At 50.3% G+C, this 71,290-nt stretch overlaps 4 non-coding genes across 4 annotated transcripts; 2 read left to right on the top strand and 2 right to left on the bottom strand.

Annotated features, from left to right (window-relative positions):
* Positions 1-15,351: 15,351 nt before the first annotated feature.
* On the top strand, positions 15,352-15,424 carry TRNAF-GAA. The gene has a single exon. It is a non-coding gene; the product is annotated as a tRNA-Phe (tRNA).
* Positions 15,425-38,573: 23,149 nt separating this feature from the next.
* TRNAS-GCU lies at positions 38,574-38,655 on the bottom strand. Its single transcript has one exon. It is a non-coding gene; the product is annotated as a tRNA-Ser (tRNA).
* Positions 38,656-63,190: 24,535 nt separating this feature from the next.
* On the top strand, positions 63,191-63,262 carry TRNAG-UCC. The gene has a single exon. It is a non-coding gene; the product is annotated as a tRNA-Gly (tRNA).
* Positions 63,263-64,655: 1,393 nt separating this feature from the next.
* On the bottom strand, positions 64,656-64,728 carry TRNAV-AAC. Its single transcript has one exon. It is a non-coding gene; the product is annotated as a tRNA-Val (tRNA).
* Positions 64,729-71,290: the final 6,562 nt, after the last annotated feature.

Here is a 71,290-nt window from a genome sequence, read left to right as displayed (position 1 = left end):
CCTGTGCACTGTTGTTGGTCTGGAGCTCATCTGAGAGCACTTTATTCAGGTCATTCAGTGTCTGAAATTCAAGATCCGATGGTTAGTTTGAAAATCAGGGCTCTTGGGTCCTATTCCCAACTCTGCCACTGACTGGCTGTGTGACCTCAGACAAGTCAATTCTCCTTTCTCAGCCTTAGCTTCTCCCTCTTTCAAGTAGGGATAATAATGATCCGCTCCTACCTACCTCACAGTGAATGGAGGCAGGGTCGGCTCTAGGTTTTTTGCTGCCCTAAGCAAAAAAATTTTTGGCTGCCCCCATCCCAGCCCTGGGCTCCCCCTCACACCCTCCTGCTGCCCGAGCCCTGGGCTCCCCCCAACCTGCACCCGCTGCCGCTGCAGCTCTGGGCCTCCCCACCCCTGGGCTCTTCCCCCCCCCAACCCACACCCCCTGCCATTCCAGCCCTGGGCTCCCCCCCACATCCTGTGCTGCCCCAGATCTGGGCTTTCCCCTTCCCCCCCACCAATGCTCCCCAACCCACACAGCCCCTGCCGCTCCAGGCCTGGGTGCTGCCCCCCACCTGCACCCTCCTTCCTCCCCAGCCCTGGGTCACTGGTAACTCGCTCCCAGGATGGGTTATTCAGCAGGAATTTTGGATGTGCACAGAACACAGACAGGACTGGTTCCCGCATGGTTACAGAACTGCAGTAAAATGGAACAATTTTCAGCTTGTGTGATTGGAGGATACCTGGATGCATATTATAAGACTGTCCTCCATAAATGAGGAAAAGTTGAGGTGCCTTTATTATTCTTTGTTTTTATGGGGAATTTGCCAGTGCAATATCACTGTCTTCCTTTCAAACAAACAAAACTACAAAAAAAATGGCAATGGCTGTTGAAAATAGCAATTCCAGTCCTAATAATCCCTGGGAAGCATTTCTTGCTCAATTTTATCCTACTTTTTGTACAGCAAATAACAGTGGATCAATATATTTGATTTAACATAACATAAGAACAGAAGAAGGGCCGTACCGGGTCAGACCAAAGGTCCATCTAGCCCAGTATCTGTCTACTGACAGTGGCCAATGCCAGGTGCCCCAGAGGGAGTGAACCTAACAGGCAATGATCAAGTGATCTCTCTCCTGCCATCCATCTCCATCCTCTGACGAACAGAGGCTAGGGACACCATTCTTACCCATCCTGGCTAATAGCCATTTATGGACTTAGCCTCCATGAATTTATCCAGTCCCCTTTTAAACATTGTTATAGTCCTAGCCTTCACAACCTCCTCAGGTAAGGAGTTCCACAAGTAGACTGTGCGCTGCGTGAAGAAGAACTTCCTTTTATTTGTTTTAAACCTGCTGCCTATTAATTTCATTTGGTGACCCCTAGTTCTTGTATTATGCGAATAAGTAAATAACTTTTCCTTATCCACTTTCTCAACATCACTCATGATTTTATAGACCTCTATCATATCCCCCCTTAGTCTTCTCTTTTCCAAGCTGAAGAGTCCTAGCCTCTTTAATCTTTCCTCGTATGGGACCCTCTCCAAACCCCTAATCATTTTAGTTGCCCTTTTCTGAACCTTTTCTAGTGCTAGAATATCTTTTTTGAGGTGAGGAGACCACATCTGTACACAGTATTCGAGATGTGGGCGTACCATGGATTTATATAAGGGCAATAATATATTCTCAGTCTTATTTTCTATCCCCTTTTTAATGATTCCTAACATCCTGTTTGCTTTTTTGACCACCTCTGCACACTGCGTGGACATCTTCAGAGAACTATCCACGATGACTCCAAGATCTTTTTCCTGACTCGTTGTAGCTAAATTAGCCCCCATCATGTTGTATGTATAGTTGGGGTTATTTTTTCCAATGTGCATTATTTTACATTTATCCACATTAAATTTCATTTGCCATTTTGTTGCCCAATCACTTAGTTTTGTGAGATCTTTTTGAAGTTCTTCACAATTTGCTTTGGTCTTAACTATCTTGAGTAGTTTAGTATCAACTGCAAACTTTGCCATCTCACTTTCTACCCCTTTCTCCAGATCATTTATGAATAAATGGAATAGGATTGGTCCTAGAACTGACCCTGGGGGAACACCACTAGTTACCCCTCTCCATTCTGATAATTTACCATTAATTCCTACCCTTTGTTCCCTGTCCTTTAACCAGTTCTTGATCCATGAAACGACCTTCCCTTTTATCCCATGACAGCTTAATTTACTTAAGAGCCTTTGGTGAGGGACCTTGTCAAAGGCTTTCTGGAAATCTAAGTACACTATGTCCACCGGATCCCCCTTGTCCACATGTTTGTTGACCCCTTCAAAGAACTCTAATAGATTAGTAAGACACGATTTCCCTTTACAGAAACTATGTTGACTATTGCTCAAGAGTTTATGTTTTTCTATGTGTCTGACAATTTTATTCTTAACTATTGTTTCAACTAATTTGCCCGGTACCGACGTTAGACTTACCGGTCTGTAATTGCCAGGATCACCCCTAGAGCCCTTTTTAAATACTGGCGTTACATTAGCTAACTTCCAGTCATTGGGTACCGAAGCCGATTTAAAGGACAGGTTACAAACCTTAGTTAATAGTTCCGCAACTTCACATTTGAGTTCTTTCAGAACTCTTGGGTGAATGCCATCTGGTCCCGGTGACTTGTTAATGTTGAGTTTATCAATTAATTCCAAAACCTCCTCTAGTGACAGTTCAATCTGTGACAGTTCCTCAGATTTGTCACCTACAAAAGCCAGCTCAGGTTTGGGAATCTCCCTAACATCCTCAGCCGTGAAGATTGAAGCAAAGAATCCATTTAGTTTCTCCGCAATGATTTTATCATCTTTAAGCGCTCCTTTTGTATTTTGATCATCAAGGGGCCCCACTGGTTGTTTAGCAGGCTTCCTGCTTCTGATGTACTTAAAAAACATTTTGTTATTACCTTTGGAGTTTTTGGCTAGCCGTTCTTCAAACTCCTCTTTGGCTTTTCTTATTACACTCTTGCACTTAAGTTGGCAGTGTTTGTGCTCCTTTCTATTTGCCTCACTAGGATTTGACTTCCACTTTTTAAAGGAAGTCTTTTTATCTCTCACTGCTTCTTTTACATGGTTGTTAAGCCACGGTGGCTCTTTTTTAGTTCTTTTACTGTTTTTATGGTGTCTTTAAAAAGGGTCCATGCAACTTGCAGGGATTTCACTTTAGTCACTGTACCTTTTAACTTTTGTCTAACTAACCCCCTCATTTTTGTATAGTTCCCCCTTTTGAAATTAAATGCCACAGTGTTGGGCAGTTGAGGTGTTCTTCCCACCACAGGGATGTTGAATGCTATTGTATATTATGGTCACTATTTCCAAGCGGTCCCGCTATAGTTACCTCTTGGACCAGGTCCTGCGCTCCACTCAGGATTAAATCTAGAGTTGCCTCCCCCCTTGTGGGGGGAGGGATAGCTCAGTGGTTTGAGCATTGGCCTACTAAACCCAGGGTTGTAAATTCAATCCTGGAGTGGGCCACTTAGGGATCTGGGGCAAAACTTGGTCCTGCTAGTGAAGGCAGGGGGCTGGACTTGATGACCTTTCAAGGTCCCTTCCAGTTCTAGGAGATTGGTATATCTCCAATTATTACCTTATTACCTTTCCCTGCTCCAGGGCTGGCTCTATAGGCATGGAGCTCACCAAGCAACTACAGCTCCCAGGGCTCCCTGGTGGTTATCAGCTCCCAGGCAGGATCCCTGCCAGCTGCTGCCCCTGCAAATGGGCTGCTCCAAGCACCTGCTTGCTTTGCTGGTGCCTACAGCTGCCCTTGCGTCCACCCATCCTGCACCCCCACCCTGTGCCCTAGCCCGGAGCCTGCACCCAGCACCCAAGCTGCATTCCAGAGCCTGCACCTGACTCCATCCCAGACCCCGATCTCTCAACCATCTTATACCTCAAACCCCTGCCCCAACCAGGGCCTGCACCCCAGACCTCCTCCCCCCACCCAAACTCCCTTGCAGAGCCTTAGGCAGGTGGGGGGCAGAGTTCGGGAGAGGGTGGGCTCTTAGTGTTCTGGGAACCACCAAAATTTCTAGAAACCTGCTAACCCAGATACTTGGGGGGGGCGGGGGATGGAGAGGGGCAAATCTCCCAGATTCAAAATCTGGGACACTGTCTGTTGGTGCTTTTTGCTGCTTTTCTCTGGGCTGGGGGTTGTCCCAGTGCTGCACAGAGGGGTTCCCACAGGAAGGTGCTTGCTCCTAACTCCCGAGGCCGTCAGTATGTCGGCTCTTCTCTAGCCAGCCCACTTGCCAAGTCTGATTGGCCTTGGTCGGGCTCCCAGCCCCCCTCCACGGGTTGCAGCTGTCTGGAGGTGCTGCCTTCCTCAGTCCCACCTCATTCACTCCACAGGGCGACGGATTACCAAGGTGGGGGGAAGATCTTATTCTACTTCTAGCAAAAAGACATTTTTCTGTTACCTTAATTACACTACCTTAGGGGCCCCCTATAACATATTACCAAGGTTCAATACAAAGTCATGTAAAAGTTATACAAAACTGCATAATGCAGAGATTTATCTACAACTGCATTGAGTGACTGCTGGGTGCAGTGATATAGTGACCCCTGGGTCTTTGAAAGAGGCTTTATACTGGGGGGCGGGCGAGTCGTAGGCGAGCGGGTGGGCACAGAGGTGAGCAGTGAGCCAGCAGGGGCTCTAGGGGCGGGCAGGGGGGTTTCTGGCAGGGGAGGGAGGAGGTGAAAGGAGGTGAGTGGTGGGTGGGGGACTGACTAGCAGGAGATGCAGCAGGCCAGCGGGGGGCTGGGGGGTGAAGAGGGGTGTGACGGTGAGATCTGGTCACCCTACGGGGGCCATTTCTTCTCCCTCCCCCAAACCTTCCTTTTCGGCCCACAGCTGTTTCAGGGGGGCAGCGCTGGGGAAGGAGGGTTTGTTTCCGTGGGGTGGGCGGTGCTGTGGGGGGGTTGTTTCCACAGGGATGGGTGGCGCTGGGAGGTGTTTCAAGGGGGCTGGGTGGCACAATTTTATATTCTTGCCTTGGGTGTAAAAATTGCTAGTTATGGCTCTGGGACCCCATGTTGCGCTAGGTGCTGTACAAACCGTGGCCAACACTGGGACACCCCGGGGGTTCCCCTCAATTTCCCTGAGCCTCTGCAGCCCAACTGCTTCTGATTCCATCGGGATCACCCCCCGCTTGCAAAAAACCCACCTTGTCAAACAGTCCTTCTTTCCCTGCCCCCTAATTCTGCTTTCACACCCTGGGCCCATCTCCTCTCTTCGTTCCGGTGAGCAGAGATGGAGGCAACTTCACCCACTGGAGCCAGCCCCAGCGAGCGCTGCAGCCCGCCCGGGGTGTGTGTGTGTGTTTGCAGACACAGGACAGGAGCAGCTGGGAGCAGCGGGTGCTGGGAAGGAGGCAGGAGAACAAATGGGGGAGGAGGGCAGCTCCTGGAGGCCGGGCTCCGGCACAGCCCGGGGGCGGGGCAGCTCCTGGGGGCGGGGCTCCGGCACAGCCCGGGGGCGGGGCAGCTCCTGGGGGCGGGGCTCTGGCACAGCTCAGGGGCGGGGCAGCTCCTGGGGGCTGGGCTCTGGCACAGCCCATGGGCGGGGCAGCTCCTGGAGGCCGGGCTCTGGCACAGCCCGGGGGCGGGGCAGCTCCTGGGGGCGGGGCTCCGGCACAGCCCGGGGGCGGGGCAGCTCCTGGAGGCCGGGCTCCGGCACAGCCCGGGGGCAGGGCAGCTCCTGGGGGCGGGGCTCTGGCACAGCCCGGGGGCGGAGCAGCTCCTGGGGGTGGGGCTCAGGCACAGACCGGGGGCGGGGCAGCTCCTGGGGGCGGGGCTCCAGCACAGCCCAGGGGCGGGGCAGCTCCTGGGGGCGGGGCTCTGGCACAGCCCGGGGGCGGGGCAGCTCCTGGGGGCGGGGCTCCAGCACAGCCCAGGGGCGGGGCAGCTCCTGGGGGCGGGGCTCTGGCACATTGTGCCACAGGAGCCCGGGCTCAGCAGCTGCTCCCTGGTGGCCACGTGCTGCCAGCAGCGCTGGAGCCGCCCGGGGCGGAGCGGAGCCGCTGTTCTCAGCTGCAGCAGGAGCTGCCCCCGGCCCCGCTGGGCTCCAGGTGGGGACAGAGCCTGGGGCCCGGGACTCCCCTGGGTGCGGCTGGTGGGGCGGGAGGGGAGGGGAGAGGCCGGAGCTGCAGGTGGGGAAGGGCGGGGGGGCAGGCGGGGGGTTGATCGGTCTCTGGGCACCAGGGGAGCCCCGGGGCAGAGTGTGTGTGTGAGTGTCCCGGGCCCAGGCGTGCGCAGGGGGGGAGCCCCGGCACCCCAATGCCCTGAGCCCCGGCTGGGGAGGCTGCTCCCCCCCCTCCCGTGGGGGCGGGAGAGGAGCCGAGCTGGAGTGGGGGGAGGAGAAGCCCCCCGACTGGGCTGGAGCCACGCTGGGGTGGGGAGGAGAAGCCCCGGGCCCCTGCAGGAGCTGCAGTGTGGGGCGGGGGGGGGGGGAGAAGCGCCAGGCTGGGGCAGGGGAGGAGAAGCTCTGCTGGGTTGGGGGGCGGAGCCCAGACCCCAGCAGGAGCTGCACGGGGGGGAGGAGAACCCCGGGCCCTGGCAGAAGATGTGGGGCTGAAGTCCCCGGCTCGGGAGCCCCAGCCACCTTAGTGGCAGAAGTTGCAGGGCTGAAGCCCTGACCCCCCTCTGTGTGGAGCTGGCCTGAGCCCCTCTCGCTCCCATCCCCCCTGTGGAGCTGGCTCCCACTCTCCGGCTGTGGAGAAATTCAGCCCAAATCTCCCCATGTTGGTATCTCCATTCTCCCCCCCCATCACCCAGCCATGGATGGATTTAGCCCAGGAGGCAGGGTCAGTGTTGGCCCCATTGGGCAGGTGGGATCTAGGGCACAAGGAGGTGAAGTGACTTTCCCAAGGCTGAGCAGGGAGTCTGTGGCAGAGCAGAGACTCAAACCCAGAACACCTGAGCCTGAGTCCTGTGCCTTAACCACTAGGCAACCTTCCCCCCGAAGGAGAGGGAACCTCCTCTGCCACTTTGAGTGTGTGAGTGGGAGCAGCCACTAGACAGAGCTGCCAGGAGGTGGGGTGGGGGGTTGGACAGTTGGGGGGATGATTAGGGGGTTGGAGGGGTCTCTGGAGCGGGTGGTCAGGGGACAAGGAGCAGGAGGGTTGGATGGGTTGAGGGTTCGGGGGGTGCCTGTCGGGCGGTGGAGCGGGGTTGGAGCAGGCAGGGAGCAGAGGGGGTTGGATGGATCGGGATTTCTGGGGGCCTGTCGGGGCGGGGAGTGGTTGGATGGGGCGTGGGAGTCCCCGGGGGTCTGTCTGGGGGCAGGGGTGTGGATAAGGGTCAGGGGGACAGGTAGGGGGTAGGGTCCTAGGGAGGCAGTTACAGTGGGGGGGGTCTCAGGAGGGGGCAGTCAGGGGACAAGGAGCAGGGGGGGTTGGGAGTTCTGAGGGGGGCAGCCAGGGGGCAGGAAGTGGGAGGCAGTGGATGGGGTGGGGCTAGGGCGGGGCTCCCTGGGTGCGCACCCTAATGAAATGTGCTGCGCACGCCTATGGTCACGGGGGTGAGCTACTTGCATCCTTTTCCTGTTTGTGCCGTTTCTTTCTGTCTCAAAACCTGAGAACAATTCTCTCTGGTTCTTCCCCTTCTCTCTCCCCTCCCCACATGGGGCTAGAAAATCCAAGGAGATTCCCTCGTTTTCCCTAAAATTATTGACTCTCTAGTCTCTTATTTTCCCTATTTTCTCTGTAATTCTTAAATTCTCCTCAGCTTTGGGATGTGAACCCAGCCCGTTTATCTGCAGCAATTTGTCCTTGGGTAGGTGGGAATTTGCTGTCCTGTGTCACTCCCCCAGCGTGGGTGGGGGTTAGTAGGTGCTGGCTGGGGGAGCCCGCAGACACGGCTGCCTCTGTGGGGGAGATGGGGAGGCCGATCTCTGCCAGCGACAGGACATGGCCGCACAGGAGGGGAAGGGAGGAGCCAGTGTCCCTATGGAGCCTGCCCAGCCCCTTTGGTTCTGCTCCTTTCCAGCATTTTGTTCAGAGACTTTATTACTGGGGAGGCTGAAAAATCTCCCTGTGGGCTTAGCCTGGCAGGAGGGGCCAGGTCTCCCCTGCAATAAAGAGCTGGAGCATGTTCCCAGCATGGCAGAGCCTAGGCTGTGTCTCTGCAGGGAAAGATCCTGGGGGAATCGTGATGTGACATGAACTAAAGCCTGTTCTGAAACCTCCGCAACTGCCCTGCCAGGCTGCAGGATGTCGTCCATGTTTCGCTCCAGCTCATCCCATCCTCCCATGGGACAGGGAAGGGAAATGGCTGCAGTGGAGCCAGTTCAGGTAGGGATTGTTGGGCGGGGGGGTTCTGGTGGGTTCCTGCTGAAGGGACAGCAAATACACAGGAGGTGGGAGGCTTGGGCAGTCTGGCTTGGAGGTTGGAGTAGCCAAAACATTCACGGGTGGAGAATGGGAGGAGGCCAGGGTGAAGCAAATCTGTTGGGACTTGTTTAATATGCGGCTTCCATTCTAGGAACAGACCCAAGTAGCTCTTGTGTCATACAGGAGGCCTGTGATATGCAGGGGGTCAGATTAGATGCTCTAATGGTCTCTTCTGGCCATAAAGTCGACTAATTTCTGAAAAACTGAGTGTAGCATTGGGAGCAGCGTCTGAGGTTTTCCTGTCTAGCCGGATTGCTGCCTAGAACGAACGCTCCTTGAGTGGGGTGATCCCCAGGGAGTAGCTCAAACCTGCAAAGTGCCTGGCCTGGGGCAGGACATTAGGCCAGCAAGGGAGGGGTGTGGCAGTGACATCACAAAGGCCTTTGGCAGGACCTCAGCCTATTGGTCCAAGGTGGTGGGGAGGTGGTGACCTCACAGAGAGATGCTGACATCAGCCAGGCAGGACAGGGGCGAGGGGCCAGGGAAACCTCAGAGACCCCTGTGGCTTTGCTCCAGCAAGTCTCCTTCTCCAGGTCTCTCTTTGAGGACTGAGAGAGTATTCGGGTTCACGGACGTGAGCGCCAGGAGGAACCTCTTTCGAGTTTCCTCCTTCCCTTTTAGTGATTATACTAGAAAACAGCCGTCCCTGTTTAGAAGGTAAGAGCCTCCTGAGGTTTGAAACCTGTTCAGTCTGATCCAGCTGGTGAGAGTTGAATTCTAGGCATGGAAAACACGAGCTTAAGGAGGCAGAATTTTATTCCGCACCTGGGATTTTGTCCCTTAGAATCACTGGGGAGATTAGGGTTTGTCCTTTTTGTTTCACCTTTTCCTCCATCCATCCCTCCCTCCTTTCTCTTTGTCTCTTGCTTCTTTTGTCCTTTTTCCTGTTCTCCTCCCAACACCAGGAGTTAGGGGTGTGTGTGTGTGTGTGTGTTGCGGGGGAGTGCTCTGCAGCTCCCACTGTGGGAGGTCCACCCAAAAATGTGGGGCTGAAATAGTGCTCGGGCAGTGATCCCCACCAGTGACCTGGGCCATCCTTTGGGTTCTCTGGTGAGAACCCTCAGCCTCCCGTCCTCAGTCTCTACACTGATTGGCTGAGCAGGGGGTTATTGACAGGGAGGAGACTCAGGTCTTTGTTGTTCTCTTTTAAGACCAAGGAAATAAGTCAGAACCAGTTCTATGTTTGATGAATTTTGCTGCTTCTCTACATTAATGGTCTCTGAGCAGTTCATGATTCTCTCAAATGTTGCAGTTCTCCTCAAATACTTGCTGAATAATTCGTGTGCACTGTTGTTGGTCTGGAGCTCATCTGTGAGCACTTTATTCAGGTCATTCAGTGTATGAAATTCAAGATCCGATGGTTAGATTGAAAATCAGGGCTTTTGGGTCCTATTCCCAACTCTGCCCCTGACTGGCTGTGTGACCTAAGAGAAGTCAATTCTCCTTTCTCAGGGTACGTCTACACTACGGGACTATTCCGAATTTGCATAAACCGGTTTTGTAAAACAGATTTTATAAAATCGAGTGCGCGCGGCCACACTAAACACATTAAATCGGTAGTGTGCGTCCATGGTCCGAGGCTAGCGTCGATTTCTGGAGCGTTGCACTGTGGGTAGCTATCCCGTAGCTATCCCATAGTTCCCGCAGCCTCCCCCGCCCCTTGGCATTTCCGGGTTGAGATCCCAGTGCCTGATGGGGCAAAAATCATTGTCGCGTGTGGTTCTGGGTACAGCCTCACCCCTCCCTCCCTGAGCAGCAGACAACCGTTTCGCGCCTTTTTTTGCTTGGTGAACTGTGCAGACGCCATAGCACAGCAAGCATGGACCCTGCTCAGCTCCATACCGCAATCGTGAATGTTTTAAACACCTCGCGCACTCTCGTGCAGTCTATGGTGAACCAGGACCTTCAATCCGAGGCGAGGAGGAGGCGGATACGGCAGCGCGGCGATGACAGTGATGAGGACGTAGACACAGAATTCTCTCAAACCGCGGGCCCCTGCGCTTTGGAGATCCTGATGGTAATGGGGCAGATTCTATCCATTGAATGCCGATTTTGGGCCCAGGAAACAAGCACTGACTGGTGGGACCGCATTGTGTTGCAGGTGTGGGACGATTCCCAGTGGCTGCGAAACTTTCGCATGCGTAAGGGCACTTTCATGGAACTTTGTGACTTGCTTGCCCCTGCCCTGAAACGCCATAATACCAAGACGAGAGCAGCCCTCACAGTAGAGAAGCGAGTGGCGATAGCCCTGTGGAAGCTTGCAATGCCAGACAGCTACCGGTCAGTCGGGAATCAATTTGGAGTTGGAAAATCTACTGTGGGGGCTGCTGTGATGCAAGTAGCCAAAGCAATCACTAAGCTGCTGCTACGAAAGGTTGTGACTCTGGGAAACGTGCAGGCCATAGTGGATGGCTTTGCTGCAATGGGATTCCCTAACTGTGGTGGGGCGATAGATGGAACCCATATCCCTATCTTGGCACCGCAGCGACAGGGCACCCAGTACGTAAACCGGCCGGAAGGGGTACTTTTCAATGGTGCTGCAAGCACTGGTAGATCACAAGGGACGTTTCACAAACATCCACGTGGGATGGCCAGGGAGGGTTCATGACGCTCGCGTCTTCAGAAGCACTACTCTGTTTAAACGGCTGCAGCAAGGGAATTACTTCCCAGACCAGAAAATAACAGTTGGGGATGTTGAAATGCCTGTCGTTATCCTGGGGGACCCAGCCTACCCCTTGATGCCATGGCTCATGAAGCCATACACAGACAGCCTGGACAGTGGTCAGGATCTGTTCAATTACAGGCTGAGCAAGTGCAGAATGGTGGTGGAATGTGCATTTGGCCGTTTAAAGGCGCGCTGGCGGACATTACTGACTCGCTCAGACCTCAGCCAAACCAATGTCCCCTATGTTATTACTGCTTGCTGTATTCTCCACAATCTCTGTGAGAGTAAGGGGGAGACCTTTATGGCGGGGTGGGAGGCTGAGGCAAATCACCTGGCCGCTGATTACGCGCAGCCAGACACCAGGGAGATTAGAAGAGCACACCAGGAAGCGGTGCGCATCAGAGAAGCTTTGAAAACGAGCTTCATCAATGGCCAGGGTACAGTGTGACTGCTGTGTTTGTTGATGAACACCCAACCCCCTTGATTGACTCAGTCCCTGTAAGCAACTCCCCCACCCCCTTCGAGTACAGCTTACTTATGCAAATAAAGTCACTCTCATTTAAAAAGCATGAATTCTTTATTGATTCATTATAAAAAGAGATAGAGAAGTAAGGGTGTGGTTTGGGAGGAGGATAGGAGGGATGGAGAAGGCCATTAAAAAAAATTCACAGTAACGACAGCCTTCTGGTTGGGCTGTCCACGGGGGTGGAGTGGGCGGGTGCACGGAGCCTCCCCCCACGCGTTCTTACACGTCTGGGTGAGGAGGATGTGGAACATGGTGAGGGATGAGGGTGGTTATACAGGGGCTGCAGCGGCACTCTGTGATCCTGCTGCCGTTCCTGAAGCTCCACAAGACGCCGGAGCATGTCAGTTTGATCACGCAGCAGCCCCAGAGTTGCATCCCGCCACCGCTGATCTTCCTGCCGCCACCGCTGATTTTCCTGCCGGTCTTCCTGCCGCCACCTCTCATCTCGATTGTCCCTCCTGTCCTCACGTTCATCCCTCCTGTCCTCACGTTCACTGGCCTCTTTCCTGTAATTTGAAACCACGTCCTTCCACTCATTCAGATGAGCTCTTTCATTGCGTGTAACTTCCATAATATCCGAGAACATCTCATCTCGCATCTTCTTTTTCCTCCGCCTTATCTGTGCTAGCCTTTGGGATGGAGGAGGGATGGTTGAAAAATTTGCAGCTGCATGAGGGAGATAAATATTTAGAAAGATACATTTTACAGAACAATGGTTATACTCTTTCACAGTGAAAAGCAGTATTCACCTAGCACATGTGATTTCCCTACAAGGTCGCATTTTTCATCTTAATAGTGAGTGCCTGCAGCTCTGGAGTTACAGATCTCTCGGTCCAGGCATCAGAATTCAGTTTGCATGCGGCCATGGTAAGCCACTGTCTTTCGGCTTCTGCAGTGATTTACCCCTCCCCCCAACGCATGGCTAATACCACGCTAGCTCCCTGCTAATCAACACCCTTCCCACCCCCCACCCCCTGCATGTCTGGTACCTTGGGGAAGATCGCCGGTGACCAAACACAGAAAAGATCATCGGCATTTCACTCCTCCCCTCCCCCCGCTTCGCTACGTGCAGGAAAGTTTTTTTTTTAAGCTGATGCATTCCACGAACCCAGTAGAAAAATGGCCACCCCCCTTACTTAAATTCCTGATTTTTAAACAGGTTATCCTGAACGATATCACTTTGCTGAGGATAACAGAACAAGATAAAGAACGGATGCTTCTTGAATGCCAGCAGTCACCGGGACCATACGCTGCTATGCTTTGCCACACAATGATACCTGATTACTTGCTACATGCATGGCGTGGTAAAGTGTCCTACCACGGTGGGCGGAAGAAGGCTGCCTTGCCCAGAAACCTTCTGCAAAGGCTTCTGGAGTACCTACAGGAGCGCTTCATCGAGATGTCCCTGGAGGATTTCCTCTCAATCCCCGGACATGTTAACAAACTTTTCTAAGTAACTATACTGTCTGCGAATGCATCCCAAGTCCTCAGGGCAAATCAATCATTAAAAAAGGCTTGGTTAAAAAAACAATGTTTGCTATTTGCAAAGGTACACTCACCAGAGCTCCCTTCCATGGCGTCATTGTCTGGGATAGTGGCTTGTGAGGGCTGGGAGGACGGTAATTCCGCTTGTGAGGGCTGGGAGGACGGTAATTCCGTCAGGGTAAAAGCTCCTGGCTGCTGGGGCTCACGGAGTGCTGTGTGCTCTCTGCTAGGTCTTCCTCCTCTTCTTCATCTTCATCTTCCCCGTCTGCATAATCCTCAGCCATGGAAGAGATTACAACCCCCACCTCGGAATCCACGATCAGGGGTGGGGTACTTGTGGCGCAGCCCCCTAAAATTGCATGCAGCTCAGCATAGAAGCGGCATGTTTTTCGACCTGCCCCGGACCTTCCGTTTGCTTCTTTGGTTTTCTGGTAGCCTTGTCTGAGCTCCTTAACTTTCACTCTGCACTGCACTGAGTCCCGGCTGTGGCCTTTATCCGTCATAGCCTTAGAAATTCTTTCAAATACTTTTTCATTTCGTCTTTTGGAACGCAGTTCTGTTAGCACTGAATCCTCTCCCCAGATAGCGATCAGATCCAGTACCTCCCGTGCAGTCCATGCTGGGGCTCTTTTACGATTCTCAGGAGACTGCATTGTTAACTGTGCTGATGAGCTGTGCGTGGTCACCTGTGCTGATGAGATGAGATCTCCACGCTGGGGAAGCAGGAAATGAATTTCAAAAGTTCGCGGGGCTTTTCCTGTCTACCTGGCCAGTGCATCCGAGTTCAGAATGCTGTCCAGAGCGGTCACTGGTGCACTGTGGGATAGCTCCCGGAGGCCAATGCCGTCGATCAGCGTCCACACTAACCCTAATCCGATATTTTAATACCGATACTAGCGTTACTCCTCTCGTTAGGGAGGAGTACAGAAACCGGTTTACAGAGCCATTAAAATCGATATATGGTGCCTCCTAGTGTGGACGGTTGTGGCGTTAAATCGGTTTTGCGCTCCTTAAACCGGTTTAAACGCCTAGTGTAGACCAGGCTTATGTCTGACCCACCAAGGCTTCAGCTCCTTTGGGGTGATTTCCAGCTGCCCAGTCCTGCTGCTATTCCAGGGGAGCAATTCCTGACTCCTGTCAGCATTTATCTCAGCCCTGTTCTGGGCATCACAGGTTTCTCCGGGAAAGGGCAGCGAGTGGTTCTAGGGCCCAGGGATCCTCCTCCAAACCGAGCTAGAACCTGAGACTCCTTCCCCTTCCCCAGGCTGTGGGCGGGGAGGCATTTCACAGAGCTCTCGGAGCTATAGCCTGTGGCTAAGGAGAGAGAAAAAGCCTCCCATCCCCCTCTGCTCTGGGGGCTGGGTTTCCTCCTGAAGCCTCTGCCCCCCACCGAGTGCCTATGGCTCATCCCTGACCCTTGCTGCTGCTCCTTGCTATAGACTGTGAAAGGAGCGGAGGCAGCGCAGGAGCTTTCTGGGGACGCAGATCTGAGGCTTTGGGAGAGACACATTGTCTGAGACATCAGAGCGCTGCAAACCCTGCAGCCAGCCCCTCAATCCGGGGCCTGTTCCAGCCCTGAGTCTGGGCTGCCGCGATCCCTCCCCCAGAGCAGGGCACCCACAGATTACAGCCTGGAAATAGGCGTGTGAGACTAACTCCTGTTCTCCCTGACAGGGCCTCCCCTAGACCAAGTGGCATCCCAGGCAAGACGTGTCTTTGGAACCCCCCCAGCCCCGCTCCATATGTTAAACCATTGAATACCTTATTTTTATTGCACTTGTAGCTCATTTCATGATTTCGATGCACAGTTTGGATGCATGATTTTCTCTATCATATAAGACAATAAATGTTCATGCTAGGATGTGTAAATCTGTATTTATTCATGCCATATATAAGCAAATGAAAAAATAATTTCTTTTAAGCATATAGAAACTTTTAATTTTGACAGTAACTGAAATGTACTAACATCTAGAAATGGAACTGTCACCAGCACAGGGTGGGCCGGTATTAAATAGTGTTACAGTCGGAGACAGACAGCGTTAGGATGTTAACCCCAGGCCCTTTGTTCAAAGGTTGCTTCTCTCGCCTTTCCCCCATGAACTGAAGCGCAGCATTCAAGAGATCCAGAGACTAGTTGATGACGTTTCCAAGTGCTAAAATAGCAAGCGATGTCCGTCTTGCATTGGCCATTATTGACTGGAGCAATGGTTTATGGAGAATAAACTTCAAGGTGAGAAGCAGTAGCCCAAAAAGGCCCCTGCAGGTGCTGAAGTAGCTCAGTTGGGAGAGCATTAGACTGAAGATCTAAAGGTCCCTGGTTCAATCCCAGGTTTCAGCAGGCTGTTTCATCCCTCTTCCTGCAGCAGTGGGCTCTTTCCTGGAAGCACAGCACTGCCTTTACTCAATGCAAGTCCCTTATTTTGGGCTTCACTGCAGGAAAAGGCAGCATTGGCTTCTGCACCCAGTTGGCCCACCGGACCTTTCTTTCTTCTCTTGCTGCTTCTCAGCAAGGGGAAGAAAAAGAAGCTCCCCTTCAAGCTAGAGTCACAAGGGTGATGTAAGGACAACTTCCTGATCCCTGGCTCCAGTCCTCTGCTCTTCCAGCTGACCCATCAAAGAGCTGCTGCCAGTTTCTCCAGGTTCGCCCATCAGTGTGTGCCAGGGTGAGCACCACCAAAGTGCGGGGAATTTGAGGGCAGGGCAGGGCAGTGCACTGTAATGGAGTTTCTGTAGTGTAGTGGTTCTCACATTTGCCTAACCTGCATTGAGCCAGCTAGGCAGAACTGACACCAACTTGTCTGGGGTGTTTCCCAGAAGCAGAGCACAAGTTTGAAATACAGGCAGCATAGAACCAATATTCATAACGTCAACTACAAAAATGATACACATCTAGAGAGAGCATCATTATCAGCCAATCAGAACCTCTCCATAGATCCCTTACACAACAACCTTTATACAATATTGGCTGCAAATATAGAACAGTGCTTGCAATGGTGATCTATACAGTTACAGTTTATGTCAATAACGTCACAGGAGGTGACACGGCATCAGAGAGACTGATATTGGAATACTGCCTCCAGTTTTGGTGTCCTCGTTTGAAAAAGATGTTGTGAAATTAAGAGTTTGGGACAGCAAAGATCCACCAAATGTTCTGAGGGCTGGAGAAAAATGCCTTCTAGTGAGCTATTGAAAGAGCTCAACCTGTTTAGCTGATCAAAAGAAGATTGAAAGGTGACTTCATTGAAGTGTTGAAGTGTCTTAATGGAGAGAAAAGACTGGGTATTAAAGGGCTCTTGAATCGAGCAGAGAAAGGCATAACAAGACCCAGTGGCTGGAAGGTGAAAAGAGACAAATTCATATTATAACTAAGGCACAAATATTCAACAGCGAGGATGATTCACCACAGGAACAAGCTATCAAGGGAAGTGGTGGATTCTCCATCTCTTGATGTCATTTCATGAAGACTAGATGCCATTCTGCAATGTGTTTGCCCCAAAAGTAGCTATGGTGTCCTACAGGAGGCCTGTGATATGCAGGGGGTCAGATTAGATGCTCTAATGGTCTCTTCTGGCCATAAAGTTGACTCATTTCTGAAAATCTGAGTGTAGCATTGGGAGCAGCGTCTGATGTTTCCCTGTCTAGCCGGCTTGCTGCCTAGAACGAACGCTCCTTGAGTGGGGTGATCCACAGGGAGTAGCTCAAACCTGCAAAGTGCCTGGCCAGGGGCAGGACATTGGCACAGCAAGGGAGGGGTGTGGCAGTGACATCACAAAGGCGTTTTGCAGGACCTCAGACTATTGGTCCAAGGTGGTGGGGAGGTGGTGACCTCACAGAGAGATGCTGACATCAGCCAGGTAGGACAGGGGCGAGGGGCCAGGGAAACTTCAGAGACCCCTGTGGCTTTGCTTCAGCAAGTCTCCTTCTCCAGGTCTCTCTCTGAGGACTGAGAGAGTATTCGGGTTCACGGACGTGAGCACCAGGAGGAACCTCTTTCGAGTTTTCTCCTTCCCTTTTAGTGATTTTACTGGAAAACAGCCATCCCTGTTTACAATGTAAGAGCCTCCTGGAAGTTTGAAACCTGTTCAGTCTGATCCAGCTGGTGACAGTTGAATTCTAGGCATGTGTAGCCCTGAGGATTAATCTGTTGGTCTGTATAAAATGTCTTTTTGATAAAAGTGTATAGGCTGCATAGATTAATAGAATTTGCAATAAGCTGTAATACAAGATACCTAGAAACTTCTAGGCCAGACATCCTGGCCTATTTCCTCTGTGATGCTGAAAGCAACCTTTAAGACCCTTACTCAGAAAAGTAATAATAGGAGACAAACCTACGCAAATTGTCTAGGGACTTTTCGAATATCTGCTAACCTTTCACCTAGTTAGGTGAAAAGGACCTAACAAGTACACCACAAGATACGTAGATAGTTGTCATTTAATACGTACACAAAGGTCAGCCTATGAAAACAGGTACCCTCACCTTTCCATGGGGGAAAGACAAATTTGGGCATAGGAGGAAGGATTTCTCCCTATAAAAAGGGTGACAATCCTCCATTAGGGCAGGCGATCCATCTCTCTGTTTCCTTGTCGTCTCAACCTGCTTCGAAGCCTCTTTCTCCTACGAAAGCTGTCAATACTAAGTCGTAGTATTAATTCTTTTCAAAGTTGTGAGTATGAACAAATTCTTATTTCTGCTAGAGCATTTAGATTAAAAAGAGAGTTTCACTCATAACCTCTTTATAACTTCCTCTATCAATAGGTGTGAACAACACCCTCTTTGCTGCAGAGTGCATTTAGAACTGTATAATATCATCTCATATCTCTTAAAGAACTGTGATATTTTGTAACTTTGTAATCAAACTGCTTTTAACATTTTACATTTACTTCTTGTTTTATTGGTTTTAAATAAAAGGTCTTGTTTAACTAAACTTCGTCTCAGTGTAATTTCCTGTTATATACCCCAATCTCCTTGTATTAAATTCTGTGAAGCCTGATTCAAGACGAACTTTATCTTCTAATCACACATATTGGCAAGCCATACCCATATTATTAATATCTATTAATATCTATTAATATTACTAATATTATTAATTAATTAAAAAATTAATTATTAAATAAAACCAAATTGAGTGGATAAATTCCACTGTCCCTACTAACCCTCCCCAAATCAGGCTACAGGCTGGCGAGCCAGCAGGAGGAGATTTAAGGAGTGTGTGACAGGAATTTCAGGTATCCAGATATTCCTGGACCCTTTGAAACGCAAGTAAATAGTTAACTTCAGTAAACTCTGAAACTCTTAAACCAGAGTCAACTTCCTGTGATTATTGTTGCTGGCAGTACGCCCAGTATTTCCATTTTGTATTGTGGTTAAGCATCTTAAGGTCTTTACTTTCACTTTTGCCTAAAGGTTTTAACTGTATTGATAACTGAATATTAAAGTAATATTGTTTAAAAGTGATACGCGTGTAAGAAAGGGGTTTTATAAGTTGAAGAAAGAAATGAATGGTACCGAATAAAATATTTGCAGTAGCACGGGATCCAGTGACCCACACTAGTGGTGGTGGGGAATTAATAAAGCAAGGTATTCATAGCCGCCAGAAAGGCCGCAATCAGTCAGAACTTGAACAGTTCAAAGATACCTTATCTCAGTCCCATTAACTCTTCCGGACTGCACCTCTGATCCGTCTGCCTCAGTAGTCCCCGATATTTGGCAGGTCCCGACAGAGGGGAAAGACCTCTCGATCTGCTATAAGCCATCGAGAGAAGAGAGTATCCCCGCTCCCTCTATTTACTTGGGACTTTTATGATACAGTGTTTAAACCGGTTAAGGGGTATTATTCCTGTTGTTTTCTGTAAAAGGGATGCCTTTTTGGATCAGAATTAAATCAACAGAGGACTGATTCTAGTGAATATACTAGACTATACTAGATTCTAGTGAATATACTAGAAGAAAAAAGAGATGAATTCTCTATTTCGTATTAAGAGTATGAAAAGTGAAGATAGAACAGGAGTGGAGTGTGTTGGAATTTCTAGCAGTCTGGTTTTGGAAAACTTTGCTAGGAAATATATTCAGGAACATGGTGGAGGTTTGGAGCAGCTGAGAAATAGTGGAATGATTTCTGAGCAGAGAAACCCATGGGGTTTTGTGAGTAATGTATTTGAGGAAGAAACAGAGCAGAAAAAGAAAAGAGCTAAGGTGGTGAAGGGAATAGCTGTTGAATGCTTGCTTGTAGCTTGTAGTTCATTGGGAAAGAAATTGGATAAAAAGATGGAGTTACTCAGGGAAGTTCAGCAGATGCTGGTAGCCTATAGAGTAGACCGTGGTCGGCTGTTGGAAAAGATTAAAGAACTAGAAAAGGGAGAAAATAGAGCAGAGGAGGTTGAAGAATTGATTCCCATCCCTATTGGTATGGTGGAACCAACAGAGGTAGAAAATCCTATTGGACCAGTGACTAGAAGTAAAACAAGAGAATTAGCTCAAGCAAACACAGTACCTTCAGAAGCAAAGTTGCAGATTGAATCTGTAGAGTCAGAAGAGGAAATTGGCAGTGCAGACGGTACTGACAGTCTGCCGACAAGAGACGGAAGTTCTGAAGTGACAGTTCAGGAGGCGGAGACAAGTGTCACAGTCAGTGAAGCAGTTAGTGACACAAACGGAGAAGCAGGAAAAGAGAAATCTGCTTCTGTAGAGACAGCTTCTGTGAGTGAAGAAACAGTGCCTTTAGAATCGGTCATTATTCAGGGATTAGAAGAGGCCGTATCACAGGTAACACTTGTAGCTAATGCATGTGATGTAGTGATCTCTAAGTTACAAAGAGAGCTACAACAACAAGCAGGGAATAGAATTCCTGCTCCTCCACCCAATGTTACATTAGCACCATATAGAGTAGAAAATCCAGTCCCTTTGGGTGGACATTTATTGGCATTCGGGCAATCAACATTGCCTAGACCCCAGGAATTTCGTGGGTCCTCTACACCCCCGTGGTATATGCTGGTATCACCTAGTGTATCGGTAGAACGCCCTACCACACCAGATTTTAGTGGACTAAGGGATGTCCTGCGTCAGTGTGGAGACGCTTTGAATGTAAGCCATAGACATTTCATGGAAAATTATCCTAGATACCCAGGATTATCTCCAGTGGAAAGTTTTGATGGTTCAGATGAGGAAAATGTGAATCCAGGTAGAAGGAGGCAAGGAATAGAAATTGTGGATTTAAGCTCAGATGAAAGCTCAGATGAAAGCTCAGATTCAGATCCAGGAGAAGGAGCTGCAGGTTCCAATTCTGATTGTCCTGTAGCAGTTGTTACAGATATCAAAACCTTAGACCTGGTGGCTAAGCAAGTAGGAATGATGGAGGATTCTTCAGTTGCTATGCATGCACAACGTGTGCAGGAGACAGCAAAAGTGTTTGGCTTACCAAGGGAAGATTGGGTTAAAATCTTACAACTCACAGTGAATCGAGCATTGTGGAGTACTTTGCCACTTAAGTTTAGGGTAGGAGAGAAAACTTTTCAAGAGACAGTAGCCCTATTGGAACATAATCAGCACCCAGGGCAAGCTGGAGTAGCAATTCTGTCTAACTTAAAGCAGAAACCTAATGAAACTCCACATCAGTTTCATTTGCGGTTAAGTGCAGCTTGGCGGAGTCATATCAAAGAAGAAACAGATGAACTGCCATACATCAGTCTGCTTGTTAATAATTCCCTTCCTCAGTTAAGAGAAATGGTTAATATGCATATCACTGATGATATTTCTTTAAAAAGAACATTAGCCTTATTGGCTAAAGCATATGCACAGGGAGGCTTTAAATTAGGTCGGCGTGGAGCCCCGGTTGCAGTACTTCAGGAACCACAAACTAATCCTACGGTGAGGATTGAGGGACCTCGACCTCAGCCAGGATTAGGACGAGGAGTTCCTAAATTCCCTAAGTATCAACGTTGGCAAAATGACCCTAACCCACGTAATAACCGATCCTATGCAGGAGCCCGGGATTGTGTTCCTTTCTTTTCAGACGCTGCACAGAACAGTTCACGTCTGCAGAGACCTAAATCACCGCCTTTGCACAAAACTGAGGACTCAGTTGTGAAAATGTTTAGAATAGTGCAACAGATGCTTGAAGCTCAATGACGGGCTATCCGAGAACTTCATGCCCGTGTGAATGAGCTGATGATGATGGAAGGCCAAGACTCAGCAACCTTGAACCGTCCAGTGGCCTCCGTTGATCCATCCCCTTTTCCCCAGTGGACAGCCACTCCTCCAGAACTGGCTGCCTCTGAGGAGATAGAGGAGGAACCCCTTGATTATCTGACAGCATATGCTGCATGACTACAAACAACCCTGAGTGTAGTCATAACCCCTTTAGGCAGAGATACAAGTGGAAGACCCACAATATCTGCAGTGATAGAGGGACTAGACAGGAATCTCATTATAGATACTGGAGCAGCAATCAGTATTCTCCATGTCGAGGATCCTAGATCCTCTCCTCTATCATCAGGATGTACCAAGACACTTGCAACCTTTGCAAGTAATCAGGTTACTACCACACTTTCTACACCCCTTGAAGTACAAATAGGTCACCTAAGAAAGAATCATACTTTTGCATTAATGAAGTTAGCAGACCCAAAGAATTCCTTATTGGGAACTGATTTCTTATACAAACAGGGATGTGTTCTTGATTTGTGTAACCAATTATTGTGTTTTTCAGTAGAACAGGAAAAGGATGACTCTCCAGTAGTCATACCTGAGTGTGGCATGGTATCTCCAGTGGAGGACTTTGAACCTGAAGGGTATGATTTGGACAAAATAGTGGCTAAACATGCAGACCAACCTGAGTTACAGGCATTACTGTACAAACATGCAGATGCCTTTGCTAAACACAAACATGACTGTGGATGCATGGCCGTCACTATTGTTGTGGAAGGAGGAGAAATTTCAGCCCAAAAACAGTATCCTTACCCAGAACAAGCAAATCCATACATAGAAAAGACTATTAAGTCCTTGCTGACACAGGGAGTACTACGAAAATGTACTTCCACTGCAAATTCACCTATTTGGCCTGTTAAGAAACCGGATGGTTCGTGGCGTCTCACAATAGACTACAGATGCCTAAACCAGGTCACACCAACTTGTGCCCCCACAGTGGCCAAAATGCCAGATCTAATCAAATCTTTTGATCCAGAGGCTGTATGGTTTACTGTATTAGATATCAGTAACAGCTTTTGGACATTACCATTGGCACACATTTCACAGTACCGTTTTGCATTTAGTTTTCAGGGAGTGCAATATTCTTGGACACGTTTGCCCCAGGGATATAAAAACTCTCCAGCTTTATTTCATGCACAAATGAGGCGGATACTGTCACCATTTTCTAAACCAAATGTTCTATTTCAATATGTAGATGATCTGTGTTTAGCAACACAGACGGAAAAGGAGCATTTAGAAAGACTTGACGAGCTCCTGCAAATTCTAAAAGAAGCAGGGTTAAAGTGCAATCCAGCCAAGGCTCAGCTAATGGCTAATTGTGTCTCTTTCTTGGGCCTCACCCTGACAAAATGGGGTAGAACCCCAGCGCAACAGAAGGTGGATGCAATCCAAACATTGCCTTTACCACAGGAACCTACAGCTTTAAGAGCTTTCCTAGGTTTAACTGGGTACCACAGGGATTTCATCCCTAATTTTGCTTCTATTGCAGGTCCTTTGTACCAACTTCTAAAGAAAGGTGTACAGTGGGAATGGTCTGAGCAACACACGGAGGCAGTATCCCAACTAAAACAGGCCATTATCAAGGCTCCGGTGTTGATCACACCAAATCCTGAAATACCCTATCATCTGGAGGTAGCGGTGAGTGTTAATGCGTTGGCGGCTGTGGCCTCACAAGAAAGGCATGGGAAAATCAGACCTGTGGCCTATGCCTCACGTTTAATGTCATCAATTGAACTCAAATATGACAATTGTGAAAAGTATCTATTGGCAACCAGTTGGGCCATACAACACTTTTCTTTTCTAATTGGCCTCAGTCCGATCATATTACACTCATCGCACACTCCTCTTCAGTTTTTACTGTCCAACAGGGTAAAAGATGGGCAAGTTTCAAATGCTCGCCTTGCTCACTGGGCATTATTACTGCAAGGGAAAGATATCGCAGTCAAACCTATTAGGACACCATCCTTGTTACCAACAGCTCTATTGTATCAGGGAGAGCCACACAAGTGTCCCAACTTCAATCAATTGAATCTAAGGGGGGAGGAAAAACAAAAGCTCTTTCAACCTTTAATCCAGGAGACAAATCCCATTAATAGGTATAAATTCTTTGTTGATGGTTCTAGTTATTACCATCAAGGCAAACCCTATACTGGGTTCGGAATCTATGCAGTTCCCCCTGAGGGGAAAGGAGAGCCTTGGGAAAAGGCATATTCATGCACTCCACATTCGGCTCAATATGCAGAATTAGCTGCAGTGGCTTGTGTGTTGGAGTACTGTGTACAGTTCTCCATCACCACCACATACCAAGATATCTGTCTGTTTTCAGACTCTGCATGGGTATGCAATTCTCTCACAGAGTTCCTACCATATTGGGAAACAAATGGTTTTACATCTTCTGATGGCACACCTATTAGGTATGCATCACTGATGAGATATATCCATTGGTTAACAGTAATAGTTACTGTTTCAAAGCGGCCAATCAAAATAAAAAAAGTAAAAGCTCACTGAAAATTAGACCCTTATGCTATGAAAAATAAGAAAGCTGATAAATTGGCCCGTGAAGAAGCCCGATCAGGAGAATTTTGGGAAGGTAAGGATCAGGAGTATTCTGTTATTACCCCTAATCCTAAATGTCCTATAGCTGCAACTAAATTGGTACAACCCAATATACCAGATCTAAAAGATATGCAAAAATTGGATAAGGACATAATAAAAGTAATTCTAGAGCTTTCCAAAATAGACAAAGAGGGATCACTAACAATAAACCCTTTGTACAAACGACATGAACAGCAGTTACAAGTCGTAGATGGAGTTCTCATGTATACAGGAGGTCCTTTCCCTGTGTGGGTAGTTCCAGCTCACCTACGAAGGGAAATGATGTACATGGTCCATGACACTCCTACAGGAGGACATCAGGGAGTGGACAAAACTGTCCAACGTCTTGCATCTGTAGGGTGGTGTTCACTTCTTAGGATGGATGTGCAACAATATTGTGAAAATTGTCTGGCATGTGCCCAAGCTAATCCTACTCCATCCAAAAGAAATGCGCCACTAAGATCCCAGGTGTATGAAGGTCCGTGGATGGCTTTGCAGATTGACTTTGTAGGTCCTTTGCCAAGGACCCAAAGAGGTAACCAATATCTATTGGTGATTATCGATCCTTTCTCAAAGTGGATAGAGGCATTTCCTCTTAAAGCCAATACTGCAAAAGCCACTGCCAAGGTCTTGGTAGAACAAGTCTTCTCTCGCTGGGGGATCCCTGCAAAGGTAAAATCAAACCAGGGATCACATTTTACAGGACAGTTCTTTAGGGATTGTCTTAAATTGATGGGAGTCCCGCAGAGACTACACATCCCATACAGACCACAGTCATCTGGGATGGTGGAACAAACCAATCGGACTATAAAAGTGATGTTGAGGAAACTGGTTGATGCCAATGGATGTAACTGGGACACCCTCATGCCTTTAATTTTAATGGCATTGAGGGCGACACCGGCTGCATCTACTGATAAAACACCTTTTGAAGTGATGACAGGCCGAACAATGAGATTACCAAAACATTTAATTTGGCAAGCTAGTGGCACTCAATTAGAGGGAATAAAAATGAATACCTACCTGCAAAATCTGCAAAAACATTTAAATCACATTCACTTGCAGGTAGCTGCTAAATTGGGAAAATCCAGACGTAAGGCAAAGGCTTACTTTAACAAAAACCAAAAAAAGAATACTTGGGAGGTAGGAGATCAACTAATGTTATTGTCATATAAGTCACCAGAACATGGGTTGTGTAATCAATGGATTGGACCTTTCCAAATCATTGATAAACTCAGTTCAGCAGTATATAAGATCAGAATAACAGGAGGAAAGCATAATAGAGACAAAATTTATCATGCTAACCAGTTAAAGCTGTATCAATCGTCCAGGTCGCAGGAGCAACTTCCTCCTCAGGACTTAAGTGATCAGACGAAATCGCAACAACTGGAGCCCAGCAGTTTGCAACCATAAAATTGACATTAACATTTTTGACTTATTACACCCTTATTGTTGCTCTAAGGGTAGGACTATGCCAAAATCTTAAGTCTGAAACTGAACTATTGCAACCCCAGGAAACCAGACGACCAGATCGTACTCCGTTGTCTGAGCCCAAGCAACAGAACATACCAACAAAGAAGGAACGGACTATTATACTTAATCCAGAACTGGTCAACAACCCGATTCAACAGGTTAAGGGAATTCGGGGGGAGGATGTTACTTTTAAATATCAATTGGTAAAAGTAACTGCACTACCCTCTAGTGGTTGGAAAAAGATGTGGCCCTTGGATAAGAATTCAAAGGGGGGTGGTTGCAAGACGTTTATAAATTCAACTTCCCTAAAACATAGTATAGCTTATGGAACTTGGAAAAATAAAGCTAGCTGTAATAATTTAATAACAGGGGGAAGTTTAACCTTGTATAAGCTTGAATATGAGGATCAAGGGCGATATGGAGTTGGTATTGTCCTAAATGTTTTCAAAAGCTGGAAAAGGAAAGATCCACTTGTTTGGATGCATGCCAGCATTTGTCAGTGGGTGCTATAAGAGAGATAGGATCTGTGACACCTCACCCCAACCGAGACAGTTGTTCTCTTACAAAAGATTGTATAATGGCACGATCTTTGTATGTCTCATTCACGGTCTCGTTACCAGTGTTTGACCCAGACAGAGATGTGTACAGGCAATTGGCTGCTATCCATTCTATAGGTCACCTCGAAGATAACATCTACAGGGAACGCGTTAATGCACCTCCCCTGGTAGTCTATCACACTCCAACTCAGACTTGGAAGGTACCACAGATGGCCTGTTGTTCTGAAAAAGGACCCCAGTATATCTGTAGGTGTAATGTGTTTGAAACAGACACTGTTTTGTGTGGACTACAGGGAGAGAAAGTACAGAATTCATCATCGTCATGCCTGGTGAGGCTGACCACATGGAAGACTCCGATGGAGAGGGTGACCTATGCTGGAAGGAACCAATTTTGCGTGGTTACCAACCAAAAGAGGTACCAGTATGGTCCCTTGGAGTGTCCTGTCACAGAGCCAAATTTCTGTTTTACCCCAAAGCAACCCACGGTAATAGGAAATCAAGTTATTTCCCCTATTCCTATTTTTGAGAACATTACCATTATTCAGTCTAACCCTGATTACCAGAATTTAACTATTCAAAGCACACCTACTTTTCTGGCTTATATTCCACCATTGGGGTTGCAACTGAAATCCTTAATGACTCGTAAAGAGACTCACCTCATTCAAATTACTAACAATATGGATGAAGCCCAACAAGTTATTACCCAATTAATGAATGAAGGGAATGAGTCTGCAACAACTTCCAGAGAAAATTTCGGATTAGAAGTATGGATAATTATCCAAGGAATTGGGATTGTGATTAATTTCCTTATGTTAGATTATATGCTGTATAAACGCAACAAACCCAAGCCAAGAACTAGGCAGAGACCTAGACAGACACCCAGACAATCACCTAAACAAATGCACAGACGAGCACCATCTGGGGATAAAGATGAATATATATACATGGTGCCCATTCCTGATACCTACCAAAATTTGCCCAGGTATAAAACTAAAAAGGGCCCCACAGATGTTAAGTCCTAGGTGACGGGGTTTCTTTATGTAAACCACCCCGTCAAAGGGGGGCGTGTAGCCCTGAGGATTAATCTGTTGGTCTGTATAAAATGTCTTTTTGATAAAAGTGTGTAGGCTGCATAGATTAATAGAATTTGCAATAAGCTGTAATACAAGATACCTAGAAACTTCTAGGCCAGACATCCTGGCCTATTTCCTCTGTGATGCTGAAAGCAACCTTTAAGACCCTTACTCAGAAAAGTAATAATAGGAGACAAACCTACGCAAATTGTCTAGGGACTTTTCGAATATCTGCTAACCTTTCACCTAGTTAGGTGCAAAAGGACCTAACAAGTACACCACAAGATACGTAGATAGTTGTCATTTAATACGTACACAAAGGTCAGCCTATGAAAACAGGTACCCTCACCTTTCCATGGGGGAAAGACAAATTTGGGCATAGGAGGAAGGATTTCTCCCTATTAAAAGGGTGACAATCCTCCATTAGGGCAGGCGATCCATCTCTCTGTTTCCTTGTCGTCTCAACCTGCTTCGAAGCCTCTTTCTCCTACGAAAGCTGTCAATACTAAGTCGTAGTATTAATTCTTTTCAAAGTTGTGAGTATAAACAAATTCTTATTTCTGCTAGAGCATTTATATTAAAAAGAGAGTTTCCCTCATAACCTCTTTATAACTTCCTCTATCAATAGATGTGAACAACACCCTCTTTGCTGCAGAGTGCATTCAGAACTGTATAATATCATCTCATATCTCTTAAAGAACTGTGATATTTTGTACCTTTGTAATCAAACTGCTTTTAACATTTTACATTTACTTCTTGTTTTATTGGTTTTAAATAAAAGGTCTTGTTTCAATAAACTTCGTCTCAGTGTAATTTCCTGTTATATACCCCAATCTCATTGTATTAAATTCTGTGAAGCCTGATTCAAGACGAACTTTATCTTCTAATCACACATATTGGCGAGCCATACCCATATTATTAATATCTATTAATTATTACTAATATTATTAATTAATTAAAAAATTAATTATTAAATAAAACCAAATTGAGAGGATAAATTCCACTGTCCCTACTAACCCTCCCCAAATCAGGCTACACATGGAAAACACGAGCTTAAGGAGGCAGAATTTTATTCCGCACCTGGGATTTAGTCCCTTAGAATCACTGGGGACATTAGGGTTTGTCCTTTGTGTTTCACCTTTTCCTCCCTGCCTCCCTCCTTTCTCTTCATCTCTTCCTTCTTTTGTCCTTTCTCCTATTCCCCTCCCACTACCGTGTGTGTGTGTGTTGCGGGGGAGTGCTCTGCAATTCCCACTGTGGGAGCTCCACCCAAAAATGTGGGGCTGAAATAGTGCTCGGGCAGTGATCCCCACCAGTGACCTGGGCCATCCTTTGGGTTCTCTGGTGAGAACCCTCAGCCTCCCGTCCTCAGTCTCTACCCTGATTGGCTGAGCAGGGGGTTACTGACAGGGAGGAGACTCAGGTCCTTGTTCTCTTTTAAGACCAAGGAAATAAGTCAGAACCAGTTCTCTGTTTGATGAATTTTGCTGCTTCTCTGCATTAATGGTCTCTGAGCAGTTCATGATTCTCTCTAACATTGCAGTTCTCCTCAAATACTTGCTGAATAATTCCTGTGCACTGTTGTTGGTCTGGAGCTCATCTGAGAGCACTTTATTCAGGTCACTCAATGTCTGAAATTCAAGATCTGATGGTTAGTTTGAAAATCAGGGCTCTTGGGTTCTATTCCCAACTCTGCCACTGGCTGGGTGTGTGACCTAAGACAAGTCAATTCTCCTTTCTCAGCCTTAGCTTCTCCCTCTTTCGAGTAGGGATAATAATGATCTGCTCCTACCTACCTCAACGTGCGTGGAGGCAGGGCCGGCTCTAGATTTTTTGCCGTCCCAAGCAAAAAAATTGTTTGGCTTCCCCCACCCCACCCCACCCCACCCCACCCCACCCCACCCCTGGGCTCCCCCCTGCACCTCCCTGCCACCCCAGACCTGGGCTCTGCCCCCTCCACCCACACACCCCTGCCATCCCAGCCCTGGGCTCTTCCCCCTCCACCCTCACCCCTTGCCATCCCATCCCCCCCACATACCCCATGCTGCCCCAGCTCTTGGCTCCACCCTTTCCCCCCCACTGCTCCCCCACTGACACCCCCCTGCCACCCCAGCCCTGGGCTCTCCCCACACACACATACCCCTGCACTCTTCTTCCACCCCAGCCCTGGGTCACTGGTAACTTGCTCCCATGTGGGTCATTCAGCAGGGATTTTGGATGTGCACAGAACACAGACAGGACTGGTTCCCATATGGTTACAGAGCTGCAGTAAAGTGGAACAATTTTCAGCTTGTGTGATTGGAGGAGATCTGGATGCATATTGTAAGACTGTCCTCCATACATGAGGAAAAGTTGAGGTGCCTTTATTATTCTTTTGTTCCACTCTTTGTTTCTATGGGGAATTTGCCAATGCAATATCACTGTCTTCCTTTTAAACAAATAAAACAAAAACAAACAAAAAGGCAATGGCTGTTGAAAATAGCAATTCCAGTCCTAATAACCCCTGGGAAGCATTTCTTGCTCAATTTTATCCTACTTTTTCTACAGCAAATGACAGTGGATCAGTATATTTGATTTGGAAGAAAACAGCTGCCGAAACTGAGCTGGTGTTCAAATCTGGAAGGCAGGTGCTAGATTCCCTTTCTGAACATTAGCTAAACCTGGAAAGGAAAAGTCAATTCCTGCTTCCATGGTTCAGGAGTGGATTTGGAAGAAAACAGCTGCCGAAACTGAGCTGGTGTTCAAATCTGGAAGGCAGGTGCTAGATTCCCTTTCTGAACATTAGCTAAACCTGGAAAGGAAAAGTCAATTCCTGCTTCCATGGCTCAGGAGTGGAAATCCTCCTACGTGCCTGGTGCTGTATCTAGAGCTGCCCAAGTCCAGCAGAGCCTCCCCTCCCTCACTTTTCATTTTAACTTCTGGTGGGATCCACGTACCTCCCTTGCCAGGCTTCAGCTAGAGAGGGGCCCTGTCCATTTAGTACCCCCAATTCCTTCTTTGGGGGCTGCCAGGTGAGGTCACACCAGTATCCCTCAGCCGGTCTGGGGATGTCTTCTGAAGGGGATGTCTGGGGCAAAGCTTTCTAGTCCAAAACGTCAGTGGCTGGAGGGGGGCACCATTTTCAGTAGTTTAATTTTTGGTATTGCACTGATTGACTGCTGGGTGCAGTGAAATAGTGACCCCCCCCGGGTCTCTGAATGAGGCTTTATACTTGGGGGGGTTGAGGGGGCAAGTGGGGAGCGGGTGGGCGAGCGGGTGGGCAAATGGCAGGTGGGCACAGAGGTGAGCAGTGAGCCAGCAGGGGCTCTAGGGGCGGGCACGGGGGTTTCTGGCAGGGGAGGGAGGAGGTGAAAGGAGGCGAGTGGTGGGTGGGGGACTGACTAGCAGGAGATGCAGCAGGCCAGCAGGGGGCTAGGGGGTGAAGAGGGGTGTGACGGTGAGATCTGGTCACCCTATGGGGGCCATTTCTTCTCCCTCCCCCAAACCTTCCTTTTTGGCCCACAGCTGTTTCAGGGGCGGGGGGGGGGGGGCGCTGGGGAAGGAGGGTTTGTTTCCACAGGGATGGGTGGTGCTGGGGGGGTGTTTCAAGGGGGCTGGATGGCAGAGCAGGGGGGGTGCAATTTTATATTCTTGCCTTGGGTGTAAAAATAGCTAATTACAGCTCTTGGACCCCATATTGTGCTAGGTGCTGTACAATCCCTGGACAACACTGGGACACCCAGGGGGTTCCCCTCAATCTCCCTGAGCCTCTGCTGCCCAACTTCTTCTGACTCCATCTGGATCACACCTGCCCCCCCCCGCAAAAAACCCACCTTTCCAAAGAGTCCTTCTTTCCCTGCCCCCTAATTCTGCTTTCACACCCTGGGCCCATCTCCTCTCTTCATCCCTCCCGCCCCAGGTGAGCAAAGATGGAGGCAATTTCAGCCACTGGAGCCAGCCCCAGCGAGCGCTGCAGCCTGCCCGGGGGGTGTTTGCAGACACAGGAAGGGAGCAGCTGGGGGTGGGGGGTGCTGGGAAGTAGGAGGCAGGAGAACAAATCCCAGAGGGGGGGGCAGCTCCTGGGGGCGGGGCTCTGGCACAGCCCGGGGGCGGGGCAGCTCCTGGGGGCGGGGCTCTGGCACAGCCCGGGGGCGGGGCAGCTCCTGGGGGCGGGGCTCTGGCACAGGCCGGGGGCGGGGCAGCTCCTGGGGACGGGGCTCTGGCACAGCCCAGGGGCGGGGCAGCTCCTGGGGGCGGGGCTCTGGCACAGCCCGGGGGGGCAGCTCCTGGGGGCGGGGCTCTGGCACAGCCGGGGGGGCAGCTCCTGGGGGCGGGGCAGCTCCTGGGGGCGGGGCTCTGGCACAGCCCGGGGGCGGGGCAGCTCCTGGGGGCGGGGCTCTGGCACAGCCTGGGGGCGGGGCAGCTCCTGGGGGCGGGGCTCTGGCACATTGTGATGCAGGAGCCCGGGCTCAGCAGCTGCTCCCTGGTGGTCACGTGCTGCCAGCAGCGCTGGAGCCGCCCGGGCCGAAGCGGAGCCGCTGTTCTCAGCTGCAGCAGGAGCTGCCCCCGGCCCCGCTGGGCTCCAGGTGGGGACAGAGCCTGGGCCCGGGGCTCCCCTGGGTGCGGCTGGCGGGGCGGGAGGGGCGGGGAGAGGCTGGAGCTGCAGGCGGGGAAGGGCGGGGGGGCAGGCGGGGGGTTGGTCGATCTCTGGGCACCAGGGGAGCCCCGGGGCAGAGTGTGTGTGTGAGTGTCCCGGGCCCAGGCATGCGCAGGGGGGGAGCCCCGGCACCCCAATGCCCTGAGCCCCGGCTGGGGAGGCTGCTCCCCCCCTCCCGTGGGGGCGGGAGAGGAGCCGAGTAGGAGTGGGGGGAGGAGAAGCCCCGGGCCCCTGCAGGAGCTGCAGTGCGGAGGGGCGGGGGGAGAAGCGCCAGGCTGGGGCAGGGGAGGAGAAGCCCCGCTGGGTTGGGAGGCGGGGGCGGAGCCCAGACCCCAGCAGGAGCTGCATGGGGGGGGAGGAGCCCCCCTGGGACAGGGGAGGAGAACCCCGGACCCTGGCAGAAGATGTGGGGCTGAAGTCCCCGGCTCGGGAGCCCCAGCCACCTTAGTGGCAAAAGTTGCAGGGCTGAAGCCCTGATCCCCGCCCCCCCCCGTGTGGAGCTGGCCTGAGCCCCTCTCGCTCCCATCCCCCCTGTGGAGCTGGCTCTCACTCTCCAGCTGTGGAGAAATTCAGCCCAACTCTACCCATGTTGGTATCTCCATTCCCCCGCCCCCCAATCACCCAGCCATGAATGGATTTAGCCCAGGAGGCAGGTCAGTGTTGGCCCCATTGGGCAGGTGGGATCTAGGGCACAACGAGGTGAAGTGAGTTTCCCAAGGCTAAGCAGGGAGTCTGTGGCAGAGCAGAGACTCAAACCCAGAACGCCTGAGCCCTGTGCCTTAACCACTAGGCAACCTTCCCCCCGAAGGAGAGGGAACCTCCTCCGCCACTTTGAGTGTGTGGGTGGTTGCAGCCACTACACAGAGCTGCCAGGAGGTGGGGAAGGGGGTTGGATAGTTGGAGGGGTGATTAGCGGTTGGGGTGGCCTGTGGAGGGGGCGGTCAGGGAACAAGGAGCAGGGGGGTTGGATGGGTTGAGGGTTCGGGGGGTGCCTGTCGGGCAGTGGAGCGGGATCGGGGCAGGCAGGGAGCAGAGGGGGTTGGATGGGTTGGGATTTCTGGGGGTCCTGTCAGGGGGTGGGGAGCGGTTGGATGGGGCGTGGGAGTCCCCGGGGGTCTGTCTGGGGGTGGGGGGGTGGATAAGGGTCAGGGGGACAGGTAGGGGGTAGGGTCCTAGGGAGGCAGTTACAGTGGGGGGGTCCCAGGAGGGGGCAGTCAGGGGACAAGGAGCAGGGGGGTTGGAGGTTCTGAGTGGGGCAGCCAGGGGGCAGGAAGTGGGAGGCAGTGGATGGGGTGGGGCTAGGGCGAGGCTCCCTGGGTGCGCACCCTAATGAAATGTGCTGCGCACGCCTATGGTCATGGGGGTGAGCCACTTGCATCCTTTTCCTGTTTGTGCCATTTCTTTCCCTCTCAAAACCTGAGAACAATTCTCTCTAGTTCTTCCCCTTCTCTCTCCCCTCCCCACATGTGGCTAGAAAATCCAAGGAGTTTCCCTCGTTTTCCCTAAAATTACTGACTCTCTCTTTTCTCTTATTTTCCCTATTTTGTCTGTAATTCTTAAATTCTCCTCAGCTTTGGGATGTGAACCCAGCCCGTTTATCTGCAGCAATTTGTCCTTGGGTAGGTGGAATTTGCTGTCCTGTGTCACTCCCCCAGCGTGGGTGGGGGTTAGTAGGTGCTGGCTGGGGGAGCCCGCAGACACGGCTGCCTCTGGGGGGGAGATGGGGGGGCCGATCTCTGCCAGCGACAGGACATGGCCGCACAGGAGGGGAAGGGAGGAGCCAGTGTCCCTATGGAGCCTGCCCAGCCCCTTTGGTTCTGCTCCTTTCCAGCATTTTGTTCAGAGACTTTATTACTGGGGCGGCTGAAAAATCTCCCTGTGGGCTTAGCCTGGCAGGAGGGGCCAGGTCTCCCCTGCAATAAAGAGATGGAGCATGTTCCCAGCATGGCAGAGCCTAGGCTGTGTCTCTGCAGGGAAAGATCCTGGGGGAATCGTGATGTGACATGAACTAAAGCCTGTTCTGAAACCTCCACAACTGCCCTTCTCGCTCTGCCAGGCTGCAGGATGTCGTCCATGTTTCGCTCCAGCTCATCCCATCCTCCCATGGGACAGGGAAGGGAAATGGCTGCAGTGGAGCCAGCTCAGGTAGGGATTATTGGGGGCGGGGTTCTGGTGGGTTCCTGCTGAAGGGACAGCAAATACACAGGAGGTGGGAGGCTTGGGCAGTCTGGCCTGGAGGTTGGAGTAGCCAAAACATTCACGGGTGGAGAATGGGAGGAGGCCAGGGTGCAGCAAACCTGTTGGGACTTGTTCAATATGCAGCTTCCATTCTAGGAACAGACCCAAGTAGCTCTTGTGTCATACAGGGGGCCTGTGATATGCAGGGGGTCAGATTAGATGCTCTAATGGTCTCTTCTGGCCATAAAGTCGACTCATTTCTGGCAAACTGAGTGTAGCATTGGGAGCAGCGTCTGATGTTTCCCTGTCTAGCCGGCTTGCTGCCTAGAACGAACGCTCCTGGAGTGGGGTGATCCACAGGGAGTAGCTCAAACCTCCAAAGTGCCTGGCCGGGGCAGGACATTGGCCCAGCAAGGGAGGGGTGTGGCAGTGACATCACAAAGGCCTTTTGCAGGACCTCAGCCTATTGGTCCAAGGTGGTGGGGAGGTGGTGACCTCACAGAGAGATGCTGATATCAGCCAGGCAGGACAGGGGCGAGGGGCCAGGGAAACCTCAGAGACCCTGTGGCTTTGCTGCCGCAAGTCTCCTTCTCCAGGTCTCTCTTTGAGGACTGAGAGAGTATTCGGGTTCACGGACGTGAGCGCCAGGAGGAACCTCTTTCGACTTTCCTCCTTCCCTTTTAGTGATTTTACTAGAAAACAGCCGTCCCTGTTTAGAAGGTAAGAGCCTCCTGGAGGTTTGAAACCTGTTCAGTCTGATCCATCTGGTGAGAGTTGAATTCTAGGCATGGAAAACACGAGCTTAAGGAGGCAGAATTTTATTGCGCACCTGGGATTTTGTCCCTTAGAATCATTGGGAAGATTAGGGTTTGTCCTTTTTGTTTCACCTTTTCCTCCATCCCTCCCTCCCTCCTTTCTCTTTGTCTCTTGCTTCTTTTGTCCTTTTTCCTGTTCTCCTCCCAACACCAGGAGGTAGGTGTGTGTGTGTGTGTGTGTTGCGGGGGAGTGCTCTGCAGCTCCCACTCTGGGAGGTCCACCCAAAAATGTGGGGCTGAAATAGTGCTCGGGCAGTGATCCCCACCAGTGACCTGGGCCATCCTTTGGGTTCTCTGGTGAGAACCCTCAGCCTCCCGTCCTCAGTCTCTACACTGATTGGCTGAGCAGGGGGTTATTGACAGGGAGGAGACTCAGGTCCTTGTTGGTCTCTTTTAAGACCAAGGAAATAAGTCAGAACCAGTTCTATGTTTGATGAATTTTGCTGCTTCTCTGCATTAATGGTCTCTGAGCAGTTCATGATTCTCTCAAATGTTGCAGTTCTCCTCAAATACTTGCTGAATAATTCGTGTGCACTGTTGTTGGTCTGGAGCTCATCTGTGAGCACTTTATTCAGGTCATTCTGTGTATGAAATTCAAGATCCGATGGTTAGATTGAAAATCAGGGCTTTTGGGTACTATTCCCAACTCTGCCCCTGACTGGCTGTGTGACCTAAGAGAAGTCAATTCTCCTTTCTCAGCCTGAGCTTCTCTCTCTTTCGAGTAGGGATAATAATGATCCGCTCCTACCTAGCTCAACACACTCACTTTTCCCCAACACACACACTGTCTCTCCCCAGAACACAAACAGTCTCTACCCCGCCATGCACACTGCAGTTGAAAAGCAGCTGGCAATCTCGTAAGATGCCCGTGGAACGGTGGGATAGAGAAACCTGCATCATGTGATGCTGTACCAGTCCGTGAGGCATTGCAAACCCTTCCCAAAACACCCTCAGCCAGTTGCACAGTGGGATAGTTGCCCACAGTGCACTGCTCTCTGTTGCCATCCACGAACTGCTAGCATGGATGTGCTGTGGGGACACAAGGGGCATAGGGAGGACATTCAATAGCTGTTTTAACTAAACACTTTAACTAAAGCAGCAATGCCGGGGGGTTGGTGGCTTCTTTGTTTCCTCACCCTGGAGTAAACTTAGCTATTTATTCCATTCTTGATGCTTCATGGAATAACAACAGATGACCGAAGAAAGACGTGGACAGGATGGGTCTCAGGGGAGGGGCAGAGAGGTTCGAGCGGTGGGCAGAGCAGGTCTCGGAGGTGGGGGCAGTGGGCAGGGCAGGTCTCAAGGGAGAGGCAGAGAGGTGTGGGTGGTGGGCAGGGTGGGTTGCAGGGATGGGTCAGAGAGGTGGCGGCTGGTGGGCAGACCGTGTGGTAGGGGGTGGAGAGGCACGAGCAGCAGGCAGGAAGGCCTTGGGGGAGGAGAGGAGCGAGCGAAAGGTGGCTCAGCCGTCCTCAGCCAAAGAGGAAGAGCGGGGGTGGGAAGTGGCCAAATAGGAGCAAGGGGGGAGCACAGGTGGGGCCGCAGAGAGAGGAGAAGGGTGGGGGGGGTAGTGCCATGGTCTGGGCACCAATGGGCCCCCCACTTCTAGGGAGCTTCCAGCGCTCACACCCAGCCTCCCGAAATGCAAGAGCCATGGGCCACCTATTCTTTTCATCTTCACTAACCAAGCCCCTCCCCAAGCTATGCTGATGGGAGAAGCCCTCCTGTTGGCACAGCGCTATCTGCACCGGGGGTAGGCTGATATAACTGCATTGCTTAGGGAGGTAAATTTTTCACACCCCTGAGTAATGTAGTTACACCGATCTAATTTTGTAGTGTAGACCTGTCCAAAGAACCTTGGGAGTAAAACTTCCCCTGCTCCTCTGCTTTACTGAATCCAAACACCAGCAAAGCTTGTCAGGCCCAGATGGAGGTTGGCAGAGAGTCAGGTGTGTGCAGACATGATCCCTTCAGCAACTGTAGGCACCATGGCTTAGCTGGCTAAAACCACTGTTTTGTATACAGGAGATCCTGGGTTCAAGTTCCAGTGGTACCTTACTGAGTTGCTTTTGGGGCACCTGGTACTGGCTACTGTCAGAAGACAAGATTCAGAGCTAGATGGACCTTCGGTCTAGCCTAGTGTGGTTTTTCTTCTGGTTTAAATTACACTCACAGGCACTGAGGATAGAGTTACTGAAAGTTTGGGAGTTAGGAGCTGATAGGTCAGTGGTCCAGTCCCCTCTCAGACGACCCCCTCCCTCTGGGACAGCGGCAGGTCTGAGCTCTCCCACCAAATGCTCATTGTGGCTGCCAGAATCTGTGGGCAGCTTGTTTAGTTTATGCCGAGGGTTGAGTCCTGTTTTGTGCACTGTGTCTGAGAATGAAAATCCTGACCTGCCCTTTGAAATAACAAAAGCAGCAGGACGTGTTTCTGTCCCTGCCCCAGAGCAGACAGACCGATGGAGAAATGCCATGAGTCCAGGGTAATACTCCCCTGCGGTTTTACCATTTCCACTTGCTAAACCCCCTCCCAACCTTCTGGGCTCCTGGAGCAGGGGACTGAGCCTGAGCCGAGACACGGACACTGCAACTTTACAGCCCAAGCCGCATGACCCTGACTAATGTGACACGGGCCAGTCATGGGTGTTTCATTGCACTGGAGACGTTGCCTAATGTTATGTCTACGCTGTGATTAAAACACCCAGGGCACCTGTCGCAAAGCCCGGGTCAGCTGACTCAGGGTTATGGGGCTTGGGCTGCAAGACTATAAAATTACAGGGCAGACATATGGGCTTGAGCCCAACCTCTGAGACCCACGAGGGGTGAGGGTTTCCGAACCCAGGCTTCAGTGTGAACACAAATATCCGCCCCACAGTTTTTAGCCTCTCAGCTTTAGCTCCATGAGCCTACGTCAGATGGTCCAGGCCAGCCATGCTGCCATCTTTATCCCAGGAGAGATGGACTCTCAGGGTACGTCTCCATTGCAATGTCAGCCCAGGTGTGGCACGCTGTGCTCAAAGCAGCACCCTGGAAGCCCCATATTCACCACTCTCATATAATGATGATACGGTTTGTACAAAGTCTGCCTGGTGAGGTATCATTTCAAAAGTCTTGGTCTGTTGAACATTACTATTGTGTTGGATTGTGTGTGTAGCATTGGCTGGGAAGTTTTGCTCTGTGTGTGTGACTGAGATGAGGTTGGGAAATGCCCACCACCAGCCTTTCAGGTGTGACAATGGAGGAGCCAGACTCGCTGCTGGCCCATTAAAGGAACCACACTCCCAAGGACTATCCCAGGCAGGAACCATGTACAATGCAGACTTCTCCGAGATAGCACAGCGACAATGGACACTGCTTGACTCACATCATAGCAAAGGTACTTCCTAGCAAGTTGGAAGAAACTATGACAGGTAGGGTAGAGACATTATGAGTTGGCCTCTCTCCCCCACAAATCAACAGCTGGAAACACATCTGGATGACAAAACTGATTCAGAAATCAGAAGAGAATAATAATAGTACATTCAAACCAAAGTCCCCAAACAGACTAGTAGTGGTTTCTCATCAGAAAATGTTCAGTTTGGGGAATTTTGTTTTCCCAGTCAGAAAGGGAAGCAGAGAGAAAATTGTTGAGTTGGCTCCTTCAGAACAGCTTGGCCTAGCCACTAGCTCTGGTTCACTGTTGTGGCCTTGCTCAGGTTGGGGGTATTTTAATTATTTGGGGAGGTCCCAGGGTGTTTGGGGGAGATTATGAGGCTGTTCCCTTTTGAGATAAAAACTAAGAAATGCAGGACTAGAGAATTTTTTTTAGAAATCTGGGATTTAGACATTTTATTTGAAGCAAAGGGGGGGGGGGCAGCTGAGATTCTGAGAAGGTTTTTGTTTGCAAGAAGCAACATTGTTTGATCTGTCATTGTACCAAAGGGGGGAGATGGTTGTCTATAAAGGAGGCTGAAGACTAAATGCAGCCAATGAGGATGGGATTTGAACCCATGCATGCAGAGCACAATGGATTAGCAATCCATCACCTTAACCACTCGGCCACCTCATCTGAGCTATCAAGAAGTGGACAGGAGGAGAAATCTAAGGCCAGCAGAGAGAGGGACACTAGGGAGTTTTTAAATACTAAGCGTAAGCAGGGGCTGAATGAGCTCCCCCCTCACATTTAGTGAGGAGCTGGGGGAAGACTTCAGGAACAGACCGTGTTTGCACAGACACCCCTGCTCTGCCTAGCTATGCAGCATGATGGGGCTGCTTCCCCAAAATGACCAGTTTGGGATGGTGGTGGGTTGCAAATCACTTTAGCATTGAGTGCAATGAAATGTTATTCTCCTTCCTGTACGAGTGAAGGGCAGCGGAACGTACCTAGGCCGTCCTGACGGAGGGGTGGGTGGGTGAGGAATCGCTTTCATTGGACGGCAGAGAAGTGATTGAGGACGTCACCCTAACCCAGTGGTCCCCAAACATTTCACACTGCGCCCTCATATCCATGGCTGTGGCCCCTTGGAAGCCGCGGTCGAGAACCAGGGCTGGGAGTGGGGCCGTTGCTTGCTGGGGAGAGGGGTGCGGACAAGGGTAAGGGGGTCGAGGCCGGGCTGGGAGCCACGGGCCCAGGCTGAGGGTGGGGTTGGGGAAGAGCTAGGACAGAGTGGGGCTGAGTGGGGCTCCCTCCCTGCTCTCCATGGGGGCTGGCTCAGGCCCTGAGGTGCCCCCATGAATCTTCCTCTGTGTCCCCCTAGGAGTCACGCCCCACATTTTGGGGTCCGCTGCCCTAAACTGACCCCTAGTCACTAAGCAGGGGCTAGTGATGCTAAAGCCTAGGGACAGGGAGCTTTGCCAGAGTGGAGCCTGTAGGTCACATGCTGGGGGGCTGTGACGGGCACACAGGCTCCGTGCTCTGGAACAGCTCGGAGTCAAACCCAGGCAGGAGCCTCCTCAGTGTGACACCCCCAGGGGACGCCCTCACTGGGAGAAGCCTCCTTGGCTTCAGCCCCTCCTGGGATTGACCTTGGACCTTTCAGCCCCCCTGGTCCACACCAGGAGCTTCCTGCAGTGAGTCCACCTGAATCGGACACCTCGGAAAGCCTCACCCCCCCGAAGGGGAGTCCTGCACCCCAACTTCCACAGTCACCAGTGACTCTCAGCCAGCGCTGTACAACAGAAGGTTTGTTAGGGGTCTGGGATCCAGCCTGGGAAAGTTCTGTGTTCGCACAGGAAGCAGGAAGATTCAGCAACGTCCATCTTGGGGAGACCCCGAACTCAGAGCCTGGGCTCTCCCCTCGAGTCCCCAACCCAGCAGACTCCTTGCTCCCAACAGCCCGACTCAGCCAGGCCCTTTGCCCCTCGTCTGTCCTCTGTCCTGTTTCCCTGGCAACCTGCTCAGCTGGCCTCCAGCTCGTTCTTTGTTCTCCGACTCCTCCCGGCCAGCTGGCCTCTTGCAGCAGGTGCGCCCCGGCCATCGGTTGCTAGGAGACAGAATTTGTGGCCATTGTCTGGGCCCAGGCAGCTCGACAGCAGCCACACCTGCCCTTTGGGGGTCTCTGCCAAGATTTAACCCCCTTGTCCCACCACCGAGATCCGTGGTCCCAAAACACTTCAGGGTCATGCCCCCCACCCCGTCCATGCTCCCCCCGAGTCGTGGCTGGGTGTGGGGCCGCAGCTAACGGGGAAGGGACACAGGCAGGGGTAAGGGGGCTGAGGCAGGGGCCAGAGCTGGGGCTGGAGCCAAGAGTGGAGCTGAGTGGCTCCTCCTCCCCACCCCAATGGGGACTGGCCCGGGCCCAGCTGCATCCCCCTGAATGTTACTCCATTCCCCCTGGCAGGGTGCACCCCACATTTTGGACCTTTAACCTAGATAATCGTGCAACAAATAGGGGAAACTGAGGTACACACACGATGCAAACAAAACATCCAGAAAATTCCCACTTCGTCACAGGGGTGTCAGTGGGGTCGGAGCTGGGCAGCAGCACAGGGAAGTGGGGAGGTTAAACTGCAAAACATTCCCCTGTGTTCCCGCAAAAGCCTCTCGTTTATCCCCTAACCCCCTCCCCATGAAAATCTCCACCCCTGCCCTGGCCCACACAGACCCCCTCACTCCAATGCAGATTTTTAACTTTTCTTACTTGTCCTTGGCCTTCCACAAACATTGTTCCCATCAAAATGATCCAGGGCTTTTACAATGAGAATGAGAAAACAAACTAAATCAAACCCAAAGAAACCGCTATCGACCTCCCCACCACACACAGTTTGGGTCTGAATTTTTCTACTGAAATGTTGAGGCAATAAAACTCTCACTGCTCTTGTCCAGAAACAAACCTAAGCCCCCCATGTAGTACCTGGGGCATCTATGGGTACGTCTACACTACGGGACTATTCCGAATTTGCATAAACCGGTTTTGTAAAACAGATTTTATAAAATCGAGTGTGCGCGGCCACACTAAACACATTAAATCGGTAGTGTGCGTCCATGGTCCGAGGCTAGCGTCGATTTCTGGAGCGTTGCACTGTGGGTAGCTATCCCGTAGCTATCCCATAGTTCCCGCAGCCTCCCCCGCCCCTTGGCATTTCCGGGTTGAGATCCCAGTGCCTGATGGGGCAAAAATCATTGTCGCGTGTGGTTCTGGGTACAGCCTCACCCCTCCCTCCCTGAGCAGCAGACAACCGTTTCGCGCCTTTTTTTGCTTGGTGAACTGTGCAGACGCCATAGCACAGCAAGCATGGACCCTGCTCAGCTCCATACCGCAATCGTGAATGTTTTAAACACCTCGCGCACTCTCGTGCAGTCTATGGTGAACCAGGACCTTCAATCCGAGGCGAGGAGGAGGCGGATACGGCAGCGCGGCGATGACAGTGATGAGGACGTAGACACAGAATTCTCTCAAACCGCGGGCCCCTGCGCTTTGGAGATCCTGATGGTAATGGGGCAGATTCTATCCATTGAATGCCGATTTTGGGCCCGGGAAACAAGCACTGACTGGTGGGACCGCATTGTGTTGCAGGTGTGGGACGATTCCCAGTGGCTGCGAAACTTTCGCATGCGTAAGGGCACTTTCATGGAACTTTGTGACTTGCTTGCCCCTGCCCTGAAACGCCATAATACCAAGATGAGAGCAGCCCTCACAGTAGAGAAGCGAGTGGCGATAGCCTTGTGGAAGCTTGCAACGCCAGACAGCTACCGGTGAGTCGGGAATCAATTTGGAGTTGGAAAATCTACTGTGGGGGCTGCTGTGATGCAAGTAGCCAAAGCAATCACTAAGCTGCTGCTACGAAAGGTTGTGACTCTGGGAAACGTGCAGGCCATAGTGGATGGCTTTGCTGCAATGGGATTCCCTAACTGTGGTGGGGCGATAGATGGAACCCATATCCCTATCTTGGCACCGCAGCGCCAGGGCACCCAGTACGTAAACCGGAAGGGGTACTTTTCAATGGTGCTGCAAGCACTGGTAGATCACAAGGGACGTTTCACAAACATCCACGTGGGATGGCCAGGGAGGGTTCATGACGCTCGCGTCTTCAGAAGCACTACTCTGTTTAAACGGCTGCAGCAAGGGAATTACTTCCCAGACCAGAAAATAACAGTTGGGGATGTTGAAATGCCTGTCGTTATCCTGGGGGACCCAGCCTACCCCTTGATGCCATGGCTCATGAAGCCATACACAGACAGCCTGGACAGTGGTCAGGATCTGTTCAATTACAGGCTGAGCAAGTGCAGAATGGTGGTGGAATGTGCATTTGGCCGTTTAAAGGCGCGCTGGCGGACATTACTGACTCGCTCAGACCTCAGCCAAACCAATGTCCCCTATGTTATTACTGCTTGCTGTATTCTCCACAATCTCTGTGAGAGTAAGGGGGAGACCTTTATGGCGGGGTGGGAGGCTGAGGCAAATCACCTGGCCGCTGATTACGCGCAGCCAGACACCAGGGAGATTAGAAGAGCACACCAGGAAGCGGTGCGCATCAGAGAAGCTTTGAAAACGAGCTTCATCAATGGCCAGGGTACAGTGTGACTGCTGTGTTTGTTGATGAACACCCAACCCCCTTGATTGACTCAGTCCCTGTAAGCAACTCCCCCACCCCCTTCGAGTACAGCTTACTTATGCAAATAAAGTCACTCTCATTTAAAAAGCATGAATTCTTTATTGATTCCTTATAAAAAGAGGGAGAGAAGTAAGGGTGTGGTTTGGGAGGAGGATAGGAGGGATGGAGAAGGCCATTAAAAAAAAATTCACAGTAACGACAGCCTTCTGGTTGGGCTGTCCACGGGGGTGGAGTGGGCGGGTGCACGGAGCCTCCCCCCACGCGTTCTTACACGTCTGGGTGAGGAGGATGTGGAACAAGGTGAGGGTTGAGGGTGGTTATACAGGGGCTGCAGCGGCACTCTGTGATCATGCTGCCTTTCCTGAAGCTCCACAAGACGCCGGAGCATGTCAGTTTGATCACGCAGCAGCCCCAGAGTTGCATCCCGCCACCGCTGATCTTCCTGCCGCCACCGCTGATTTTCCTGCCGGTCTTCCTGCCGCCACCTCTCATCTCGGTTGTCCCTCCTGTCCTCACGTTCATCCCTCCTGTCCTCACGTTCACTGGCCTCTTTCCTGTAATTTGAAACCACGTCCTTCCACTCATTCAGATGAGCTCTTTCATTGCGTGTAACTTCCATAATATCCGAGAACATCTCATCTCGCATCTTCTTTTTCCTCCGCCTTATCTGTGCTAGCCTTTGGGATGGAGGAGGGATGGTTGAAAAATTTGCAGCTGCATGAGGGAGATAAATATTTAGAAAGATACATTTTACAGAACAATGATTATACTCTTTCACAGTGAAAAGAAGTATTCACCTAGCACATGTGATTTCCCTACAAGGTCGCATTTTTAATCTTAATAGTGAGTGCCTGCAGCTCTGGAGTTACAGATCTCACAGACACAGGTCCAGGCATCAGAATTCAGCTTGCATGCGGCCATGGTAAGCCACTGTCTTTCTGCTTCTGTAGTGATGTACCCCTCCCCCCCAACGCATGGCTAATACCACGCTAGCTCCCTGCTAATCAACAACCTTCCCCCCCCCCACCCACTGCGTGGCTGGTAGCTTGGGGAAGATCGCCGGTGACCAAACACAGAAAAGATCATAGGCATTTCACTCCTCCCCTCCCCCCGCTTCGCTACGTGCAGGAAAGTTTTTTTTTAAGCTGATGCAGTCCACGAACCCAGTAGAAAAATGGCCACCCCCCTTACTTAAATTCCTGATTTTTAACCAGGTTATCCTGAACGATATCACTTTGCTGAGGATAACAGAACAAGATAAAGAACGGATGCTTCTTGAACGCCAGCAGTCACCGGGACCATACGCTGCTATGCTTTGCCACGCAATGATACCTGATTACTTGCTACATGCATGGCGTGGTAAAGTGTCCTACCACGGTGGGCGGAACAAGGCTGCCTTGCCCAGAAACCTTCTGCAAAGGCTTCTGGAGTACCTACAGGAGCGCTTCATCGAGATGTCCCTGGAGGATTTCCTCTCAATCCCCGGACATGTTAACAAACTTTTCTAAGTAACAATACTGTCTGCGAATGCATCCCAAGTCCTCAGGGCAAATCAATCATTAAAAAACGCTTGCTTAAAAAACAATGTTTGCTATTTACAAAGGTACACTCACCAGAGGTCCCTTCCATGGCGTCATTGTCTGGGATAGTTGTTTGTGAGGGGGGCTGGGAGGAGGGTACGTCCGTCAGGGTGATAAAAAGCTCCTGGCTGTTGGGGCTCACGGAGTGCTGTGTGCTCTCTGCTAGGTCGTCCTCCTCTTCTTCATCGTCCTCTTCCCCGTCTGCATAATCCTCTGCCATGGCAGAGATTACAACCCCCACCTTGGAATCCACGATCAGGGGTGGGGTAATTGTGGCGCAGCCCCCTAAAATTGCATGCAGCTCAGCATAGAAGCGGCATGTTTTTCGACCTGCCCCGGACCTTCCGTTTGCTTCTTTGGTTTTCTGGTATGCTTGTCTGAGCTCCTTAACTTTCACTCTGCACTGCACTGAGTCCCTGCTGTGGCCTTTATCCGTCATAGCCTTAGAAATTCTTTCAAATACTTTTTCATTTCGTCTTTTGGAACGCAGTTCTGTTAGCACTGAATCCTCTCCCCATATAGCGATCAGATCCAGTACCTCCCGAGCGGTCCATGCTGGGGCTCTTTTTCGATTCTCAGGAGACTGCATTGTTAACTGGGTGTGCTGATGAGCTGTGCGTGGCACCTGTGATGATGAGCTCTCCACGCTGGGGAAGCAGGAAATGAATTTCAAAAGTTCGCGGGGCTTTTCCTGTCTACCTGGCCAGTGCATCCAAGTTCAGAATGCTGTCCAGAGCGGTCAGTGGTGCACTGTGGGATAGCTCCCGGAGGCCAATACCGTCGATTTGCGGCCACACTAATCCTATTCCGATATCTTAATCCCGATATTAGTGCTACTCCTCTCGTCGGGGAGGAGTACAGAAACCGATTTAAAGAGCCATTAAAATCGATATAAGGTGCCTCCTAGTGTGGACGGTTGAGGCGTTAAATCGGTTTTACGCTCCTAAAACCGATTTAAACGCCTAGTGTAGACCAGGCCCTAGTCTCAGCTGACAGTTCTAAAGCCAGCAGATACCTGGTCAGTTCTGACAGATCCTTCCCTCAGCCCCGATCCTGCCATGTGAGCCAGCCACCTGCAAACACCATCTCCCCAAAGTCAGGACTTAGCCCTTGGGAATCTGAAGCCACCAGCCTCTCTCCCTCTCCTCCCATCTACATGCTAGTCTGCTACTTGGTCACCACCACCTCTCCCCATGCTTGTTTCCTTTCCACTTTGGACATGCTCCCACCCAGCTGGAAGCTCCCTCTGCCAGCCTGACCTGCTCCCTCTTTCCCTGCTCCCCCTGACATTCCTGTCCTACTGGTGACCTCTGTTCCTTGAGCTGAACTCCAGTGTCTTTAGCTGCTCTAGCTTAATGGCCCCAGTAGTCACAGAGCCACCTGCAGCTTCTCTGGCTACAGCCATGGGGCCAGTTCCCAGAGGCCAGCCTTAGCCAGCTGCAGCTACTAGCCGCAGGAGGGGTGGGAATGCCAGGGCTGAGCATGCTTGAACCTTGCAACGGCAGCACTAGGGACTCTAAATCCTCAGCCCTGGCCCTAGGCAGCTGCAGACTCTGGACTTAGGCACTTCCCTCCTCTAGGCCATGGCTTTAAATACCTGAGATTCCCATCACCTGCAGCAGAGGCCACCAATTCCCACGCCCCCCTCAGCCAGCACCTAGTCGTGCAGAAAGTGCAGCCTGAGTGATTTTGGAGGCTGGGGTGGCAGGAGGTTCCCATCCCTGAGCAGCAGCTCTGCAGCAAGCTCACGTGCTTCCCAGTTGGGACATTAGCCGTTACTGACAAGGCTTGTCTGTGCTCTTTTTTTAATCTCATTGTTAGGTGTGAGAAGTATGAACTGTTCAATAGGTTCAATTAGTTGGTTAATAAGATGTTTATGAAGTAAATCACTGGCTTTAAAATAAGGTCCAATCTGGAGCATATGAACTATTGACCCCTGGACTCCATCTCTGAGAGGGGACTTGTTTACCATCAGGACACAGGCTCAAACCAGTCCAAACCGGTTTTTCCCGCCAAAACCAGCCCTCAGCGTTCCATCTCCTCAGCACTTTTCCCACCACAAAAGTGATATAAGGACGTGCTCAGCGCCTGCGCGGGGCCGCCCCCCCCAGCGACGGCCCCTCCACGGTCGGGTCTTCCCAGCGCTCCCGAGCCGGAGAGTGACGAGCCCCCTGGGTCCCGCCGTGAGACTGAGGAACAGGAGGCCTGTCACCCCCATTCCTGCCGTCCTGCATCCCTGGTGTCCAGCCTCCCACGGAGCCCCCCGGGGAGTGAGAGACCCGGGGGGGGGCACTGGGGCTGGGCAGGAAAGTGACTCTGCCCCGGGGAACCTGGGAGAAGCCTCAGAGCTGCCTCAGCCCCAGTGGAGCTGCAGCAGGATCTGCCCCCGGCACCGCTGGGATTTGGGGGGCAGAGACTGGGGCCTGGCGGGGGGGATCCCCTGTGGTGTGGGGGGAGATGGGGGGTGTCAGGCAGGGAGGGGAGAAGCTGGAGTTGTAGGGGGGGAAGGTCGGTGGAACGCGGGGTGGGTGGGTGTTGAACTGTCTCTGTACAGCCAGGAAATTCCCGGGGGGGGGGGAGTGGCGGGCGGGGGAAGTGGGGAGGGGGGTTAATTGGATCCTGTCCCTGTTTGTGCCACTTGCCTCTCGCCCCTGATTCAAATTCTCTCTAGTTCTGCCCCTTTTCTCTCTCAGTATCTCACACGGGGCTATAAAATCTGGGGCGATTTCCCCCCTTTCCCCTCCAATGATCAGCTCTCCCGTCTCCCCCGATTTCCCCCGTTCTCCCCATGAGTCTCAAACGTCAGTTTAAAATCTTCTCTAGTGAGGGGCATTTTCCCACCCATTTGATCTGCAGCGATTTGTCCTTGTGTAGGTGGGAAATTGTTGCCCTGAGTCATTCCCCAGCACATGGCTGCCCCTGGAGTGGGGGTGGGATGGCTCAGTGGTTGGAGCACTGGCCTGCTAAACCCAGGGCTGGGAGCTGACTCCTTGCGGGGGCCATTTGGGGATTTAGTTGGGGATTGGTCGTGCTTTGAGCAGAGGGTTGGACTAGACACCTCCTGAGGTCCCTTCCAGCCCTGATAGTCTATGAGATGCCTGTTCTCTGCCAGGGCAGGGAAGGGAGGTGCACGTGTCCCCCATGGGGACTGCCCAGACCCCCGTTTCCCAATCCCAGTTGTTGCCTTTAACTACCAACACAGTTGCCCCCAACCATCAGTTGCCAGTCACCCGCCCGTCCCCCACTGCTGCCCCCTTCCTTTATCCAGGGACCTTTCAGCTCCCCCTCCCCCTCCCTTGCCCTTTTAATCAGCTCCTCAAAGGGCTCCCTGCTGCCCATGGCAATGGTGGGGGTGGGGGAACCATTACTTTGTGTTTATGTATTGGACAGTCGTATAAAATCCAGTCCAACAGTCCCCCTTTTCCACTAGTTCGTTAACAGCAACATAAAATCCCCTCAGATCTTGGTGTTTTTCTCTCATGTTACCAAATACGCAGTTTGTGACACATTTTCTTTGCAAATCTCAAAGATTCATATAAAATCACCTAAACGTTTGCCTCACTGCTCTCTAGTTTTCTGTTTCTAATTGAATATGCCCTGAGATTTCCCCGTCTCTCTAATTATAAAATACCAAGAAAATCTCAGATTTACACCTTTTCTCAGATTCTTGAACCTGGATATAAAATGTTTGCAAATGTTGCCCATTTCCTCTTTATTCATTTATCAAATATTGATGTGAAACACTCAGATTTTACCTCCTATCAACAACTGATATAAAATCCCTCTGATTTTCCACTTTCCTCTCTATAATTTGCAAAATGGCTCCACTTTCTATCCACTTCTCAGGCACTGTGAGGTAACAGTGTTGCTGGGTGGGGGTGGGGCTGTGGGGGGAGATAGCAGCTGAAGGGGTACCCTAGTGAGGGTTGGTGGGTTCTGGAGATTTGGAGTTTCAGGGGGTGGTTGTGATGTGCCCAGCCCTGAGGCTGTGGGTCCTGGAGGTGGGTATTGCTGGGGGCCGTTGGCTGCAGAACAGCCGGGGTGGGCGTCTCTTGGGGAGGCGGGACAGGGGGTTAGAGGGAGCCTGGTACTGTGCCAGGGGCTCTGTCTGGGCTTCCCCCGCAGACTCCTGGGATCGCTGCCGTGCCCAGTGCACAGAGCTGGGGGAGGGGATCCCTGGCACTAGGTCAGGGGATGCCAGGGAAGCAGAGTGAGGGGTCCTGCTGGGTGGAGGAGGGGGTCCCAGGCAAATGGCAGGGCAGATCCTGCTGGGGGGGGGAGTCCTAGGCAGGCAGTGAGGTACGGAGTTCCCAGTGGGGGTCCCTTTTGGGGGGTCTCTGGCTGTTGGGGTGTCTTGGTGGGGGGAACCCTTTGGGATTCCCAACCTGGCAGTGAAGGTCTGGTGGGGGTTCTCTGGCCAGTGGGGCTCTGAGAGGTATCTGAGGTCCCTGGCCAGGGACTCTGGGGGGCTGGGTCCCAGGGAATATCTGGGGCAGGGCTGGCTGGGTCTCTGGGGGCTGCTCCTGACCTTGCTTCTTCTCCCTAATTAGCTTATGCCAGAATCATGTCTCCAAGCACTGCCTGACATTCCCCGGCCAGGCCCAGTCACTTTGATAACTTTCTAGCCACTTATCAAACACTGTGAGGTGAAATCACAGATTTTTGCTTTTCTCCCCTCTTGAAAACTGCAGGAACTTCCAGTTCCATTCTCCTAGATTGTCCAGTCCTTGTCCTGGATCTGGGGGTGAGGGAGGTGGGAGGGGGTCAGCGCTGCCGCACAATGGTCTCTTCCACAGCATTCTGGACTCATTCTTTCTGAACTCTGGTTTCACTGAGACAATTGTTAATCTAGAGTCACTGTATGGAAAGACAAGGAGTGACTCCGGATGGCCAGTGGGGCGAATGAGATCAGCAATTCTCCCTGTGAGGAGGGGCTCTCATTAGCTGCTCTCCCCAGAGAGCTAAAGGAGGAAAGCTGCTCAAACGCTCTGTCCCTCTCTGCCCAGGATATTGGGGTTCAGCTTCCTGGGTCAGACGCTGCAGCCTCCATTGTGATCTGGGAGACCAGGCTTAGCAGCTGCTGCTCCCCCAGTGGGGTTCTGTGCTGGGAAGTGACCTTAATTAAAGCTGCTTCTCTGCCTGGCCCAGGGGATGATTTCTCCAGCTGGTCCCAGCCCCCTAGGGCAGCCCTGGGCCCTGTTAATACTAAATTCTGAGCCACAGTCTCTAGGTAAATGAAAGACCTCAGGGAAAGTGCTGGGGACTGGCATGAAAGTGACTCTGCACAAACAGCCCCTCCTCATTTCTCCTCCCAGTAGCAATTGCCAGGAGAAAATCTAGCCATGGGAGAGCAAAGCCCCCAGGAATGGGACTGTCCCAGCCAGAGGGGCAGGGAGAGAGGACAGGGGAAGGAGAGACTGAAAGGGGCAGTGGGAGAAATATGAGGGGAGAGATTTCCAGCTCTCTAGTCCACCCAGACACATATATTGCTGCATCCCAGGGCAGAACCACTTTCCAGTGAACAAAACAAGGATCAGACAGAGGGAAAGCCAGTTCCTGACTCCATATTCCCCTTGCTGGGGTGTGGCTGCCATGGGGTCAGTGTCCGAGGGATCCCCCACAGTGACTCCTTTGGTTCTGCTCTTTTCTAGCCTTGTGTTCAGAGACTTTGTTACAGGGTGAGGAGAGGGAGAAGGGAGGTTAAAAATGTGTCTGGGCTTAGCCTGGCAGGAGGGGCCAGATCTACATTGTAATAAACAGATTGAGCATTTCCCAGCATGGCAGGATCTAGGGTGTCTGACTGCAGGGAAGGGGCCTGGGGGAATTCTGATGTGAAATTAACTAAAACTGGTTGTGAGACGCCCACAACTGCCCTTCTCTCCCAGACAGGCTGCAGAATGACGTCCATGTTTTGCTCCAGCTCATCTCAGCCTGATGTGGTACAGGGAAGAGAAATGGCTGCAGTGGAGCCAACTCAGGTAGAGATTATCGGGGGGTTGCTGGTGGGTTCCTGCTGGAGGAGAGGGAGAGCAAATACACCGGAGATGGGAAGGTTTGCACAGTCTGGTTTGGAGGTTGGAGCGGGGCAGGAAATTCACAGCGTGGGGAAAGGAGGAGGCCAGGGTGTGGCAAACCTGCTGGGAGTTATTTAATATGTGGCCTAGATTCTAGGAACAGACCCAGGAGGTTCGGAGGTGGAAATGCCCTAATTTGTGAAGAAAGAAAATAGCCCACCTACATGGAGCTAGTCAAACTGACCAGACTCCCAGTGCTGGAGCCTGAGCTCACTAACCAGCGGCTGCTGTGAGATATGAAGGGGGCACCCATGAGTCAGGCTTATTGGAGCTGCCTCTCCCTTCATATCCCGCTCCTCACAATGAGGAGGTTATTGGGCTACCTACCAGGGAGCTCTCCCTGGACCCTGCTAGGGGCTCCATCTCCTGTATCAGTCGGTGGCTAGTAGGTGTGTGATGGATCTCCTGGGAGAGACAAGGGGCTCTCTCTTCGTCCCCTCAACCTGGTATTTGTTGGATACTCAGAGCAGGGTCGGGGTGGGACTCTGTTGACTGCGATCCACCCAGAACTTCCATTTGATTGGCTCCTCTCTGCCACAAATAGTGGGGCTGTGAGTGGGGACAGAGGCCGGTGACATTCGAGGAGGTGGCTGTGCATTTCACCAGGGAGGAATGGGCTCTGCTGGACCCCGCTCAGAGAGCCCTCTACTGGGATGTCATGCAGCAGAACTATGAGACTGTGACCTCGCTGGGTAAGGGTTCCTGTCCCCTTGGATCTTGGAAGGGGAAATGAAGAGATAAGGTTCACGCCAGCCCCACAATGCCACCTCTATTGTCTCCTGTTTCAGCATCACCCCAATATGCCAGTGACACACACACACTACCAGAGACCCTCCCCTGCTGCAGAACACTTTGGGAACAGAGCACAGGAGCCGTATCGCACAGTGTCAAATAGCTCCTGTTTGCTCAAGTGAAACTGGAAGTTAGGTCTGGCATAACTGTTCCATACCCCTAATCATTTTTGTTGCCCTTTTCTGAACCTTTTCCAATTCCAGTATATCTTTTTTTGAGATGGGGGACAACATCTGCGTGCAGTATTCAAGATGTGGGTCTATCATGGATTTATTTGCTGTTTTTACAATTATGATATATGATATATTCTGTCGTATCTATCCCTTTCTTAATTATTTCCAATATTGTTCGCTTTTTTTCACTGCTGCTGCACACTGAGTGGATGTTTTCAGAGAACTATCCACAGTGACTCCAAGATCCATGTCTTGAGTGGAAACAGCTAATTTAGACCCCATGTATAGTATAGTTGAGATTATGTTTTCCAATGGGCTGCACTATGTGCTATCCTGTCATCTAGTACTGCTGAGATCCTGCATTCAGTGATATCCCTGCCCTTCCTGTTCCCTTTCTCCACTGAACCCCACCAGCCCATGCTTCCTGTTCCCAGCTTCCCCAGGACTCTCTTGCTGTCTCTGAACCTGTCTGTCAGCAAGAAGCAGTGCCAGGGACACTTGCCCTCTGTCTGGAGTCTTCGATTTCTGGGACATGGATTTACTTTCTCTGTGTTGTAAGAGGCTCTGTCATAATGAGTGTCTGTGACATTACCTAGAGTACTATCTAGACTGTTAAATAGCTGTGTCCCCTCAGTTCTCCAACCTGGGATGCCTTTTCCATTGTTTTACCGCGAGAACAGCCCCTCTTAGCCAATAAACACACTCTCCAGCATGTAACTCACTCCCAGCTACACAGTATTGAGTGCTGTTAGACAGCCACTCATGAATTACACCTCAGGAGAAAACCAGCAAATTCTCAAGTGCCCAACTTTCCCCCAGAAATGTGCATCTTGCACTGTCCAGCACGCTACTGAACAATGCAAGCTCATATGAAGTCTGTCATTTCATCAGTGGAAAATGACATGCACCAGCTTGTTATCCCAAACGGAGTTTCCAACACACTTTAATCCAAACACACTGGTTAGATAAACAATAAACCAAGATTGTTAACTACCGAAAACTAAAACTAGGACCAGCTGATGAAAGGGGCACTCCCAGGAGAGACTGTATAAAGGCCGGAACATCGAACAACTTTGTAAACCTGAGAGAGCTGCCTTGGGGACAATGACAGGGAGAATCCCCCAAAGTGACTCTTTGGATTCTGCTCGTCTCTGGTCTCTGATTGTTCCTTCCAAAGTAGAGTACTTTGCACTTGTCGCTACTGAATTTCATCCTCTTTCCTTCAGCTCATTTCTCCAGTTTGTCCAGATCATTTTGAATTTTAATCCAATCCTCCAAAGCACTTACAACCCCATCCAGCTTGGTATTGTCCACAAACTTGAAAAGTGTAACAGAGAGACTGTTACTGGGAGGGTTTCACCATCTGTCAGAGGGTTACACCCTGGTGGGAGGGTGCTAGATCTGTACTGGGATACGGTCACTCTGTGCTTCACAGTGTGGCAGAACCTAGAATGTCCATTAGCAGGGGAAAACCTGGGGGGAATCGGCTTGTGGAATGGACAAAAGCCCCATCTGAATTCTTACACCTTGCCCTTTTCACCCCAGCAGGCTACAGAATAACGTCCATGGTTTGCTCCAGATCATCCCGTCCTCCCTGGGGGAAGGAAATGGCTGCAATGGAGCTGCCTCAGGTACGGGATTCTCAGGGAGCTGGTGGTGGGTTCTGCTTGGAGGGAGAGGAGCAGTAAATGCATAGGAGGGTGGGAATTGCTAGAGGTGGTGGGAGGCAGGAAATATCTCGGGTGGAGAAAGGGAGGGGACAGGATGTGACAAACCTGCTGACACTAGTGTAGTTTAGGGTGTGATGGGTTGTCACCTGCAGGGGGCAGTCTGGGAACCGCTGTGCCCTCTAACCCTCAAGCCGGGCTGACCCTTCTCACACTGCTTTGCTGGAGATTCCACCAGCCTCTCCAGGCCCTGTTATCACCCAACACGACAGCAGGTGGCGCCATGCACCCAACTAAGCTACCTGAGTGCTTTACCTAAGCCACTCAAGGAGAGAGAGAAAACAGCCAATTTCCCAGCTCCCCAACCTTGCACACTTGCTGTAGTATAAATTCAGAATTATACCCTCTTATAGTGCACAGGGATCTGTATAATGTAGCTCATTAATATAGTTCGCCTTCCCCTCGATATGGGAAAGATGTGCACAACAAGCTTGTGCTAACCCAGCTGAGATTTTCCTCAGACACTTCACTCAAAATACGCTGGTTAAGATAAAGCATAAAACAAGTTTATTAACTGCAGAAAGGTAGATTAATTGATTATAAGTGATGACAAACAGATCAAAGCAGATTATTTAGCAAATACCGAAACTCAAACTAAGCCTAACATACTATCTGGATAGAATTTGAATTAGCAGTTTCTCACCCTGACTAATTGATACAAGCAGTCCACCAAGTTTCCATACACAAGCTAGAAAACCCTTTACCCTGGGACCAGCACTCCCCCCACTTCAGTTTTTGTTTCTTAGGTGTTTCCAAGAGTTCTCTTGTGTGGGGAATGAGACCAAGGGATGACGTCACACCCCACCTTATTAGCTTTTCCATATGGCGGGAACCCTTTGTTCCAAACTCAGTTCCCAGTCCAGTTTGTGGAAAAATACTGGTACTAAAATGAAGTTTAGTGTCATGTGGTCTGGTCACAGGCCCTGCTGCGTCATAGTAGCCATGACACATAGGCTGGCTGAAACATTCAGAGGAAGGCTACGCTCTTCCACAGTCGAGTCTTTGTTGATGAGCCATCAGCACTGTCTGGCTTCTTCATTGTTGTACCTGAAAGGCTCGTTGTGGGTGTTACCCAGAGTAAGCACATTTGAAATACAGATACAGAGTCAGTATCCATAACTTCAGATACGAACGTGATATGTGCACACAAATAGGATAATCATATTCAGCAAATCATAACTTTTCCAGTGACACCACACATAATGCATCTTGTACAAAATACATCATAATTATGTCCTAATCATATTATAACCATACCACTATGCTGAATATGGGGGTGTAGTGTCAGATAGGGCCTAATTTCAAGGCACAGGAGTTGGGAATGGAACTTCCCCTCTTTGTGGAACAGGAAATAACCCTCCAGCCCGGGCTGGGACAACTTCCCAGACTCCCAGTGATGGAGCCTGAATCTACTGGCACTTCATTAGTTACCACCACCCCCAATCTTTGTGACAACTGCAAACTTTATCAGTGATGATTTTATACTCTCTTCTAGGTTATGGATAAGAATGTTAAATAGCACAGGGCCAAAAACCAATCCCTGCGGGAACCTGCTAGAAAGAAATCCACTCGACCCTGGTTCCCCATTTACTATTACAGTTTTTAATCTATTTAATGTATGCCGTGTTTATTTTGTATCATTCTAGTTTTTTTAGTAAAAATATTGTGCTGATCAAGTCATATCCCTTACAGAAGTTTAGGTAAATTACATCAATACTATTAGCTGTAACCAAACTTTTGATCTCATCCAATAAGTATATCCCGTTAGTTTGATAGGCTCTATTTTCTCTAAACCTTTGTTAGTGGGCACTAATCATATTACCCTTCTTTGATTCTTTATTAATGGGATGGAATAAAGGGGGCTGTGTGATTTCTTTTTTCAGCTTCTCGATAACCTGTGTGGGGGATCAGAAGCACAGTTGGTGACTGGTTAGTGAATTTAACTTCAGTGTTAACCAGCAGTTTTGGGAGCATCTGCTCTCCCTTTTTCAGCCTGCCCTAACTTTGGAATTTTCAGTGAGAACTGCCCCTGGCCCACCAGATCACACTAAGCACTGAAGTTAAATGAATAAAATGTTTTTTTATGACCAAGTCTTATGAAATCAACTGAACTCCTTTGTTTTCTTTCATCTGAGCAGAGTTTCTAGTTTTCCAACGTGATGTGATCTCCCAGCTGGAACAAGGGGAAGAGCCATGGGTCCCAGACCTCCAGGGTTCAGAGGAAAGAGAGATCCTGAGATCTCCCTGCACAGGTGAGGAAACATTAAACCACCTCAGAATCTGTAAGTGCCTGAAGGAAACATCTGGGATGCCCAACAAAGCCCTTGGGGAGGTCTCTCAGTTCATTATTTGTCCCTAGCAGGGGTCGTATCCTCAGGGTAAATATAGTTCATGGCTTCCTATAGATCCTAGCAGACACCAGGCAGTAGCTTCCTCCCTTCCCCCTGCGTATTTGGATGGGAGGTGAAGGCTGAATTCATCCCCCTCCTCTCTCCTATTTGGGGGAAGAGTTTGGGGGAGTTCAGCTCCTGATTTTTATTTGACCTGTCTTCAGCACTTGTTTTCGTTTGGTCTTCCCCTTTCCATCCCTGTTTGAGGTTTCTGTCTCTATCGCAGCAGGTGATGCAATGGCATGTGAGAAAGAGGAGCAGAATTCTCAGCCTGAAAATTCTGGGAGATTCAACACAGACCAGAAACAGAGCAAGGAAACAGCCAGGGGAGAAAGTGGATAAATTTATTTCCTGTTGGGGAACTCAGAAGGACCTCATGGAAACCATAACACAGCAGGATATCCTCAGGCGAAAGAGAAAAAAATACATGCAGTGAGTGTGGAAAAACCTTCTGTCACAGCTCCCACCTTATTAGGCATCAAACAATCCACAGAGGAGAGAGGCCCTATGAATGTAGTGAGTGTGGGAAAAACTTCACTCACAGATCAGCCCTTTCTGTTCATCGGAGAATCCACACACGGAAGAGGCCCTTTGAATGTCGTGAGTGTGGGAAATGCTTCACTAGCAGCTCAAACCTTTCTGTTCATCGGAGAATCCACACAGGGGACAGGCCCTACAAATGCTGTGAGTGTGGGAAAACCTTCACTCAAAGATCAGCCCTTTCTGTTCATCAGAGAATCCACAGAAGGGAGAGGCCCTATGAATGCAGTGTGTGTAGGAAAAGCTTCACTCACAGATCAGACCTTTCTAGACATCAGAGGATCCACACAGGGGAGAGGCCCTATGAATGCAGTGAGTGTGGAAAATGCTTCACTAAGAGTTCAGCCCTTTCTGAACATCAGAAAATCCACACAGGGGAGAGGTCCTATGAATGCAGTTTGTGTGGGAAAACCTTCAGTCGCAGCTCAACCCATGTTAGCCATCAGAGAATATGCAAGGGAGATAAACATTGTAAAACTCTCTAGGGCTATCAAGACTTCCTTTTCTTTAATACTTTTCCTGATTCCCACATAGTAACTTTTAAAGCTCTTTGAACTGTTTGCAGCACCGTTATCCCTCAGCTTGTCCAGATGAGTGGCCCATTTTTGCCTTTTGCAGTTCGCCCTCTTTTGAGATGGACCTATTTGTCCTTTCTATTGTCCCACAAGTAACTGGAGTGTGCCCTTCCTATGAGGAACCAGGGAGCATCACATTTATACCATTCCTCCTATTGCAAAGTTATTGTTAGAGTCACCAGTGATACAGCTTGTATCCTTGCCAGTTGTTCTCACGTTGCTCTGGGTTGTGCTGAAGAGCAGTTATATTGGGAATTTTTCAAATTATATGTAAATGAAGAGGAGCAGGGGCAGGAAAAAAAGTATAATTACAGCTTCTGTGACACTGGAAGGAGATGGGGTGACTCAGAGATTCCCTCCTTCCCCATCACTGCAGAACTGTTACCTTTTGCCTGAGCCAGGCAGAGTTTATCTTCATCACATTCTATCCATTCACTTCTCAAAGTGTCATGTGATGAAGCATTCTCCATTGTCTGTGCTTGCAGATGATGTTTTGACTACTTTAATCCTATATCAGAGTCGCTATGACTGGAGATGAAAGTGTCAAAGTCCTGGGAGGGGAATTCAAATGGATCCCAAATACAGTGTGATCATTTAGAGTTTTTAAATTCCAGGTTCTATCTATTGTAAAGCAACTTCTGGCAAGAGGGCTGTTTTTCCCACATTATGAGGATTCTAGGATACTAAAAATTTTGTAAATAACATAACTGACTATGGAGACAGGGATGAGTGAAACAGGTTTGAATGGATCAGAGGAGAATGTGATGGGAGAATCTCTTGTCCTGATTCTGAATAATCAGATGTATGTTATTGTTACCAATTAAAATGAAATGATAAGTGAAGTTATTGGTTAAAGAGTAAGAGACTGTGTGATAATCTGAATTATTTTGGAAAACTGAAAGTAGTCTTGTTTTTGTGATTTGTTAGTCGTACAGGAAATGATGGCTAATCTTGAAAAGTTAATTAGATTTAATTTACCCTGGTTCCTCAACTGTTGCTACAGCTCTACTACCCATCAATCCAAAGACTGAGAGAAATGGAGAGTTCCAATCATTGTCCTTTTAGTATCTTATTGTTCCTCTCTCTGTTTTTTGTGCTGGCCTTTCTATACTATCACTTTCTGCATTTGTTTAGTGGTAACAGTTAGTTTCCATCACTCATGTACATTTGTTTAAATCTCTATCCATTGTTAAATAAATTTTTTGCTTGTTCGATAACTGTATTCAGGTGCTGTGTGAGATACAGTAGCAATGGTCCACAGTAAAACTAGTAACCTTGGGGAAGAGAGGATCTGGGATTTCACTGAGTATCTGGTGATCCAAGCTGGACCCCAGAGGGGGACACGTTGAAGGAACTCAGGGTTAGGGTGGCTGCTGTAGCTCAGAGGAGGGTGCTTGAGTTCCAGCAGGCTGGTGAGTTTGGTCACTAACATCCAAATGGAAAACTCCCTCTTCCTTGTGGCAGGTGGCAACAAGGAGACTCACAGCCCTCAGCACCCTGAGAAGGGTCACAATGTGTCTCTATGTTGATCCACCTGTCAAATTCACACAGGGAAAGCTCCCTATAGCATAAAACTCTGCCCTATGAAATCATGGAACATGTGCTTTTCGCTCTGTGGGTACGTTTAGACTACCCGCCGTATCGGTGGGTAACGATCGGTTTCTCGGGGATCGATATATCGCATCTCATCTAGATGTGATATATCGATCCCCGAAAGTGCTCCCGTTGACTCCGGAACTCCACCAGTGCGAACAGCGGTAGCGGAGTCGACAGAGGGAGCCGCAGATGTCAATCCCACGCCGTGAGAGCGAGAGGTAAATCGATCTAAGATACTTCGACTTCAGCTACGCTATTCACGTAGCTGAAGTTGTGCATCTTAGATTGATCCCCCCCAGTGTAGACCAGCCTTGTGAAAGCATGTAAAGAATCCCAAGTGCTGGAGGACAGGCTTTGGGTCCAGAGCGACCTAGACAAATTGGAGGATTGTGCCCAAAGAAATCTGAGGAGGTTCAACAAGGAGAAGTGCAGAGTCCTGCACTTAGGATGGAAGAATCCTATGCACTGCCACAGACTGGGGACTGACTGATAGCAGCCTTCAACTACCTGAAAGAGCAGCAGTGTGGGCTTTCTCCTGGCCACTTTTGCTGGGCTGGGCAGGGAGCCTGGAGGCCTTTCTAGAAGACCATTGGGAACTGAGTTAGAAAAACCAATGTGAAAACCAGAACCTCGGGTTTAGACTCATTTATTTATAATATTAAATCTTCAATTCTAGTGTCACAGTCAATACAATTGCTTCAGCCTGATAGTTGCCCAAAGGGAAACTTAATGTCTCTCCAAGGGGAGTGGAGAGAAAGCACTTTTCAGAGTCCGAGAGAGACAAGGCGGGTGAGGGTAAGAGCTTGCAGAGGACCAACCTCTGTTGGTGAAAGAGACAAGCTGTGGAGCTAACCCAGCACCCTTCTTCAGTTCTGTGTAGCCTGGAAGGTCGTCTCCTCCATAACCAGCAGTTAGAACATAAGAACAGCCACACTGAGTCAGACCAGTTCATCTAGCCCACTCTCCCGAAAGTGGCCAATGCCCGGCGCCCCAGAGGACCCCTGGGACCAACATGGATACAACACCACCACAAACAAGGTTAAAAGTCAATGCACAGGGGAGAAGGATTTTGTATTTCATTCCTTATGTCATAGGGTACGTCTTCACTACCCGCCGTATCAGTGGGTAGCAATCAATTTCTCGGGGATCGATATATCGCATCTCATCTAGACGTGATATATCGATCCCCGAACGCGCTCATGTCGACTCCGTAACTCCACCAACGCGAACGGCGGTAGCGGAGTCGACATGGGGAGCCATGGACGTCGATCCCGCGCCGTGAGGACGGTAAGTAATTCGATATAAGATACTTCGACTTCAGCTACGTTATTCACGTAGCTGAAGTTGTGTATCTTATATCAGTTTCCCCCCGTAGTGTAGACCTGCCCATAGTCCCATCATGTGGCCATTTCCTTTTCTTCCTTTCTGTTAAAAGCTTTGGTGTTTTGCACAGGAACATTATTTCCCCAGGAGAGACCCAGGAGTGGGGGCTGCATTCCTGTGCCAAACAGTCACTGGAAAGGGGCAGACAAAGGCCTTTAGGATGAGGCGTCCGTCACTGTCAAAAGATCATCTCCCTCCTGCAGGTCACTGGCAGCCTGAATTTGTTCCTTATCCTCCCAGAGTCTGGGGGCTGGAATCAGCACTACCCAGCCCCTCCGTATGTAGCAGGAACAAACACAAACCTGTTCTTTAAAACAAGCTGTCCCCTTCCTCCTCAGGGAAGATTTTTCTGTGATTGAAGTTGAGCTTCAGTTCCCCTCTCCTAGGGGCGGGGCTGGTGTGGGGCCAGCTCCCAATGAGCTCTGTTTTCACCTTTGCCCCCTTTCAGTCACTCTGGGATGGTAACTCTGCCCCCAGCTGTCAGGCAGCTTCCAGCCCATCCACCCTACTCACTAACTCCATGGTCTTATGTCACTCCCTCTGCCAGCACACACAGCCTGCAGGAAAGCTCCTCCTGCCAAATGCATTGGTGGTATAGTGGTGTGTGTAGATGTCTTCTAAGCAATTCATCTGGGTTTGATTCCCAGCCAATGCAATAATGGCTTTTCTCTTCTGTTGTTTCCTCATCTGGAAGTGGTTTAATTTCACTCACATTGTGTTACAATCACATTATCTATAGAATGAGACAATAAATGTGTCAAAGTCATACAGGATGGAGGCACACAAGGGGCTGGAATGTGTCATCTGAGAAAGACAGAACACTTGGAAACCTGTATCTCCCATCCCCTGGCCTTGCGTGTTATGATTCCAGCTGCGTGAGCTGTTTGTAGGATGTTCCGGCATGATGGGGAAATAAAGTTTTGAGTCAGTTTTTGCTCCTGCAGGTTCCTTTGCTGTTACAGTTATAATGACATGAACAAAAGGGAAGCAAAATATACATAAACCCCAAATTGCAATACAGGTGGGGAAAGGGAAGATCATGGTTAAGCCAAACACGTCAAAATAAAAATTAATACTAAAAAGGTGAGGAGGGAAGAGATCAGGTATGTGGAGATCCCCTTGATATTTCAACGCACATTGTTAGAATCTAAGTTCAGACTTGACACTGGAAAACCTGCAACTTCCTGTCTCTCTGAACACCTGTGATGAGCAAGATGGAGTTGGGACACCTGTTCTGCTTCAATCATTTATTGTCTCTCTGTTCTCTCCATCTTCTCCCCCCAATTCCTCGTCTCCAATGTCTCTGCCTTTCTCCTCTTGCTCCCTCTCCCCTGCCCTTTCCAGGAACTCACACTCTACAGCATTTAGGACAAGCCAGACCTCCCATGTTCTGCACATGATCCTGTGTCAGAGGACGTGGGACCCCGGTCAGAACCAGTCACCTGATCAATATGACCCTTTATGGGCGACTTCTCTGCCTGCTCTGCAATTTACACACACCCCCACTGAAGGGGGTGGGGTACAGCTCTGACTGAGAGGCCCCACAGGAGAAACTTCAGCCCAAAGACAAATTTGTGTGAAATGTTGAGAAATGAAGAGCCCCCCAAATCCCCAGAACTCTAGTGTCACTCCCATGGCACCAGCACAGGGAACCCAGTGAGATGGGGTTACAGAATACAAGGGGGGAGGCAGCAGGGAGAGAGGTGACAGGGACTCTCTCTTTTTCCTTCTCTCGTCACTTTCTGTTCTTCTCTTTCCTTCCAGGAACTGCAGTCACAGCAGGGAGGGATTTGTCTCCGTGTCTGTCACGGAGGTGGTGGAAGTGATGGATTCTGTGACTTCCTGCCACCTCTGTGACTTCTGCAGTGGCCACAGTGGCTGACTCCAGGGCCACTCAATCAACTGGCTCCAGGGAGCGCCCTTGCAGCGGCCAATACGGCTGGCCTGGGGACCACTTGACCAGTGGTCCCAAGGGCAGCAGGAGCAGCCACAGCTTGGTGGCCTCTGGCAGCACTTCTGGGGTGGCCAGAGCAGCAGCTGGCCCCCTGGGGCTCCCCCCTGCCCTAGCAGCAGCTGGAGTGGCAGCAACTCTCAGGGCTTCTCCCCTGGTAGCTGGTGCTCATTATCCATCAAATAAATCAACACGCTTCCCCCTGCAAGTGGATTTAGCCCGGGACCCTCAGAGTCAGCAGCTGTTACGCCCCCACTGAGCTCTCTAGCCAGGTGTCCTAGTGCTGGGAGCCTCCGATGTAGATCCTAAAATAGCGTTTTTGCACCAGGGGCGGCTGAAATTTTGGACCAGACATTGTAGCTCCACCGTTATTTTACTGAATTGCTTCAAAACAGCAAGTGTAGAAAGTCTCCTAAGTGCCAGGCTCTCTGCCATGGAAACAGCTGCCCCTGCTCTGCAGGAGTCTGTGCGTTCCACCCAGCAACGTACACACCTGCTCCGCACTGAAGGGGGGTCAGACAGTGACGGTAACGCAAATCTTCCAACTAGTAACCCAGGTCCCTTTCTTTAACCCAGGATGTGCCAGTCACCTGTTAGCCATGGCGTTATCTTCACCTTCAAATACCTCTCAGGACATTTAACAGAGGAAGTGAAACCCCCTCCCCCGAATGGCTCCCTGTTGAGGCGTTGTACCGAACCAGCCCCTGGAGACTGTCTGGTTTTATACTCTTAGAGCTTTTTCTCTTCAAACCCCTTATCCCAATCTCTGGGCCAACCTCTGCATCTCAGAGTTTAGAATTTACTCTCATCACCCTCCTATGGCACTTTCCATGTGAATTGGGCAAAGCAAGTGGGGGAAGCTCCGTGGCTAATGAAAACCAACGCTCTGGGTGAGGCCTGAACTCACACCCACAGCTGTATTTCCCCCTGCATGAGCCACTATAGGTGCTTCTTAGACAAACTTGGGCTGTCGGTGGTTATGTGTGTCTGTGCTTCGCCGCTTTGGCTGCTCTGTGAAAAGCTGATGGTTCAAACAGAAGCTGGTGGGTTTTTGTTTTGTTTTAAGCAATTAGAGTCTAGTATATTTTAACAGGCAGAAAATGTCCTATTCTGGTCTAGCCCCATTTGACTCCTTCTGTCCATCTTCTTCCTTCCCCCTCAGTGTCTTTCCTTCCCCATTGGGGACATGCAGAGATGAACCCCAGTCAGTCTGTGTCACAGAGAGTCTGTATCTCCTAAGGAATGTGGGTGAAGGATTCCAGCTGAATTAACTCCGCTCACCTGGGTTAGAAACATTTGTTTCTTTCGAGCACATAGTGGGAAATGGGACATTAATTCAGACCCAGGAGGCAAGGCAGAGGCTTCATGCTCTTGATCTCCATGAAGGGAGAGAGGATCCCCAGGAAGGAACAGAACTTCCTTTAGATTCAAGCTGGGTCTCCTGGAAGTTGGAAAAGACCCTTGGTCACTGAGGATCTCATGGGATCGTGCTGCTCCAGAGGCTCGAGAGTCCTGGGTGCGGGGAGGGTGTCACTGCACAGTCTGAAATGGAAGGGAGGACCCTGGAAGGGAGGGGGAGGAACAGAAAATGGAGAGGAATGAAACAGAATAAACGCCTCTTCTCTCTCCCCTCCCCAACCCAGCAAGAACTGTTATCAGTGGGGAAACTCCCCACGATGAATGGCAGAGACCACAGAGACATTCGCCTCATGCTGAGAAGTAAGGTGACCAATCACCAAGTGTGAAAAATCAGAGACTTTCACTAGATGCATTGGTGGTATAGTGGTGAGCATAGCTGCCTTCCAAGCAGTTGACCTGGGTTCGATTCCCAGCCAATGCAATGATATGATGATTCCTCCACTGGGAATTGGTTTAATTTTAGTCATGTTGTATCAGTTTATCAATGGAATGAAAGAATCAGTGTCCCAAATCCCAACAGGTCATTAAACACCCAGTGGAGGAAGAAAGGGGTGGGACTACATAATGAGCAGTTGGAGTCATCCTGGTATTACAATGCTTGGTTTATTTTTTTTTTTAATTTCCTTTACTTCCCTCTCCCTTTTAGACTCAGAGCCTTTAAGGTCAGAAGGGACCAGTGTGATCATCTAGTCTGACCTGCTGCACCTTGCAGGCCAAAAGACCCCACCCACCCACTCCTGTAATAGACCCGGGAGGGGAGGCAGCTCTGTGCACTGTCCCTGCCCCAGGCAGCACATGGAGGCCCTCTGCTCCCCTCCCCAATGGGTGTGCAGAGATGTGCCAGCAGCACTAAGGTGGCTCCCTGCCCACTCTGCCTCCGTCCCTCCGTGCCGCTCCCAGAAGTGGCTGGCATGTCCCAGCATCCCCTGGGGTGGGGGGAGTGTCTCCACGTGCTGCCCCTGCCCCGAGCACCGACTCTGCAGCTCCCATTGGCCAGGAACTGTAGCCAATGGGAGCTCTGGAGGCAGCACCTGCAGACAGCAGCACATGGAGATCCCCTGGCCCCACTCATCTAGGAGCTGCTGCCAGAGGGTTGTGTGTACCGGTCACTTTGGGAGCTGCACCACCCCTCCTGCACCCCACCCCCACCCCCAGCGCAGAGCCCACACCCAAATTTCCTCCCAGTGCTTTGCTTGTCTTCCTTTCACCAGAACCATCCTTCTTCTCCTGGGCTGCAAGTAGCCACCCCTGGGAAGCCAAGAGACAGGCACAGGATTCTGCCAGGTAAGTGTCCCACAGCGCCGTGATGGACAGTGCGATGAAGGTAAGTCTTCCTGAGGCACAATGAACTGCAACACAGCGAACCACTGGCCAGGCGGTCCGGGCGAAGGGCATTCACTGGAGGTACAAGCTTTGAGTGACTCCTGAACACAGGGCCCCTTCCCCTTTTAAGGACCTGCTCCTCATGGCCTGCGACTGGAGATGACTTGGCTGCATCTGGTGGGTCACACTCCACCTCAGCCAGTGTCCATGCTCTGGGTGTGTGATCGCTGCCTAATTAGAGTCCCAGACACCTTGTCTATCTAGGAGTTCTTCTGATCTTCCAGCTGTTCAACCAGCCCCTTCATCCCACAAGCATTGCAGGAGGGAGCGGGAGGGGGAGGGGGGAAAGCCACTTCACAGGCATTCAGAGAGGGAGAGGAGACAAAAATGGGAATGGGGGAAGTATAACAGACCTATTGAGCATAGAAATCACTGCTGCTCCTACAACAGCAGGGACAGGCCACTAGGAGCTGGGAAAAATTAAGCCATCATGTTTCTGCCTGATTTTGAACCAGGGACCTTTTGCGTGTTAGGCAAATGTGATAACCACTACACTACAGAAACTCTGTTGCAGGGCTCTGCCCCTCCCTTCATAAGAATAGAAGAATGGCCAGACTGGGTCAGACCAAAGGTCCATCCAACCCCATATCCTGTCTGCCAACAGTGGCCAATGCCAGGTGCCCCAGAGGGACTGAACCTAACAGGTAATGATCAAGTGATCTCTCTCCTGCCATCCATCTCCACCCTCTGACAAACAGAGGCTAGGGATACCATTCCTTACCCAGGCTGCCTAATAGCCATTAATGGACTTCACCTCCATGAATTTATCTGCAAAAATAATGAGTACTTGTGGCACCTTAGAGACTAACAAACTTATTTGACATAAGCTTTCGTGGGCTAAAATCCACTTAATCAGATGCATGCAGTGGAAAATACAGCAGGAAGATATATATATACACAGAGAACATGAAAAAAATGGGTGTTGCCATCCACACTATAATGAGAGTGAGCAGTTAAGGTGAGCTATTATCAGCAGGAGAAAAAAACCTGTAGTGACAATCAGGATGGCCCCTTTCCCACAGTTGACAAGAAGGTGTGAGTAACAGTAGGGGGACAAATAAACATGGGGAAATAGTTTTACTTTGTGTAATGACCCAACCACTCCCAGTCTTTATTCAAGCCTAATTTAATGGTGTCCAGTTTGCAAATTAATTCCAATTCAGCATCTCTCATGGGAGTCTGTTGTTGAAGATTTTTTGTTGTAATATTGCGACTTTTAGGTCTGTAATCGAGTGACCAGGGAGATTGAAGTGTTCTCTGGCTGTGTTTGAATGTTATAATTCTTGATGTCTGATTTGTGTCCATTTATTCTTTTATGTAGAGACTCTCTGTTTTGGCCAATGTAAATGGCAGAGAGGCATTGCTGGCACATGATGGCACATATCACATTGGTAGATGTGCAGGTGAATGAGCCCCTGATGGCATGGCTGATGTGATTAGGTCCTATGATGGTGTCTCCTGAACAGATATGGGGAGAGAGTTGGCAATGGGCTTTGTTGCAAGGATAGGTTCCTGGGTTAGTGTTTTTGTTGTGTGGTTGCTGGTAAGTATTTGCTTCAGGTTGGGTGGCTGTCAGTAAGCAAGGACTGACCTGTCTCCCAAGATCTGTGAGCGTGAGGGATTGTCCTTCAGCATGGGTTGTAGATCCTTGATGATGCACTGGAGAGGTTTTAGTTGGGGGCTGAAGGTGACGGCTAGTGGGGGTTCTGTTACTTTCTTTGTTGGGCCTGTCCTGTAGTAGGTGACTTCTGGGTACCCTTCTGGCTCTGTCAATCTGCTTCTTCACTTCAGCAGGTGGGTACTGTAGTTGTAAGAATGCTTGATAGAGATCTTGTAGGTGTTTGTCTCTGTCTGAGGGGTTGGAGCAAATGTGATTGTATCTTAGAGCTTGGCTGTAGACAATGGATTGTGTGATGTGGTCTGGGTGAAAGCTGGAGACATGTAGGTAAGTATAGTGTTCAGTATGTTTCCGGTACAGGGTGGTGTTTATGTGACCATCGCTTATTAGCACAGTAGTGTCCAGGAAGTGGATCTCTTGTGTGGACTGGTCCAGGCAGAGGTTGTAGGTGGGATGGAAATTGTTGAAATCATGGTGGAATTCCTCAAGGGTTTTCTTTTCCATGGGACCAGATGATGAAGATGTCATCAGTGTAGCACAAGTAGAGTAGGGGCATTAGGGGACGAGAGCTGAGGAAGCGTTGTTCTAAGTCAGCCATAAAAATGTTGGCATACTGTGGGGCCATGTGAGTACCCATAGCAGTGCTGCTGACTTGAAGGTACACAATGTCCCCAAATGTGAAATAGTTATGGGTGAGGACAAAGTCACAAAGTTCAGCTGTGACATTATCGGGGATACTGTTCCTGACGGCTTGTAGTCCATCTTTGTGTGGAATGATGATGGAGGGTCTACATAGCCAGACAATCCTGCTGTCAGGGTGCCAATGCCTGAGATGATGGGGCATCCAGGATTTCCGGGTTTATGGATCTTGGGTAGCAGATAGAATAACCCTGGTTGGGGTTCTAGGCTGTCTTATTGCCAAGGGACAGAGAAACTCAGCCAGCCGCAGGGGGTGCAGAACACCGCCCTAGTGTGGGGGTGACAGCGCCTCCGGGATCCTGACACCCCTATTGGTTCCACTGCTGGTTGTTTTCCTTTTCCGGTGGGACTCTGGGCAAGTTGCTCCCCCCTCTAGGGCTCCGTCCCCAGCAGGCAAATGGGGATTTCGTACCTTCCCGCTATTGGAAAGTGCTGGGAGAATCCCCCAGCCAAAGCTGCTCTGACAGCGCTAAGCAGCATCTGACCATTCAAGGTCGGAGCGCACTGCCCAGGAGGAGGAGTGTTTGGCTCTGGGGTTTCACTTCAGCCCAGTCTAGAGAAAGGGGCCCAGCCATGGGGTTTGGCTCAAGAAGACCAAGTCTCCAATTCGTTAAGGGCGTTTTGAATTCCAGTCCTGAGCTCCAAAGTGCTTGGTGTCAGTTGCACATTTTAGAAGCAGGATCTCCACTCCATTTTCCAAATCATTCATGAAACTATTGAATAGTACTGGACCCCGGACTGATCCCTGCCGGACCCACAAGGTGCCCCCTCTCTGTTGGGCAGCCAACCATGGAGAAGGGCCCTTGGAGTCTGGGCTTTCAACCAGCTCTGCACCCACGTGACACTGATTGCCTCTAGACCGCATTTCCCTCGTTTGCTTGTGAAAATGTCCTGCGGGACTGTGTCAAAAGCCTTAGTAACCCCAAGATAGATCCCATCTACTGTTTACCCACCTCCACTAGGCCCAGAACCCTGCCAAAGAAGGAAAGAGGATTGGTTTGGGATGATTTGTTCTTGACAAATCCATGCTCACTTGTCCTAAGAACCAAATTATCCTGTAGGTGCTGCTGACAAACTGTTTAAGAATGTATTGCAGTATCTCTCCAGCTATGGAAGTGAGGCTGGCTAGTCTGTAAGGCCCAGGGGTCTCTTTGTTCCCCTTTGAAAGATAGGTCCTGTCTTGTTCATGGATGGGAAGATGTTCTTTTTCAGGGATCTCAGACGAGAACTGGGGCACAACACCTGGTTTGTTAAGGCCACAAAAATGGAGGCAGGAACCTCTTCTCTCCTGCTGGCAAAGAACCCCACGTACCTAAAAGACAGGGACTCACACCCCTGAACGGGATTTAGAAAAGGCAGTGGTTAAAAAGTTTGGCCCCGTCCATTTCTTGTTTCCACAGACTAGACATTTTAGCAAACTTTAGAATTCCTTGGTGCTAAACACCGTGAAACTCTCCTTTCTCCTTCACAGAGGGCTTTATCGCCCCTTATCTCACTCAGGCTCAGGACTGCCCAGAGTTCGAGAACTATCCCTGTTCCCATTGGACAGATGGGGATGAGCCTGAGGTATAGAGAAGGGAAGTGACCTGTCACCAGATGGATCAGACTGAACAGGTTTCAGACCTCGAGGAGGCTCTTACCTTCTAAACAGGGACGGCTGTTTTCTAGTAAAATCACTGAAAGGGAAGGAGAAAACTCGAAAGAGGTTCCTCCTGGCGCTCACGTCCGTGAACCTGAATACTCTCTCAGTCCTCAGAGAGAGACCTGGAGAAGGAGACTTGCTGAAGCAAAGCCACAGGGGTCTCTGACGTTTCCCTGGCCCCTCACCCCTGTCCTGCCTGGCTGATGTCAGCATCTCTCTGTGAGGTCACCACCTCCCCACCACTTTGGACCAATAGTCTGAGGTCCTGCAAAAGGCCTTTGTGATGTCACTGCCACACCCCTCCCTTGCTGTGCCAATGTCCTGCCCCTGGCCAGGCACTTTGGAGGTTTGAGCTACTCCCTGTGGATCACCCCACTCAAGGAGTGTTCGTTCTAGGCAGCAAGCCGGCTACACAGGGAAACATCAGACGCTGCTCCCAATGCTACATTCGGTTTTTCAGAAATTAGTCAACTTTATGGCCAGAAGAGACCATTAGAGCATCTAATCTGACCCCCTGCAAATCACAGGCCTCCTGTATGAAATAATAGCTACTTTGGAGGCAAACACATTCCAGAAAGGCATCTAGTCTTCATTAAATGACATCAGGAGATGGAGAATCCATCACTTTCCTTGGTAGCTTGTTCCTGTGGTGAATCATCCTGACTGTTGAATATTTCTGCCTTAGTTGTAATATGAATTTGTCTCTTTTCACCTTCCAGCCATTGGGTCTTGTTATTCCTTTCTCTGCTCAATTAAAGAGCCCTTTAATACCCAATATTTTCTCTCCATTAAGGCACTTCAAGACTTCAATGAAGTCACCTTTCAATCTTCTTTTGATAAGCTAATCAGGTTGAGCTCTTTCAATAGCTCCCTAGAAGGCATTTTTCTCCAGCCCTCAGAACATTTGGTGGCTCTTTGCTGCCCCAGCTCCAATTTCACAACATCTTTTTCAAACGAGGACACCAAAACTGGAGGCAGTATTCCAGTATCAGTCTCACTGATGCCATGTCACCTCCTGTGACGTTATTGACATAATCTGCAACCGTATAGATCACCGTTGCGACCACTGTTCTATTTGTAGCCAATATTGTAGAAAGGTTGTCGCGTAAGGGATCTATGGAGAGATTCTGATTGGCTCATTATAATTATGCTATTTCTAGATGTGTATCATTTTTATAGTTGACGTTATGAATTCCTGCCCATTTCCCCACTGGCTGGAGCATGGCTAGAGTGTGTCTGTGGTTAATGATGTTGCTGTAGATTGTTCGTTTCCTGCCTTGGCAATTCAGATAGTGCCTTTTCCCAACATATCTCCAGCACATCATTAGTTCCAATAACAGGGGCAGCTTTTCTCTGGGGCACTGAGATTTTTTTGGGAGATGGTGGCTCCTTTCTTTCCTCACCCTGGAGTAAACTCAGCTTTTTATTCCATGGTTCATGTTTTATGGAATAACAACATCAGCATGAAGAAAGAGGAGAGGGAATATCTCACTGCCAGGGCTGAAGGTAGCCACGTCTCCTCTGTTTGACTGTTACCATTGCAGGAGAGAAGGTGTCAATGGAATCGAATGCCCTGGCTCAGACAAGAGACACAGGGAGGTTTTGCTGTTCATGGATCCATGCAAAGGACATTGTGTCTCTGTGTGAAAATAGGGAGGGAAATGAAACACCCACCTGGTGGTGCCCAAGGCAGAAGGGACCCGTATCGGATTAGAACAGGACACGTTCTCAAGCAGCATGTTTCTTACTCTGCCCATCTGTCAGATTTGATGATTATCAATGGAAATATTTTGCCATTGGGTCCTGTGTTTACACAGACATCGACATTTACCAACAAACACGTAATTCTCCCCGTCCTGCCTAGCCTGCCGGGGGGGGGAGTGTAGAAGGACAGAGTCACTCTGCCCAGAGCCCATGCCAGGCCTGGGCTCTCCATGCTGCCCACTTCCCACAACGCTGGGATCCTTCCCTGACCTCTCCCCAGACCTCTGCCCCCCACCCCCACTGCTGGGCTCCCCTCCCCACACTGTCCAACTCCCCTGCTTCCAGGATCCCTCCCCACTGCCCTCCTCCCCTCTGAGCAAAAACTCGACATTATTCCAGGGCCGCCCACAGGATTCAGGGGGCCTGGGGCAAAGCAATTTCGGGGGCCCCTTCCAGACAAAAAAGTTGCAATACTGTAGAATACTGGATTCCCGTGGGCAGCGGTGTAGCCAGGGTCTCAAATGAGCGGAAGCAAAATCATAAAAAAAGGCACCACCCAACATATCAAATTACTAATTACATCCGCTCCCTCCCACTTCCTGCCCCCTTCAGAACCCCCGACACCCCCCCACTCCTTGTCCCCTGACTGCCCCCTTCTGGGACTCCGGTCCCTGACTGCCCCCTAGAACCCCACCTGTCCCCTGACTGCCCCGACCCTTATCCACACCCCTGCCCCCAGACAGACTGCCAGGACTCCCACACCTATCCAACCACTCCCCGCCCCCTGACAGGACCCCCAATATACACCAAGACACACCCCGTAATCCAAAGTGGGGGGGGGGCGGGGCAGGGACCACACACCGCTCCTGCCATTGAGGGTACATGGGCAGCTGCTTCTGCCCTAGCACCTGGCTCTAGTGGGTAGCCAGAAGCCCTTGCGAGCAGGCGGAGGGATCCTGCTAGCAAAGGGAGCGTTTGATTTTAGAGTCTGATCCAAACAGACCCAGCAGAGAACACAACAATAGCCCTGCCTCTGCCATCCCAGCACAGGGCCCGTAAACAAGAGAGGCAGAGACGTGCTTAATACAGTGCATGGGGTGGAGAGGGAGCACAGACCAGGGACGGGGCATGGAGAAAAACCACAGAGAGGGAGAGAAGGAGAAAGTGAGGAAGGAGGAGAAGCCCGGAGACTGTGTCTCTGGAGGGAAGGCGCGTTCGGATGCAGCATGTTAATGAGACCCTTGCAAACACAAGGGAAAGAAGCAGGGAAGGGATTGCAGAGGACAAGCCGGGCTACTCACTCAGTCTCCCCTGTGGGGCCCTGTGGCATTGGGTAGCAGGGCCCAGGAAATGAAAATCTCTTAACCACACAGAACTGTTAACTGCTCCCAAATCCTTTTGTG

This window comes from Mauremys mutica, chromosome 26 (genome assembly GCF_020497125.1).
Source record: "Mauremys mutica isolate MM-2020 ecotype Southern chromosome 26, ASM2049712v1, whole genome shotgun sequence".
Taxonomy (NCBI): domain Eukaryota; kingdom Metazoa; phylum Chordata; order Testudines; family Geoemydidae; genus Mauremys; species Mauremys mutica.
Note: the sequence above shows the minus strand (reverse complement) of the source record. Positions and strands in the feature narration are given on the sequence as shown.